General features: G+C 35.7%; 4 protein-coding genes across 6 annotated transcripts; 2 read left to right on the top strand and 2 right to left on the bottom strand.

The window, feature by feature from the left end:
• Positions 1 to 19333: 19333 nt before the first annotated feature.
• LOC11440733 (pentatricopeptide repeat-containing protein At2g39620) lies at positions 19334 to 26834 on the top strand. The gene is made up of 3 exons (XM_039831874.1): positions 19334 to 19460; positions 20269 to 20310; positions 24712 to 26834. Exons 1-3 carry the CDS (start codon positions 19334 to 19336, stop codon positions 26832 to 26834), a joined length of 2292 nt encoding a protein of 763 aa, XP_039687808.1.
• A 6-nt stretch (positions 26835 to 26840) lies between these two features.
• Positions 26841 to 34687, top strand: LOC11425422 (putative disease resistance protein RGA3). Of its 2 annotated transcripts, XM_013603680.3 has the most exons (5): positions 26841 to 27193; positions 27725 to 27799; positions 28243 to 31816; positions 31988 to 34109; positions 34398 to 34687. In XM_013603680.3, the coding sequence occupies exons 3-4, from the start codon at positions 30625 to 30627 to the stop codon at positions 34096 to 34098; spliced, it is 3303 nt and encodes a 1100-aa protein (XP_013459134.2). In that variant the 5' UTR covers positions 26841 to 27193; positions 27725 to 27799; positions 28243 to 30624; the 3' UTR covers positions 34099 to 34109; positions 34398 to 34687. The 2 variants fall into 2 exon arrangements, with proteins under 2 accessions (XP_013459134.2, XP_003599016.3); XM_003598968.4 differs by having other exon boundaries at positions 28243 to 34109.
• Positions 34688 to 38252: 3565 nt separating this feature from the next.
• Positions 38253 to 42249, bottom strand: LOC11421911 (O-fucosyltransferase 20). The gene is made up of 6 exons (XM_003598967.4): positions 41496 to 42249; positions 41068 to 41233; positions 40518 to 40607; positions 39913 to 40196; positions 39295 to 39553; positions 38253 to 39149 (listed from the first exon to the last, which is right to left on the bottom strand). Exons 1-6 carry the CDS (start codon positions 42155 to 42157, stop codon positions 38919 to 38921), a joined length of 1692 nt encoding a protein of 563 aa, XP_003599015.2. The 5' UTR covers positions 42158 to 42249; the 3' UTR covers positions 38253 to 38918.
• An 8884-nt stretch (positions 42250 to 51133) lies between these two features.
• On the bottom strand, positions 51134 to 57413 carry LOC11431025 (vicianin hydrolase). Of its 2 annotated transcripts, none has more exons than XM_039832232.1 (13): positions 57226 to 57413; positions 56625 to 56703; positions 56464 to 56522; positions 56326 to 56401; positions 55899 to 55970; positions 55680 to 55767; positions 55295 to 55547; positions 54849 to 54964; positions 54202 to 54416; positions 54033 to 54064; positions 53150 to 53252; positions 52026 to 52134; positions 51134 to 51495 (listed from the first exon to the last, which is right to left on the bottom strand). In XM_039832232.1, exons 1-13 carry the CDS (start codon positions 57394 to 57396, stop codon positions 51318 to 51320), a joined length of 1551 nt encoding a protein of 516 aa, XP_039688166.1. In that variant the 5' UTR covers positions 57397 to 57413; the 3' UTR covers positions 51134 to 51317. The 2 variants fall into 2 exon arrangements, with proteins under 2 accessions (XP_039688166.1, XP_003599013.1); XM_003598965.3 differs by having other exon boundaries at positions 56625 to 56694.
• Positions 57414 to 72089: the final 14676 nt, after the last annotated feature.

Here is a 72089-nt window from a genome sequence, read left to right as displayed (position 1 = left end):
CTGCGAGTTGTTCTTATGGATTCGAACTGGTCACTTCGCAGGGGATAGAGGTTACTGGACAAACATGAGTTGTTCTTATGGATTCGAACTGGTAACTCACTTGGGGATATTGGAAAGTGCGAGTTGTTCTTATGGATTCGAACTGGTGACCTGACTGGGAAAAAGAGAAAATTGGCAAGTACGAGTTGTTCTTACGGATTCGAACTGGTGACTCGACTGAAAACATGTAAAATTGGCAGGTACGAGTTGTTCTTAAGGATTCGAACTGGTTACTCGACTGAAAGCAAGGCAAACAGACAGGTGCGAGCTTGTTCTTGGATGCGAACTGGTTACTCCACCAGACAGAAACAGATAGACAGGTACAAGCTGCTCTTGGATTGAGCTAGCCACTTGACCAAACGGAAACATATTGACAGGTACAAGCTGCTCTTGGATTGAGCTGGGCACTCGACCGATAACATAAGCAAATTGATAGGTACAAGCTGTTCTTGGACTTGAACTAGCCACTTGACCAAACAGAAACATATTCACTGGGGATTGGTTTGTTTGTTTTTTTTTTTTTTTTTGACAAAATATAGATTGAGATTGACTTGACGTCGATTTGAATTGAAAGGCAGAAATTGACCGATATTATTGGCTCACAAGGTTTTGACAGAGAACCTGACATGAGTATTGAATTGAGACTGATGTTGACATTGGAAATGCGATATGCATGGATGATATAACAGTTTCATTAAATGCATGGGCACGTAATATGCATGATTATGCATGTATGAACGCTTGTAATGCATGACTGTTGGCAGTTTGTAGGCACGACTTCACGGGGAAGACAAGGCGTTAGAGTATTGGGCACGTGGTGGCTCGTGCTATATTACACATTCTTGGAAATCCTCTATGGAGATGACGTCGTTGGGAGACGTATCGGAACCATGGCCGAGGGCCGGTAGGTATGTAACTTGCTGGAGATAGAGTCTTGAGAGACTCCACTGGGGAAAACGCCGTTGTGCTGGGCATGTTGTAGACATTGCATCTGTGGTCAATGCTTTTTGCATGTTACATTCTCATTTTCATTTTTTCATTTTTCATTGCATCCCATTTTTGCCTGGATCGCCCTTTCGGGTTTTCGATCCACCGGGGCAATAAATTCTTTTCAATGCCCCATTTTTGCCTGAATTGCCCTTTCGGGTTGTCAATCCAGCGGGGTGCTCATTTTTGCCTAAGCCGCCCTTTCGGGTTTTCAACTTAGCGAGCTCATTTATTTTCATGCATTGTCATTCTATTTTTTTTCATTCTTGCCATTGACCACAGACTATCCTGGAGGAGAACCTGCTTGTAACATATATTGAAATAGACATCAACATACTCTCGCTCATGCATGTTTCATTTGAATGTACCCTGTTGCTCAGGTTTGCTTTTCAAAATAGACAAAAAGTTTTCAATTTTCAAAAAATGTTTGTTTCGAGCATTGTCATTATCAAAATAGAAAGAAAATATTTTTGTATATAACTTTGAAAGTAGAAGAAAATAGAGTTTTCAAACAAAAGCAAAGGCTCAAATTGATGTATAAGAGTGGTGGTCAGCCAAAGGCATGACTCCACGGATCCACAAAGCTTGGAAAATGGTAATTTTATTGGTTGGTGGTACATTGAACACAGTAATCACTACATTTCCTGAAAACTTTGAATTCGCAAGCATAGGAGCTTTTGATGAAGATAGTCATTAACAGCTGCAGATGCCCCAAGGGAGACGGTGGTTGGCCAGATATAGTTACTTGCCTTTTGTTTCAATCTCATTTTTGCATGAACCGCCCTTCCGGGTTTTCGGTTCATTGAGACGCTCATTCTTGCCTGAGTTGCGTACAATCTCAGCGAGCTTTTCATATTTGTTTTTTTTGTCCCTTATTTTTGCCTGGACCGCCCTTTCGGGTTTTCGATCCACCGGGAAGCGCATTTTTGCCTAGGTCGCCCTTTCGGGTTTTCGACCTACCACGCTGTTCTTTTCATATTTTTAGGCAAAGTATTTCTTGACTATATCGGCATTCACTGGATTTGGAAGTTCCACACCATCCATGTGTGTAAGAATTAAAGCACCACCGGAGAAGGCCTTCTTGACAACATAAGGACCTTCATAGTTAGGCGTCCACTTGCCCCTTGGGTCGGGTTGCTGGCTTATCCTCCTTTTCAATACAAGTTCCCCTACCTTGAATTCTCGAGGATGGACTTTCTTGTCAAAAGCAGTCTTCATTCTTGCTTGATATGACTGTCCACGAGCCATGGCATCCATACGTTTTTCCTCAATCAAATTCAACTGATCATACCGGCTTTGGCACCATTCAGCCTCAGATAACTTTGCTTCCATGATCACACGGAGAGATGGGATCTCCACTTCCAAAGGAAGAACTGCTTCCATACCATATACAAGAGAGAAAGGGGTTGCCCCGGTTGAACTGCGCACAATAGTACGGTAGCCATGCAGAGCATAGGGTAACATCTCATGCCAGTCCTTGTAAGTGGTTACCATCTTCTGGATAATTCTCTTGATATTCTTGTTGGCGGCCTCAACTGCACCATTCATCTGAGGTCTATAAGGAGAAGAGCTATGATGCTCAATTTTGAATTCTTCACAAAGAGCTTGCACCACATTGTTGTTCAGGTTGGTACCATTGTCAATAATAATCTTGCTGGGAACACCATATCGACATATGATGTTGTTTTTGATGAACTTAGCTACCACTTGCTTGGTCACATTGGTATAAGATGCTGCTTCAACCCACTTGGTGAAGTAGTCAATTGCCACTAAGATGAAGCGATGACCATTTGAAGCCTTCGGTTCAATTCTTCCAATCATGTCGATGCCCCACATTGAGAACGGCCATGGGGATGACATAACATTGAGAGCATGCGGAGGCACATGAATCTTATCAGCATAGATTTGACATTTGTGGCATTTTCTGGCGTGCTGGTAGCAATCATGCTCCATGGCCATCCAGTAGTAACCTGCTCGTAACAACTTCCTTGACATAGTATGCCCTGTAGCATGGGTCCCGAAGGTACCGTCATGTACTGGCCAATCTTCTCAAGGTCTTCTTGTCTTGTTTGGAAGCACCCGACGGATACTCACGGCTCAGCAAGAACTGTTTGATGTCGTAGTACCAGGGTCTATAGTCAACCACATTTTCACCAGCCTGATCAATCACATCCCCAATAGCAAACACATGTGAAGGTCTTTCAAGGCGTTGCACTTTGATTAATGGCACATCATTCCAATGGTTTACTCGAAACATGGAGGATAGAGTAGCAAGAGCATCAGCCATTTGGTTCTCATCACGAGGAATATGGTGCAGCTCAACTTTTGTAAAATATGTCAGAAGACGTCTCGCATAATCACGATAAGGAATCAACTTAGCATGGTGGGTCTCCCATTCACCCTTTATCTGATTGATGACGAGCGCAGAATCTCCATAGATGTCGAGGTGTTTGATTCTCATGTCAATTGCTTCCTCGATCCCGAAGATACATGCTTCATACTCAGCCATATTGTTGGTGCATTCGAACAAAATTCGGGCGGTAAAAGGAATGTGATGCCCCTGCGGGGATACAATGACTGCCCCAATTCCTTTACCATAAGCATTGACAGCGCCATCAAAGACTAAACTCCACTTGCTATTGGGATCTGGACCTTCATCAATCAACGGTTCTTCGCAGTCTTTGGATTTCAGATACATGATCTCTTCATCGGGGAAGTCGAATTCAATTGGTTGATAATCGTCAAGAGGTTGGTAAGCAAGGTGATCGGCAAGAATGCTACCTTTGATTGCCTTTTGAGTTTTGAACACAATATCATATTCAGACAAAAGCATCTGCCAGCGTGCAATCTTCCCAGTAACAGCAGCTTTCTCAAAGATATACTTTATCGGATCCATTCTGGATATCAACCAAGTTGTATGATTCACCAAATAATGACGCAGGCGTTTGGCAGCCCAAGCTAGAGCACAACAAGTCTTCTCAAGCATTGTATACCGAGTTTCACAGTCGGTGAACTTCTTGCTTAGATAGTAGGTAGCATGCTCTTTCTTCCCAGTTTCATCTTGTTGACCAAGCACGCATCCCATGGACTCATCAAATACTGCCAAATACATAATCAAAGGCCTTCCTTCCACGGGTGGGACAAGGATAGGTGGTTCCAGCAGATAATTCTTGATGCTATCAAAAGCTTCTTGGCATTCATCATTCCACACAACAGGCTGATTTTTTCTGAGCAGCTTGAAGATCGGCCCGCAGGTTGCGGTCATGTGAGATATGAATCGGGAGATGTAATTCAAGCGTCCCAGGAAACCTCTGACTTGCTTCTCTGTCTGTGGAGCTGGCATTTCTCGGATGGCCCGGACTTTATCAGGATCGACTTCAATGCCCTTTTGGCTGACAATGAAGCCTAATAACTTCCCGGACCTGACACCGAATGTACATTTGTTGGGATTCAATCGAAGCTTGTATTTTCTCAACCTTTCAAACATCTTCGTCAAATACTCAACATGTTGCTCCTCATCTATTGACTTCACAATCATATCATCCACATATACCTCGACTTCTTTGTGGATCATGTCATGAAATAGGGTAGTCATCCCTCTTTGGTAGGTAGCACCAGCATTGATTAGGCCGAATGGCATCACTTTGTAGCAGAAAGTACCCCATGGAGTGATAAAAGATGTCTTTTCTCTATCTTCAGGAGACATTTTGATCTGATTATAACCGGAGAAACCGTCCATGAAGGAGAACACCTTAGACTGAGCAGTATTATCAACAAGCACATCAATATGAGGTAACGGAAAGTTGTCTTTTGGACTGGCTTTATTCAGGTCTCTGAAGTCAACACACATCCGGACTTTACCATCCTTTTTGGGCACAGGTACAATATTGGCAACCCATTCAGGGTACTCAACTGTCATGAGGAAACCCGCATCAATCTGCTTTTGAACTTCACTCTTGATCTTGAGGGCCATATCTGGATGAGTCCTTCTCAATTTCTGCCTGACGGGAGGACATTCAGGCTTGGTAGGGATCCGATGCTCCACAATCATAGGGTCTAGACCTGGCATATCTTCATAGGACCATGCAAAAATATCCGGATATTCCTGGAGGAGTTGGATGATCTTCCGTTTAACCCCTTCCTCTAGAGTAGCACCAATCTTGATTTCTCGCTTGTTTTCCTCGGTACCTATGTTGATAAGCTCAATCTCTTCCTGGTGAGGCTGAATGGCTTTCTTTTCCTGCTCAAGTAGCCGAGTGATCTCATATGGTATGTCATCACCTTCCTCATCTTCGGCTTCATACACAGGGAAATCAAAACTTGGAGGAACCGTAGGATTACTGTGTTCAACGGGTTTATTATGGTTCAACCTGCATATAATGATTGGATGATTTTAGAAAGAGTTTTTCTTTCATGCAGATTTTTGAAATTAATAAGAAAATACAGACGTTTTGGTTTTTTCTGGCATTACCATTGTTTCCAAGGGAAAAAGCACTAAAAAAAGTAGTCGTGGAAGAAACGACAAAATTTTATTAATCAACGGCAATGCCGAAACAAACATGCCCTTACAGAAAATATCACTCTCGCTTTGGGCAGAGCGAGAGGATTGTTATTTTGAAAACAAAGCACTAAAGCAACAAGACACATTACTCAGAAACATGCATGATTGAAGGAATGTCAATGGCATCCCAATCTGTCGCAATGCCTCCTGGTGTAACAAATACAGGCCTGAGACCAGATCCAGTGGCTTCTTCAGAGATAGCATTAACAAACCCAGCACTGTGGAAGACTCCCGAGGAAACCCTTGATGACGGAGAGAACCCGAGACCTTCTTTACGCTTGTTCTCACAGAGCTGTATCACCTTGCCCCAACCGGCAGCTTGACCCTCTTGGACGGCTTTCTGTGCATCCTTCAAAGAAGCCATAGCAGCTCCAGCTTTCTTAGGCTCTGCACTTTCAATGGTCAAACCTTGGAAAGCAGTCCCTTCAGCAGACCCTGCTTCAATACAAGAAAAGGAAGACAGCTGGCTGACTAAGTATGCTTCTTCACCATGGATTGTAACGAGTTTTCCATTCGTCACAAATTTCAACTTCTGATGTAAGGTGGAGGTAACCGCACCCGCATCGTGTATCCACGGTCTTCCCAGCAGACAACTGTAGGATGCATTAATGTCCATCACTTGGAAAGTAACCAAGAAATTCTCAGGGCCAATGGTTATCGGCAAGTCTATCTCCCCCAGCACATTCTTTCGAGATCCGTCAAAAGCTTTGACCAAGAAAGTACTTCTCCTCAAAGGGGTCCCACGGTAGCTCAACTGATCTAGAGTTGTCTTGGGCATTACATTGAGAGAGGAACCGGTATCCACCAACACATTTGATATCATGTCTGATTTACAATTCACCGAGATGTGCAAAGCCAGATTGTGACTCTTTCCCGCTTCCGGCAACTCTTCTTCACTGAACCAGAGGTTATCACAAGCAGTAATATTTCCCACTATGCCACTGAAACGATCTACCGTGACTTCGTGGTCAACATAAGCCTGCTCCAGCACTTTCAACAAGGTATTCCTGTGAGCCTCAGAGCTTAAGAGTAACGACAAGACAGATATCTTTGAAGGAGTTTGCAGCAATTGATCAACGATCTTGTAGTCGCTCCTCTTTATTATTCTCAGAATCTCATCTAAGTTCGAATCCTCTATAGATTTGCCTGGCTGGTTTACCTCGGTAGCAATGGGTGAAACAACGGTTGGAGTTGCTTCTTCAACTGGTGGAATGGTCGGCGTAGCTACCTTCTTCTGAAATAACGGCGGACGGACTTTCCCGCTTCTTAGCACTGCAGAAGTCCCTTCGGCAATATTGCTTACTGTGGCAAAGGAGGCTAGAGGCACCTCTACTCCATTTTCTACCATAGTAGCATTGTATTTGTATGGAACTGCCTTGTCCGAAACATAAGGAATTGGCCCTGGCAACCTTATCACCAAAGGCTCAGCATTCTTCTTCAAAGGTACACTCTTGACAGGCGGATCGTGAAAAACTGGCACAATCACGCAAACATCACTGACAGTCAGAAAATTATCATTCATCAAGCTTTGGATGTCGTCTTGAACATCATGGCAACCCAAAGGATCACGGAGGCATCCTAGACACTTGGCATGATCATGGCTGAACAGAGAAGCTTTGCACAGTTTGATGTGTAGAGGCACCAGAGGAGTTGCGACGTTGCGGACATCAAGTCTAGGAGCTTCCTCACACACTTCGATCATATTCACAGCGGCATGATTTGGAAGAGGATTGTCGAGGACGTGTGGGACATTATTCTCAAAAGTCAGCTTCCCTTGATCAATGAGCTTCTTCACGATATACTTCAAAGCATAACACCCCTCGACATCATGACCTAAGGCACCTTGATGAAAATCACATTTGAGATCAGACCTGAACCTTGGAGGCAACGGATCAGGTGGGGGCTTACCCTGCCTAGTCGTACAATGCCCTCTCTGGAGTAGAGTTGGAAGAAGTTCTGCATACAACATTGGTATAGGAGGAAAAGTTAGTCTAGTATATTGCTGCTGCTGCTGTTGAACTGGCGGTTGATGTTGTACCTGTTGAGCGATGGCATTGACAGGAACCTGAGGTTGGCCCGGTGGCAAAGGGTACTGATGATAAAACGGTGGGAAGAACGGATGCTGAGAGTACGGCGCATATGGGTATGACGGAGGCATTTGAGCTGCATTGATAGGAGCAACAGTAGCCATGGATTGACCGGCTCCAGCTGACACCATCCCCACTTCCGTTTCTTTCTTCTTGTGGTGTCCATTACCATACCTCTTCGATGCACTCGCAGAGGACTCAGCTTTCTCAAACACAATGATTCCATCCCTGACGGCTTCCTCAAGACGGGTTCCCATGGTGACCATCTCCGAAAAGTTGTTCGGGGCAGCGATGATCATTCTCTCAACATAATCTTTCTTCAAGGTCTTTAAGAATGTTTGGGTCATTTCTTCTTCATCTAAAGCAGGAGTGATACGGGCAGCTGCCCCTCTCCACCTTTGCGCATATTCACGGAAACTTTCCTCCTTTTTCTGAGATAGGGACCTGAGAAACTCCCTATTCGGCTTCAATCGAGTGTTAAACCCGTAATGACTCTTGAAAGCAGCGGCTAGTTCATCAAAAGTATGGACATCGTCTTTGCTCAGACTAGTATACCACTCTGCAGCATCCTCCATCAGACTGTCTTGGAAGTAATGGATCATAAGGGAATCATTGTCTTTGTAGTTGCCCATCTTCCGGACATATTTGACAATATGATTTTGAGGACAAGTCAGCCCGTTATACTTGTCGAACTCCGGGACTTTGAACTTTTTAGGAACATCCACTTTCGATACTAAGCAGAGATCCTGGGTTTTAATGGAGTCTCCATTTCCCCTGTTGGCCTTAATTTCCCGTCGGAGCTCTTCGGCAAGTTCTGCCATTCTCTCTTCCATAGTTCCGGTTGTGGCAATACTCCCGTGGTGCGCATTAGCATGGACAAATAGAGGCACCGTATTCACAATGGGCTCGGTAACAGTTGTTGCGGCTTGAGTCAAGGCGGTACTAACAGGAGTTAAATTTGCCCCTGAGATTGAGCCATTGTTGGTAGTACCAGAGGTCCCTGCCCCTGTATTAGCAGTATAGTACAGCGGAAGTCCGTAAGGATACCCGGATGGCATGATAAAGCGGGGATCAGTTGTTACTGTAGGAGTCACATTTGCAGCTGTAGAAACTACAGGAACTGGTTGTTCCTGAGCAGCCAACAGAGCAGTCATAACATCATGAGCTTTGGCCAATTCCTCCTTTAAAGATGCCAATTCGGTACGAAGCTGCGTGTTCTCTTCTTCCATAGCCCTTTTCTTTCTTCTGTATTCTCTGGTTCGATCGGTTCTATCAGGTTCGTAGATCCTCTGAGCACGAGCCACTTTTCACACTGAGGCAGAGAAACCAGGAGAGAGTGAGCACTTGGAAGCCTTTGTGACCAATGCATGATGCATATGATGCATGATATGCAAATGCAAATGCGAAAGACTTATTTTTTCATCGAAGGATTTTTAAACAAATTAGAAATCTTGCAAATAATCAAAACTACATAGCATTTTCAAAAGGAAGACTTTGAAATTTCAACAAAATAAACAAATGAAGCCCTCAAGCATAGGAAGTAGTCGGAGCATCATCGGACTCGGAATCTGAACCACAGTATCTGGTAAAGAAGTCTCGTCGTCCTTTGGCTCTCTTGGAATCCCTCATAAGCAATTCGTCTTTCTCTTCCAATTCCCTCCGGGCCTTAGCTAGTTCTTTCTTCAACATCAGGTTCTCATGAGTCTTCTGTTCATCTCTACCATCCAAAGTCATGATTAGATTCTCAGCTTGATTGTACCGAGCTTTCCACACTTGCTTCTCACGACTTTCCATAGCTAGATGTTCCTGATACATATCTTGAGTCGCGGGGAGTAAAGGTAGAGGCATAGATGGAGTGGATGAAGACACGTATCTCATAGCTGGATAAGGCATACCAATCTCCTCAGCTCGATCTATCACCCACTGAGTATAGGCCTCATGAGCAACACCGGATCTCACACCTAGATGCTTCACACTCTTCCTTCGGACCTTGGACCAAGCATCCATGAAAGCTTTCCTTTGTCCGGTAGGAGCATTCGCATAGAAGAAGAACTCTGGAGATGTAGCAAGATTGATGGGCTTCGACTTCATAGGGAAACCAAACTGTCTCATAGCAAGCTCGGGATTGTAGTTAATTCCTCCACGGGTACCAAGAAGAGGTACATTGAGAAAGTCTCCACAACCCATAATGATTTCCTTCACCTGAGCGGCCGGAGTAAGCCAGACGACCTCATTAGGAGTGAGGGCCATAATCCGCTGCGAGTAGGACCAGTTTTCCGAGTTGTCATGGAAGGAACTCGGAAGGTGCGAAATAAACCACCTATACAAAAGAGATATGCAGCAAAGAATATACCCACGGCCCTTGAGAGTCCTGTCATGAATGGCGTGGTAGGTATCCGCTAGCAAAGTAGGAACTGGGTTCTTGGAATGGAAGACCTCGATAGCATTCATGTCCACGAAGTTGTCGAGGTTCGGAAAGAGAATGAGCCCGTAGATAAGCAAAGCAAGGATAGCCTCGAGTGTATCCTGACGAGTAGTACTGAGATTAGCCTGCTCAAGAAGATACTTCGAAGTGAACCCCCGGATGTGGGACTTGGTAATAAGGTGGTTGGAGACGTCGGAAGTCTTGAGGTAGAGATCCTTAGCAATAACCAGAGGAGTAAGAGAAGTCCCGGGACCGGTGAAAGGCGTCTTCTCGGCTATAGGCAAACCCACTAGATTGGAGTAAGCCTCGAGAGTAGGAACCAACTGGAAGTCCGGGAAAGTGAAGCAACGGAAGCTCGGATCATAAAATTGCACTAGAGTGTGCACTAGCTTCTCGTCCACATCGGTTCGGAGCAAAGTAAGCAATCCCCCATACCGGAGTCGGAACCCTGTTTGACTCTTGACCTTGAGTGCCAACTCTCTTAAACTGACCAAATCCACTTCCTTGAACTTGTAGCACTTAGTCTTCTTCATACCTGTGATTATTTTACAAAAATTTCCATTTGTTTAAGCCCTTCGATGAATGCATGAAAAATGTTTATGCATGAATGCATGTATGCATGATTGTGTTGTTTAGTTTACAAAGAACAAGGTGGGTTGAGATTCAAAGTAACAGGGCTACGGATGGGCACGGCGTCCGGTGAACTAAGGCTTTGGATAGTAGTAACCAAGGTTCTAACACAGTTCCCAAACTGCAACCTCTCTCACATATATCATGGTAGTACAAGACGACACCCGTTCCATGATTATTTGTGAGAAGGTCTAGTTTGAGTGTAGTATCGCGTGACGACTAAAGTTTGAGACAACACTCAATTTAGCCACCGCACTACGTCCTAAAAAGGCTAGGATGGGTTTGGTAACTACGGTTCATAGCTTCGTCGAACAATTGAAAGTGAAATGCCTAAGCATGACAACACACGCCGACAATATCACCTTCAAAATGCCTCAGCTATGTGAGATTGATCGCATAATCCAATACACGAGGCAACCCCCGGATCGAATTGTCGATTATATCTCTACCTAAACATAAGTTCACTCAGCCCGGGTTAGGACTTTTGATATTCTCACCCCACACGTTAAATGAAAGTAAACAAGTATTTACAAATGCAATAAAACAAAGCGTAAATATAAACTAAGGAAAACTAGGCGCGACCCGCTAAAAATCTCCCCAGTGAAGTCGCCATTTCTGTTATCATGGTTTTTGGGTGCCAAGCCATTAATTGGACTTGAACCTTTCGACCGTTGATATCTCTCTTTTTTCTTGGGAAGGGCAAAATTGAGAAAAAACCCTTAGATTCTAAGTTCGGGGGCGTTTTCACTACGGGAAGGTGTTAGGCACCCGGAGCGATTATGGTATTCCATAAGAACCGTTCTCCTAAGTTTATTTCTACGCTTTAGTTTTATTGCTTATTTGTAAAAAAGGAAGGTATGATTAGTGAAGAATGGGGGTGAGAAGAAGTAGAATTTGATTTTATTTCGGCTTGGAGGAGTTTTGACTCATTGCCTACGTACCCTTTTAAGGGATCAAAACCGATCGTAGTTCATTCTCAAAAAATAGTTTTTGTTTTTGTTGGTTGATTTTAAGTTTGAAAAGAGATTTTGAAGAATAGAGATGAGAGGCCTCAAGGGCATGAGATTTTGGAAAAGGTGAGGTGGAATTAGTCTTTTTCAAAATAAAGTCTATGTATATTTAAGATTCATTGGAAATTTTACTTAAGAAAAATAAAGGGAAATGAGGAGTTTTGACTCCCATCTTATTTTTTGCAAAAATGTTTTCAAATGAGGTTATTTGCATATTTTGGAAAAAAGTTGGATTCTCTTCTAAGTGTTTAAACCTAAACATTCGTCTAACCATGCAACCCTAGCCGTATATCTACACATACAATCCTAGGCATACATCTAGGGTGAGTGTGTGCGTGCCGGTGCGCCATAGTGTCCATAGTCCATATTACAAAAATTGCCTAAATACATTCTATGGCCCCTTTGCCAAGCTACAAACCAATGATAACAAATTACATCACCAAATGAATTAAGATTTGCAAAAATAAATGCTAAGCTAGAGAAAGTGGAGGGGATAGTGAAATGCTATGAGTGAAGTCACATGAGGAACAAAATGTTAGTGAAACAAGGAAAAATATAATGGGAATGATAAAAAATGCACCAAATGAATATGCAAAAAGGAGGTAAAGACATGAGAATTTATCAAGCACAATGTGTAACAAATGGCCTATAATGCAAGAACAAACACGAACCAAATGAAAACAGTAGCACAATCATTGGATTATCATCACATCCATCATGTAAATGCATTCTAGTTAGCCATGCTATGCACCAAAATTTTTAGGACAAGAATCAACCTAAAAAAGAGCATGACAAAGCTAACTAGAGAAGTAATTTGAACAAGAGACCTATGCACATATTTTTACCAGTTATTTGCAAGTAAAATATCATTAAAAATCATCAAGAAAGTGGTAAAAACATGTAGTAATTTTTTGGAATTTTTTATAAAAAAAGTAGGCAAGTAACAGGTGCAAATAGCAAAGAATACGGTGTAAATAGCACACAAAAAAGCAAAAACGTAAAAAAAACACTAAGCCCAAACCCAAAGCCTAATACAGACTGGGCCTGGATCATCCAAAGGCCTCAGAGGCGTTGGATTGATCCAGATTCAGATCTGACGGTTCAGAACGCGCAGCGCATGGTAACGTAAAATAAACATATGGTAACAACGCATCACAGCCATCCAAAGGAGAAAACCCTAGATCCTACGGTTCAAGATGAAAAACGAAATAAACCGGACCGGTTCAAGCGTCTATATAAGGACGTGGATACCGGTCCAGTCCATTTCTTTCATCTCTTTCTCTCTCTAAGTTTCCCTCTCCTCTCACTTCTCTCTAGAACCTCACCGCCGGTGAGGATGAAGCTACGGCGGAGACCTTGAAGGTCCGCCGGAAACTTCATCTTCTCCGGCGAGTTCAAGCAGTTTCCGGTGAAAAATTTCCAGAACTTAAAGATTTTTACGTCTTTTGATTCGTCCTTTAACCCTAAACACGAATCCAGCAATTATTTTCTCAAACACGGCTTGATACGATGTAGATCTGAAAATTTCGTACGGTTTTGAAATTGATTTTCTTTGATCTTTTTTGAAAGAAAAGGTTTAGATCTTTACGGATCTACATCGTTTTGTTGTTTACTACTTTTCTGGTACTTGTTCTTGCTGTCAAAACTTTGATCCTCACGGATCTAGGTTTTGGTGTTTACGGTTATAATTTTCTTTGAATTCTGGAAACTTTGATCTTCTTGCTTACGTGATTTTTTACAGGTTTAAACTATGATTCTATTTTCTAAGAAGAAAATCTGAGTTTTACTTGAGGTTTTGGCTGAAACCTTTAATGGAGGAAATCTTTGGAAATTTCGATTCTGTTCTTGATGATTTTGATGATTTTGATCTGTTCTTTGGACCGAAAATAAATCGGTTCTACCGGTTCTGCTTCTTCATCTTCTCTGATTCTTTCTCTACTTCTCTCTCTGTGATTGCGTGCTTGAGCTTGCTTCAATGCTTCTTGAATCTGCGTGAAAAATTCCTATGATCAGTGCTTGAGCTTGCTTCAATGTGAGCTCGCACTTTGAATTGTAGGAGAATTCCTCAATCCAGTGATGAAGATTCACACGAATCTCTGAGGATTGCTGTGAAAATCAATGCATTTGTGTATGAATTTTGGTTCTGGGAATTTCTAGGGTTCTTGTGTTCTTGATGAATTTGATGATTTTGATCTGTAACTGAAAAGAGAGAGAGTGTGGTTTCTGTTTGTGATGTGGCGTGTGATTAATGGCTCTGAAATCTGATTCAATGTATATATAGCTGACATGTGTGCATTGGAACCAATGGAATTGTGACATCTGGACTTGTATCAAAGTGGCACGGCCTTGGCAAATTTGGCTTCTGGACCTTTCTGCAAAAACAAAGAAATTGAGGACTAAACTGCAAAATTAAAAAAAAGCTTGAAATGAAATTAAAAAAAAAACAGTTTGGACAAAATGCAATTTTGGGACCTCAATTGAGGGACCAAAATGCAATTAAAAATAAAATTGAATAAAAAACGTAATTTGACTAAACGTAAAGTGAAACAAAAAATAAAACTGACAAAACGGACTAAAACGAACCAATGGCCTAAATGAGGTACTTCAAAGTAACCTCTCTATGCCAAAATTTTGTGTGAAATGACTAAAATGCCCCTAGGGCTAAAAATGACCTAAACAGATTCAAATTGACTTGACACTGACTCAGATGCAAGTTTGAAATGAATTTAACAAGGTTTACTGATGAAATGTTAAAAAGCAATTTGAAAAGACTCAGAGACAGTCACAAGGATGAAAATGGGTCCCACTGCAGGAAATGACCAAAATACCCTTCTGTATGACTTTTTTTGCAAATTTTGAAATAAACTGTAGAAAAAGCAATGTAATGACTCAGAGACACTTTTGAATGACTTACAAGACAAGTAAATACATTTTGAAAAGTTTTATGCAAGAAAAACATAAGTAAAATTGTGATTGAAAATACTGCGAGGCAGAGACAATTTGAACTGTGCAGTTGAAATTTGATAATTGACAAAGTTTGAAATGAAATTGGGCCCAGTATTTTTAGGTCCAAAAACAGGGTATAACACCCTTCTTAAAACCATTTTCTAAAATCTAAAATCAACCAACCCACCAAAAAGAAACTTTTTAGGTGAACTACATTGGTTTTGATCCCTTTTCTTTAAGGGTATGTAGGCATAGGATTTTCAATCCTTCCAAATCAAATAAAAATAACCAAAAACATACTTCTTCTCTCTCCATTCTTTCACTTAGACTTTTAGGTAATAATTTTCAAATAAGCAAATCAATTTAGCACAAGATAATTTAGGTAAGAGGTTCCTACGGAATACCGTAGATGCTTAGGGTGCTAGCACCTTCCCTTCGCATAACCAACCCCCGAATCCAAAGTCTCGATAAGGGTTTTTACTCATTTTTTCCCTTCCCACGAATAAAAATCGAGAGTTCAAAGATTGACGATTCAAATCAATTAATGGTTTGATAGCCGAAAATCACGAGCACAGAAATGGCGACTTCACTGGGGACATAAATCCTACGCGGGTTAAACCCACCTTACTTTCTTTATTTTGTGCTTTATTTTTTGTTTATGCTTTGTAAATATTTGCTTACATGTTTACCTTATTACGTGAGGGGTGAGAAAATAAGTCCTATACCCGGGCTTGAGTGAAATATAGGATTAGGACGGGGTAAAATCATAGTGACATACCAAGAGCATTCTTGGACCATGTTTATATGTGATAACCCTACTCGGTGGAGGCCTCACGGAAGGTAGTAGTCTTGTTAACATGAGCATTCGTGTTGACGTTATTACTTTCAATGTGAGCGTCCGGTGAAGCCGTTGGACCTTAGTAACCCTTAACCCATCTTGGCTTTTTAGGACGTAGTGCCGTGGCCGAACCAAGAGCATTCTTGACTTCGGTCGACACGCGATACTACACTCAAACTAGACTTACTTATGGATGTTATTGGACTAGGAGCGTTCCTATACACCGATATATTCACAAGGGAAGTTGTAATTTGGGAACTTGTTAGAACCCGTGATACAGGTACAATTTGAAACCATAGTCCTTACCAAATGACGTTGTTACCCTTGACTCCAACATTGTGGAACTTAACCTCACCATGTACTCTATGTACTTTAGCATAATCATGCATACATGCATTCATTCACAAACAACTTTCTCCATCAAAAATTGAAGGACTTACACAAGTTTTTTTGCAAACATTATGGATATGGACCGTGTAAGAATGAACATCAAGAGATACAACTTCAAAAAATCTTAACTAAGCTTTAGCTTTTGATTAAGAACTTTTTCCTTGGTTTCATTCTTACCTTTTGAAAAAAGAACCTATTGCAATATCTTTACAATTTTAAAATGAATCCATGTTCCTTTAAAATGTTTATAAATTAAGTTTGGTAAATCCTTCGATAAAAAAAAAATTGTACATTTTTGCATAAGCATATCATGCATCATTTTGCATTCATAGTTTCTAGTCTGTGTCTCATATTTTGTTTCCATCAGCAAAAGGTCAATACGTCAGTAAAGTGGTTCGATGTCTTCATCCAAGTTCGGCTCGCATATGCAGTCACTCGTGCAAACACAAAAAATGGATCGATTTGAGCAAGAGGTCCACGAGCTTCGTGGAGAGGTAACAACACTTTGGGCTGAGGTAGAGAAGTTAACTAGCCTAGTATCTTCATTGATGGCCACAAAGGATCCACCGCTTGTTCAGCAAAGGCCTTAGCCACTATGTCAGCCAATATGCATGAAACGGCCTCGACAACAGGGTTCTCAGCCGCTTATCCCTCAAAATCAGGCCCGAAAAGCATCTCAGTGTGACCCAATTCCGGTGAAATATGCAGATTTGCTTCCCATTTTGCTTAAGAAGAACCTTGTTCAAACCCCTGCCACCTCCTCGGGTGCCGAATCCGCTGTCACCTTGGTATCGCCCTGACCTCAACTGTGTATTCCATCAAGGGGGCACCAGGTCATGACACTGAGCAGTACTGTCCTTTGAAGGAACAAGTTCAGAAGTTGATTGAAAATAATGTCTGGTCCTTCAATGACCCTGATATAAAAGTGCTACTTCAACAACAACATATGTCTTCTCACTCTGTTGCCGCTGTTAGGCCCATCACCAATGTTGTTCAAGATGCGAGTTATCAACCCCAGTTTCAGCAATATCAACAACAGCCTCGACAACAAGCTTCGGGACAACCACAGTTTTATCTCCCATGAAATATGCAGTGTTGTTTCCCGATTTGCTTAGGAGGAAGCTTGTCCAGACCAGACCACCTCCTCGTATGCCTAAGAAATTGCCAACTGGGTATAGGCCCGACCTCTCTTGTGTCTTCCATCAAGGGGCACCTGGTCATGATATTGAGCGCTGTTTTGCTTTTAGGAATGAAGTTCAGAAGTCGATCCAAGATAAGGCTCTGCCCTTCCAAGTTTGAACTCTGACATGCAAGTTAATCCGCTATTGGATTTTGGTATCTATTATGGTCACATGGAATGTTTAGTTATAATTGGGTCTTTGCTGATGTTTATTTCTACTACTCATTTGTTCAATTAATATGTTTGTTTGTTGCTTCATGTTTTTTTAAAAATAAAAATAACCCTTTCGTCCCACCTGAGGCGAGAGTGAATTTGCTTAGGGATTTTTTTTGCTTTTTGTATTTTCATCATTAATGAAAGGTCGTCTCGATCCCGACCTTGTTTTTATTTTGTGCTTTTTCTGGAAAAAATGGTAATACAAAAAAAAAACCAAAAAATTCTCACATATTTGCATAATCATAATGTTTATATCAATAATCAAATAATGCATTAATAAACCTGTTGAACGCTTAAACCTTGTACTCTCTCGACTTTGAGTTCCTTGTATCCGAGGCTGAAGAAGAGGATGTTGAAGAAGTTTCCAATGAGATTTCTCGCCCACTGAGGCATCTTGGTCATCGAAGCTGCAAATATCAAGAAAGATTATCCACAAAAGGACTTTCATGTACAAAGACTTGGCATGAGATGCTACCGTCTATCTTGCAGGGATATTGTACTTCATGCACACTTTAACAGGGGCAAACCCACCCACCATCCCTCAGTATACAATATAAAGGCAGTGCCCCACATGGAGGTTAAAGTCCTGTCAACGGAAGTTTCAATGAAAGCTAAGCTTGATTGAATTTAAAAGTGGTATTGCCGTATGTCGTGGACAGTTATATCAAAAGGATGAAGCAAGTTTTCAACTAGAGAAAGCTCGTCCCCATGAGTGTCAAGAGAGTGGCCTTGTGCTCAAAGTTATACTATCTGACTTAACCAAGTTCCAGGGGCAATGAATGCCTAATTATAAAGAATGGTGACAACTTTGAATGTCCGGTGAATACTGATGCAGTCAAGAAATACTTTGTTAAAATAAAAAAGCTCGATAAGTCGCAAACCTAAAAAGGCGGCTTAGGCAAAAAAGAGCGTCTCGATGGACTGAAAACCCGAAAGGGCAGTCCATGCAAAAGTTAGAGGCATACAAAAAAAAAATGAGTGAAAAATTGTTTATCCTGATAGGTTGAAACCCGCAAGGGCGACCTATGCAAAAGTTAAGGATTATGACAAAGTAACTGCATCTGGTCGGACATGACTCACTTGGGGCATTTCAGTCGTCAAAAGTTTCTGACTCATGGCAAGGTAATTTCATCAAGTCAAATATGATTCATCTGGGGCATCTTAGCTATTAAAGGGTTTCCGATCTGAAGCTTCTGCAAATCAAAGACTCAGAACAGTGGAATTCAAAGTTGATAGGGAAAACGGTGGTTATTGTGTTCAATGTACCTTTTCCATATAATTACCATTTTCCAAACTTTTTAAAATCCGTGGAGCCACGCCTTTGGCAGGCCACCACTCCATTTACATTAATTTGATCCTATGCCCATTTATTCTGTTTGCAAATTTTTCTTCTATTTTTGATGTTAATACCTAAAGCAAAAAAAAAAAAAACTTTTAAAAACTTTTTTTCATGTATTATGAAAAACATAAACAACAAGTACATATTCTTTGAACTTATGAGTAGGTGAAACATACATCAACATCCGTCTCAAGTACAGTTAAACTCTCTAAGGTAAGTATGACCAAAAGCTGTGAGATGACCTCTGTCAAAAAAAATATATACAAAAAAAAAAAAAAAAACCTCCCTAAGTCGAAAACCCGGAAGGGTGGCTTAAGCCAAAAAATGAGCGTCCTGGTGGACTGAAAACCCGAAAGGGCGGTCCAGGCAAAAATTAGGGGCATACAAAAGATTTATTCCCGGTGGATTGAAAACCCGAAAGTACGGTCCAGACAAAAGTTAGGGATTCAAAAAAAATAATAAAAAAAATATACAAAAAATGAATGAAAAAGATAGAGGCGCATCACAACCCAAGTAGGTCGATTGGAAGAATCAGTTTGTGCTGGTTGACAAATGGCGATTTCTGCCTGTGGTTTGATTGATAGCAACTTCTGCCAGAATGGTTGATCGATGGGTTTCACCCCGAGAAATGGCGACTTTCGCCTATGCTTTGATTGAGGGCAACTCATGCCAATTGTTTGTTTAAATGGCGACTTCTTCCTGTGCTTTGATTGATGGCAACTTCTGCCAGGTTTCTGATCGGTGGGCTTTATTCCCAAGGCATGATTACTTCACCATCAATGGTCTCTTTATTGGGTCGTATCTCATCAAAGGTCTGTCTAATGGGATGTTACCTCTTTAGTGGCCTGATTATGGTGTTTGTTACCTCTTCAGCAGTATGATTGAGGGGCCGTTACCCCTTTAGCGGTATGATTAGTGGGTTGTTACCCCTTCAGTGGTTGAATCAAGTTTTGCTACCTCTTCAGTGGTATGGTTATAAGGCGTGACCCTGCCGTTGTTTTTTATTAGTGGGCAGTTGCCCCTTCAGTGGTTGAGTAAATGGTTTGTTACCTTTGTTACCTCTTCGACGGTATGATTGATGGGCCGTTACCCCTTTAGCGGTATGATTAGTGGGCAGTTACCCCTTCAGCGGTTGAATTAACGTTTTGCTACCTCTTCAGTGGTATGGTTATAAGGTGTGACCCCACCGGTTGGTTTGAATATGAATTTTACCCCATCAGTTGGGCGATTGTTAAGTCGTATCCCCAGTTTGATTATAGGGTTGTATCCCTATCATTGGTTTGATTATTAGGTTGTGCCCCCATCATTAGTTTGATTATTGGTTTGTTCTCCTATCAGGGGTTTGATTTTGAGTATTACACCATTAATGTTTTGTTTGGAGGGTTTTACCCCGTCAGTGTTTGACTCACCTCCTGTATTGGTATCCCCGTTGAAGATTCTCGAGTGTTTGTGCTGCGATGCCGGACTACTTCCTTTTAGGACCTGTCCAAATCTTGTCTCAACAGTCTTTCGTTGTACTGTCATATGTGTCTCGTACATGTTCATTCATTCATGCATACATAGCATGCACACAAATGTCATTCATGCATGGTTGCATTATTACTGGGTGTCTTGTTTCAGTGTATCCCGTAAAAAGTGTCATCCCCAATGTGTCTGATTCAGGTATGTTACCAATCAAATTTATTTCAAGGGGCAGGTCCCACCAAATCTACCTTTGTACCAATTCAGTTCAGTTCCCCAGTAACTTGTGAAAGCTATCCTCGTACCGGTAGCAAATGACTTTTATCTTGTTGGTCGTTACCTCTAAGAAGGTAATTGACGGTATTTCCTTTTCGTATGTTGTCGTTATCTCTGAGAAGGTAATTGACGGTATTTCATTTTCGTCTGTTGGTCGTTACCCGTGTTGAGGTAACTAACGGTATTTTCTCTTCATATGTTGGTCGTTATCCGAGTTGAGGTAACTGACGGTATCTCCTCTTCTTATGTTGGTCGTTACCCGTGTTGAGGTAACTAACGGTATTTTCTCTTCATATGTTGGTCGTTATCCGAGTTGAGGTAACTGACGGTATCTCCTCTTCTTATGTTGGTCGTTACCCGTGTTGAGGTAACTGACGGTATTTCCTTCCGTATGTTGGTCTTTACCCCAATAAAGGTAATTGACAGTATTTTCTTTTCGTATGTTGGTCATTACCCAGTAAAGGTAATTGACGGTATTTCCTTTTGTGTGTTGGTTTTTACCCCAGTAAAGGTAATTGACAGTATTTTCTTTTCGTATGTTGGTCGTTATCCGTGTTGAGGTAACTGACGGTATTTCCCTTTCGTATGTTGGTCGTTACCCGTGTTGAGGTAACGGACGGTATTTTCTTCCGTATGTTGGTCTTTACCCCAGTAAAGGTAATTGACAGTATTTTCTTTTCGTATGTTGGTCGTTACCCAGTAAAGGTAATTGACGGTATTTCCTTTTGTATGTTGGTTTGTACCCCAGTAAAGGTAATTGACGGTATTTCGTTTCGTATGTGGGTCGTTACCCCTGTAAAGGTAATTGACGGTATTTCCTTTCCTATGTTGCTCTTTACCCCAGTAAACGTAATAGACAGTATTTCATTTCGTATGTTCGTCTTTACCGCAGTAACGGTAATAAATAATATTTCCTCCCTAGTAGTACCTATCAGTTTGTTCCCCAGTCAGTGTATCCTTGCCGTCTTTGCATTCATAATTGCATCATAGGCATTCATACCATTATGTTCATAAGCATTGCATTCTCAGCATTTCAACTGGTCAAAATTGGTGTACTTAATATTTAAGTCTCTTCGACCCGTTGATTTAATGAATTTTCTTTTAAATCTCCGTGACGGAGAAACTTAAATAGGGGCATCTGTCATACCCCAAATTTTGACCACTTTTCTCTATTTTTACACATTTTGTTCGTACTTTTAAAACCGGAAATGTCCGTCGTTTTAGACAAAATTTCGGCAGAGATACCCAATTTTGACCTAAGATTATATAATGGGGGTACATAAGTGTGTGAACGAAGTAAGCACTAGAAAAATTATTTGGAAATGATAAATTAAATAATTAATTTGGTCATTATTAAAAAGTGCTTTCTTGGTCCCCAAGTTTTGCTAAATTATTTTAGAACGCAATCTAGAATATTTTGGAACACAATCTAAAATATTTTGGTAAACAATCTAATATATTTTAGTGCTTGATCTGAAATATATTTTGATATTCAATAATATAAATTTATGTACTGAATAACATATTTATGTACTGAATAATATATTTTTGTACTCAATATGATATATTTTGATAGGCAATCTAATAAATTTTAGTGCTTGATCTGAAATATATTTTGATACTCAATAATATAAATTTATGTACTGAATAACATATTTATGCACTGAATAATATATTTTTGTACTCAATATGATATATTTTGGTAGATAATTGGCATATTTTTGTATTAGATGAATTACTTGTTCCCAAAGTTTCTCACCTATTAGTTGTGAAGTTTCTCTATAAATAGAGGGCTCACACAATGCATTATGGACCCCGAAATTCACAGTTGATGCTTCCTGTGCTTTTCCTCTTTTCTCCCTTCTTTGACTTGTGTTGACGAGTCTTTCTTCTTTTTCTACTCCTTTCTGTCCCTTTCGATTTCAAAGTATTTATTTTTTTATTTTGCTCTGATGTTATAAAAAAATACAAAAAAAAATTAGATTTTGTGGTGATCCAACCTCACTACAAAATCCTCACGCTTTAGCTTTAAGTTTTATTTATCATTCAAAATAACAAAAACATTCAAATAAAAAAAAAACTTCAAAAGTATTTTCTTAATAAAACTTGGTTTGTAACCCAAGTTTGCTTTTTCCTTTTATTTTCTTAATCAAATGCTTAATTGAATTAATATTCATACTAGACTTGATTTTCTTGAAATTAAAATTTGACCAACCTCACTTTATTTTCTCTCATGCCTTGAGGCCTCTTATCTCTTCTTAAAACCATTTTCTAAAATCTAAAATCAACCAAACCACCAAAAAGAAACTTTTTAGGTGAACTACATTGGTTTTGATCCCTTTTCTTTAAGGGTATGTAGGCATAGGATTTTCAATCCTTCCAAATCAAATAAAAATAACCAAAAACATACTTCTTCTCTCTCCATTCTTTCACTTAGACTTTTAGGTAATAATTTTCAAATAAGAAAATCAATTTAGCACAAGATAATTTAGGTAAGAGGTTCCTACGGAATACCGTAGATGCTTAGGGTGCTAGCACCTTACCTTCGCATAACCAACCCCCGAATCCAAAGTCTCGAGAAGGGTTTTTACTCATTTTTTCCCTTCCCACGAATAAAAATCGAGAGTTCAAAGATTAACGATTCAAATCAAATAATGGTTTGATATCCAAAAATCACGAGCACAATAGGTATAGAGCACTATTTCAACAATTGTATTTACTCACAATGTTCTTTAACGATCCCTTTCCACAACTGCTTTCACTTTTCTTAAGTCTGGTGTAAGTATGAAATGAATTGATGAAAATACACAATAATGATTAATAATGAAAGGTAGGACACTAACAATAAAAAGAAGGGTTCCCTAAAAAGGAGGGAACAAATAGTCTTATAAATTACGGTGTTCATTGAGGAAGCATGAGAAAATTATAAATAGAAAACAAAAAGATAATTGAAATAAATGATAAAAGCAAATTCAGTACGCATGAAACTGCCAAATCCATAATAAATAAAGTATTAACTGCAAACAACCTCATATAGAACCTATAAAAACAAACATAAAAAAATAATCAATGTTCAAAACCTTGTAAATTCTCTTCTCCCACGTGCTATCCCCCCTGTATCTATCAAAAATAATGGTCATCATCAATCAAAAGAGAAAATAAAAAAAGAAGATTGAAATATAAAAGAAAAAGAAGTTGGAAAGAAGAATGTGTAGCCTGATCGTAAGCATTAAAAAACATGGAGAAAGAAACTTACTTTGGGGACAATGGAACGGAAAAAAGACTAACAAAGGGTAAGATTGATCCGTAACCGCCGTTTTTGGTAAGATGTGGTGCTTCTCTCACATATTACTGTCTTGCTATTCTCCCTTCTTTTTCACATATCCATTTTGAAAGTGAAAATCTATGTATGTTATAACTACTGCCAAGGAGTTATATTTTTGTTTTTGATAAAACTGCAAACTAACATCAAGTAAGGGCATTTTGGGATTTACAAAAAAAGGCTACACAAAAAAATAGTACTATTGCTTTTATTAATATTAATAGGTATAGATATAGATTGACTTAGTTTGAGTTTTTTTTTCTTTTCTTTTCGAATAACCTAATAATTAGAAATCCAATTTAAATGAGTGTTAAGTGGGGTGTCTAACAAGTACTCCTTCGAAAAATTGATTTTTTAAGTTCATTCATTTAACGAGCATAATATAAATTAAATACTTCATTGGATAAATGAACGTGAAAAGTTAATTTTGTTTATATTTAAAAACGGATAGAATTTCTGATTCGGATTCTTCCCCATTGTTGTTGTTAAATCCACAAACCATACACTCATTAATTCCGACGCATGCTTATTGTTCTTGTGATATTGTTACAAAATGAGATTAAAAAGCATGAAGATTAAACTATTTACTTCAAAACATTCAAATTCACTTCACACTCATCATATTTTTCCAATTCAACAACAGAACAACAACAATCACTACCTTAAACTCATAAATTCATGCAAATACATAAACCCTCTTCTCCAAATCCACACCCATTTCCTCCAAATCAAAAACCCATCTCTCATTCTTTACAATTCATTCATCAAAGCTTATTCCAAATTTCATCATTTCCATAAAGCTATAAACTTGTATCACACAATTTTAAAAATTGGTCTTAAACCTGATAAATTCACATTTAACTTTGTTTTAAAGGCTTGTACTAGTGCTTTAGATTTTCATGAAGGTGTGAATATTTATAAAGATATAGTTTTTAATGGGTTAGAATGTGATGTGTATATTGGGACTAGTCTTATTGATATGTTTTGTAAAATGGGTTGTTTAGATAATGCACGGAATGTGTTTGATAAAATGCCGGTGAAAGATGGTGTTTGTTGGAATGCGATGATTTCGGGTTTGTCGCAAAGTTTGAATCCTTGTGAGGCGTTGGAGATGTTTTGGAGAATGCAGATGGAGGGTTTTGAGGTTGATAAGGTTAGTATCTTGAATTTGGCTCCGGCTGTTTCTAGATTAGGAGATGTTGGTTGTTGTAAGTCTATTCATGGTTATGTGGTTAGGAGGAGTATTTGTGGTGTGGTTTCGAATTCGTTGATTGATATGTATTGTAAATGTGGTGATGTACATTCGGCTCAGCGGGTTTTTGACCGGATGGGGGTTAGGGATGATGTTTCTTGGGCAACGATGATGGCTGGATATGTAAAAAATGGATGTTACTTTGAGGGTCTTCAATTACTTCATAAAATGAGGCGTGGTAATGTTAAGATGAACAAGGTAGCAGTTGTAAATGCTCTTTTGGTAGTTGCGGAGATGAGAGACCTAGAGAAAGGAAAGGAAATTTATAACTATGCTTTACAGATGGGGTTAATGTCAGATATTGTTGTTGCTACTCCTATAGTGTGCATGTATGCAAAATGCGGCGAGTTGAAGAAGGCTAGAGAATTGTTTTTGAGTCTCGAAGGAAGAGATTTGGTTGCTTGGTCTGCTTTTTTATCGGCTCTTGTGGAAACTGGATATCCCAGAGAAGTATTGTCTATATTCCAAGTGATGCAGTATGAAGGTTTGAAACCAGATAAAGCGATTCTGTCAATTCTTGTTTCAGGTTGTACAGAAATTTCAAATATCGGATTAGGTAAGATTATGCACTGCTATGCCATTAAAGCAGATATGGAGTCTGATATCTCAATGGTAACAACCCTTGTCTCAATGTACATTAGATTTGAATTATTTACTTATGCTATGACACTATTCAACAGAATGCAAATTAAAGATATTGTGGTCTGGAATACTTTGATAAACGGGTTTACCAAATATGGTGACCCACATCTTGCATTGGAAATGTTCAATAGATTACAATTAAGTGGGATTCTACCAGATAGTGGAACCATGGTGGGTTTGTTTTCAGCTTGCGCCATTATGGATGACCTAGATCTAGGAACATGCTTACATGGAGGTATTGAAAAGAGTGGTTTTGAATCTGACATTCATGTAAAAGTTGCTCTAATGGACATGTATGCCAAATGTGGGAGCCTTTGCTCAGTTGAACGCTTGTTTCTCTTAACCAAGCATGTAAAAGACGAGGTATCTTGGAATGTGATGATTGCAGGGTATCTGCATAATGGATATTCTAATGAAGCAATTTCTACTTTTCGCCGGATGAAATTAGAAAATGTTAGGCCCAATTTAGTCACTTTTGTGACCATCCTTCCTGCTGTATCGTATTTGTCAATACTAAGAGAGGCCATGGCTTTTCATACTTGCATAATCCGAATGGGATTTCTATCCTGTACCCTTATCGGAAACAGTCTCATAGATATGTATGCCAAATGCGGACAACTCCGTTATTCTGAGAAATGTTTTCATGAAATGGAAAACAAAGACACTATTTCATGGAACGCAATGCTTTCGGCATATGCTATGCATGGTCAAGGTGAACTTGCTGTCGCTCTTTTTTCAGTAATGCAAGAGAGTAATGTCCGCGTTGATTCAGTTTCCTACATCAGTGTATTATCTGCTTGTAGACATTCTGGTTTAATTCAAGAAGGATGGGACATTTTTGCCTCCATGTGTGAAAAGCACCATGTTGAACCCAGTATGGAACACTATGCCTGCATGGTTGATCTTTTGGGCTGCGCTGGTTTATTTGATGAAGTTTTGAGTTTACTTAATAAAATGACAACAGAACCTGATGCTCGAGTTTGGGGCGCCCTCCTGGCAGCATGTAAAATTCATTCAAATGTCACATTAGGAGAGGTTGCCGTGCATCACCTCCTTAAACTTGAACCGAGAAACCCAGTTCATCATGTAGTTTTGTCGGATATTTATGCTCAATGTGGCAGGTGGAATGATGCGAGAAGGACAAGATCACATATAAACAACCATGGGTTGAAGAAAATTCCAGGATATAGCTGGGTTGGAGCTCACAAAAATGGTTCATTACTTTCTTGCTAGTGACAAAGCTGCCTAACACATATACATGCCTGATAATGATCTGAATACAGTATAAGATGTCGATAAACAAAACAAAGAAACTTTTTCTTTAAAAACCTTTTTACAAATAGAAATGGAAAAGAAGCCTACAAGAATCACCATGTCGTGTAATCATGAATCAGCGAGTGAGTTGACCAAATCTGCTTCTAAGACAGCTTTTGATAATTCTACAGCAGATAACAACTTTGGGAATGAATTGGTAAATGAAGCTATCGGCAGGTGGTCCTGGTCGCAAACTTTCTGAGCAGAAATGCAGGACGCTGGTCAGATTTTGTACGTTGGTCAGATTTTACACCGCTTAAATGAGAATGAGATGGAAGGTGCTAGTATTATAATTTTAGTTTTTTTTTATGAATATAATTTTATTTTATTGTTTCTCAAAGTTTAAATTAGTTACTAGGAATGATTCGTGTATGTGTTTATATAAATTGCTTATTGCAGCCTATTTAAAATATGCGACTATCAAGAGATAGAAAATTACAAGAAATAAAAAAGTTTAATTTTCTAACCTTTTTTTCATTGTACCATTGTTTGTTTACAGTTGTATCAAGTTGATGGTGTTTGGCACCTGAGCATTCAAGTTACTTGTTTTTTAGTTCAATTCATGGATTCAACAATCTTTGTTATTTAAGTACCTTCTTCAGGGATAATTGATATGATGTTGCTTTTAGTTGATTCATATCTATCACATTTGTTTTAAGCAGACTGGATATCTAGACACTTTTGGTTCATAGAATTCGAATCTCCCGAAGTAATAGGCTTCATATTACTGGCTATTGTGTTGTGACTTGTGGCTACTATCTTTATTATTTAGTCTTACTCCTTTGTGATAACTTTTCTTTGGCTTGTAGGTAGAAAATCTTTTAGCTGATACCATGCACAATTTCTTTGGTTAATGTGATACCTCCAGAGCTATTCATCAAAAAGTAAGTAATTTTCCATATGTAGGCTTCATCACAAGTTTTTTTTCAGCAAACCACTATATTCAGCTATCGACAACATTGATTTCGGTTTTATAAGCACCTATCTATTTAAATAGGCCTCAAATGATAGAAGGAAGAGTTCTGAATAATTGAGTTTTATGACTGATTAATCCAGTGTGAAAGGACACTGCTCCTTTGAAATTCTTCTATACTTTTTCTTCCCAATTGCTGTTGGATAAAGAATTATAGTCATTCTTTTACAATCTTCTTTCTTATGATTGCTCAATACTGTTCTGTTCTGAGATTTCTTTCTTACTCAAAGAAAGGATCCTAATAGAATGATACACAACTATGATTTTAATAATACGAATCCATCTTTTATGATTTAAACATTTGACGATGCTAGGTCGAATGTCTGATCAAACATGATATATGAAATCACGCAGGTGTTTGCAGAACTTAAGGACTTTCATGAGAAAAATGCATCTACTGGATTGGAGTCACCAACGCTGCTAATAATAAGAAAAGTTGTTGAGTTATCGAGTTATCACCATTTTGGCCAATTCCTACAAAACAAGAATCATCTTTGATGTCGCTTTTGAGCTACAATAAGAGTGATAGTTGGAAAGTAATTCGAGTGCAGAAATACGGTCTTTAAATCTTTCATCTCCTTGATAAGAACCATGTGAAATTAGCTCTCATTAAAACCACCAGGAAAGATAACAGTTTTTTGGGACCTGACTTTGTTTAACTTCTCATAATGTGTAACAAGGTCAGGGCAAACTTCTCCAAAATTCAAAATTTTCTTCGTTCGCTGCTCTTGAGCACAAACACGTGCTGCATAGCGATTTGCAGCTGGCCAGGTAGTAGTGGTAACCACCCTTTAAATTACGCATCCGGTCACAGCAATTTGCAGCTGGCCAGGTAGTAGCGGTAACCACCCCTTAAATTACACGTCCGGTCACCGCGATTTGCAGCTGGCCAGGTAGTAGTGACAACCACCCCTTACGCTTCCGGTCACATTTGTCATGGAAGTGTTGATGTTCATTCAAAAATTGTGCACCATTGTCAAAACAAAATTTAATGAGGTATCTGTCTCTAACAAATTTAAAATAAAGCTAGGGCGAATCAAAATAATATGGTGACTTGTCTAGACAAGGAGAATATATAAAGATCACAAAGTATAAAATCATACCAAGGAAGGAAAAAAATAGTCCTCACCCATATGACTTGTATAGACAAGGAAGCACCGTCACTTTTGATCGAAAGCATGTCCAGGGTCTGACACGGACACTGATACACATGATTACATTGAGTTAACTCATTTTCTTAAATTACCACGATGTTGATGTGTCAGTGCTTTTAATATCTTCAGACTATAGTGGCATTTTTCTTTATATCAACAAGGTTGTTATACCTTGAAGTGAATGAGTTTGAATTTGGGTTGATGGTTATTGTATTACATAGTGATAGGAGGAGACATTGAAGATGAACATGTGTGGTTGAAGGAGGAAGAGGGAGTTGGCCTATGTTGGATTAAATGGGAGCAATTGAACTGAAATGAATGACAGTAACTTACGCAGTGGCAACACCTTTCTCATTTTGTTTTTGCACTGTTTCACTTATGGATGCTCCAATGGATGCCCCCTACTTTGGCACCTAACATTGTACCTCCTGTTGTGTTGCCGACCTTTTCACCCAATGTTTTGGATGATCATGACAATACCAAAGTTGAGGTGTCTCCATTTGAGGTTTCACCTCCAGTTGTTGCATCAGTTGTTTCTATTGATCATCGAGCTCAATTTAATTCTAAAAGAAAGTTTTCAACACTGGCAAAGTTGTTGATGTGGGTTCGAGAAGAAGTAAGGAAGCTAGTCTTTTTAACCTTTATCGAAAAGTTAGATAACCGTGAAAATGCCAGAAATGCATTTGTTATATTGATATGAAGAGGAAGTTCATATATCGAGTACAAGAAGTTGTCCAAGTGTAAGATATCTAGTTCGGTGAAATACGAGTGTCCGTTTCGTGTGAGAGGTTATTTGTTGCTTAGAGCCTTAAAGTTGGTAACAGAACACACAAACATAAGATGACAGTTGAGTTGAAAGGTCATAAAACTGTTGGACGTTTATACCCAAATGACAATAAACTCATTCGTGACTTGACAGACTTTATGGTTCCTCTAAGACATATCATGTCCAATTTAAGGAATAGGAATGGTCGAACTGTAACCACTATCAGAGATATTTATAGATTTCTGCTCTTCCCCCTTGCACTTTTTGCTCGCGCCCAACATGATTTCCTTTTATACCCCTGCGTGAGTTAAGTCACACTTTTATTTTATTTTTTAAAAAAAATAGATTTTTTTTTTGGTACAGTAGAGAGATAGTATTTTACATTTGAAAAATGAAATTTTAATGGAAAAAAACCAACACATTCTCAATTGATATTAAGTAACAAGAAAGAAAAAGTGACCAATGAATGTCTCACAGGACAAATTTAAGCTTTTTTTTTTTTTGAAGAAGCAAAAACAAATTCAAGCTTGTTATCTCAGTGTGAATATCAATCAACCTTGTTTATTTTTTCTAACCTTTCATTTTCTTCACACTGTTTCCTTGAAATTTCAAAGGAACAGTAATAATAAGTAGATGGACACCTTAGCAACTTTGTGCAAAATATCAAAGATACATTAATAATAGTCATAGTGGGTCGCTTGTTGACTTCACAAAGTCTACACAAAACGTCCCTTTCCCTTATATGTTAATCTTCTTGCTTGATACTAGCAACAAACAAACACTTCCATTTACATTTAATTAGTTAGAATTTGAAATATGGCTGAGGCTGTCATTGAAGTTGTCCTTAATAATTTGAGCTCCCTTGCTCAAAAGAAGCTTGACTTATTTCTCAGTTTTGATCAAGACTTGAAGAGTCTTGCCAGCTTGCTCACAACAATCAAGGCTACACTTGAAGATGCTGAGGAGAAACAATTCACTGACAGAGCTGTCAAGGATTGGCTGATTAAGCTCAAAGATGCTGCTCACGTCCTCGATGACATCTTGGATGAATGTTCCACTCAAGCCCTGGAGTTGGAGCATGGAGGATTCACGTGTGGACCACCACACAAGGTACAAAGCTCTTGCTTATCCTCTTTTCATCCTAAGCATGTTGCTTTCCGTTACAATATTGCTAAGAAAATGAAGAAGATACGAAAGAGGTTGGATGAAATTGCTGAAGAAAGAACTAAGTTTCATTTGACTGAGATAGTGAGAGAGAAGAGAAGTGGAGTATTTGACTGGCGCCAAACCACGTCAATCATTTCTCAACCTCAAGTTTATGGAAGAGATGAAGATAGGGATAAAATTATAGACTTTCTTGTTGGTGATGCTTCTGGTTTTCAGAATTTATCTGTCTATCCAATAGTTGGTCTAGGTGGACTTGGAAAAACAACACTGACCCAACTCATCTTCAATCATGAGAAGATAGTCGACCACTTTGAGCTAAGAATTTGGGTATGTGTTTCTGAAGATTTCAGTTTGAAGAGAATGATAAGATCCATCATAGAATCAGCATCTGGACATGCATCTGCTGATTTAGAACTTGAGCCACTACAAAGAAGACTTGTAGAAATATTACAAAGAAAAAGATATTTGCTCGTTTTGGACGATGTGTGGGATGATGAACAAGGAAACTGGCAGAGGTTGAAATCTGTATTGGCTTGTGGGAGAGAAGGCGCTTCAGTTTTGGTCACCACTCGCCTTCCAAAGGTTGCAGCAATCATGGGAACAAGACCACCTCATGATTTATCGATTCTATGTGACACTGATTGTTGGGAAATGTTTAGAGAACGAGCCTTTGGAACAGATGAGGATGAACATGCAGAGCTTGTGGTCATAGGGAAGGAGATAGCAAAAAAGTGTGGGGGTGTACCTCTTGCAGCAATAGCACTAGGAAGTCTCTTGCGTTTTAAAAGAGAGGAAAAGGAGTGGCTCTATGTCTTGGAAAGTAATCTATGGAGTTTACAAGGTGAGAATACAGTCATGCCTGCCTTGAGATTAAGTTACTTGAATTTGCCAATAAAATTGAGACAATGTTTTGCCTTTTGTGCACTTTTTCCAAAAGATGAATTAATAAAAAAGCAATTCCTAATTGATCTATGGATGGCTAATGGTTTTATTTCATCCAATGAAATTCTAGAAGCTGAGGATATTGGCAATGAGGTATGGAATGAATTATATTGGAGATCATTTTTCCAAGATATTATGACAGATGAATTTGGAAAAATTATATATTTCAAGATGCATGATCTTGTACATGATCTTGCTCAATCTATATCAGAAGAGGTTTGTTGTGTTACAAATGACAATGGCATGCCTAGTATGTCTGAACGAACCCGCCATCTTTCAAATTATAGGTTGAAATCTTTCAATGAAGTCGATTCAGTGCAAGTTTGTTTCTGCATATCCATAACATGTTCAAGGAGCCATGATGCCACAACAAATATTCAATGTATGTTTGATTTGTGTCCAAGGATCCAAGACGCCAAAGCAAAGACACTATCAATCTGGTTACCTGCTGCCAAATCATTAAAGACTTGTATAATGGAAGTGAGTGCTGATGATGACCAACTGTCACCTTATATTTTGAAATGTTATTCTTTAAGAGCGCTTGATTTTGAGAGAAGGAAAAAGCTATCATCTTCAATTGGTCGTTTGAAATATCTAAGGTACTTGAATCTTTCTAACGGTGACTTCCAAACTCTTCCAGAATCCTTATGTAAGTTGAAAAATTTGCAGATGATTAACTTAGATTACTGTCAATCCCTCCAAAAGTTGCCAAATAGTTTGGTACAATTGAAAGCCCTTATACGTTTATCGTTAAGGGCTTGTCGCTCACTCTCAAACTTTCCCCCCCATATTGGAAAGATGGCTTCCCTGAGGACTTTAAGCATGTATGTTGTTGGAAAGAAAAGAGGGTTACTTTTGGCAGAATTAGAACAATTGAACCTCAAAGGAGACCTTTACATCAAGCACCTAGAGAGAGTAAAATGTGTCATGGATGCCAAAGAAGCCAACATGTCGAGTAAACATTTGAACCAATTGTTGTTGTCGTGGGAGAGAAATGAAGAGTCTGTATCACAAGAAAATGTTGAGGAGATTCTTGAAGCGCTTCAACCTCTTACTCAGAAACTTCAAAGTTTGGGTGTGGCAGGATATACCGGTGAACAATTCCCACAATGGATGTCTAGTCCGTCTTTCAAATATTTAAATTCTTTGGAACTTGTGGATTGTAAGAGCTGTGTACACCTTCCACGTGTGGGGAAACTACCATCTCTGAAGAAGCTAACGATATCCAACATGATGCATATAATATATGTACAAGAGAATTCAAACGGTGATGGAATTGTTGGATGTTTCATGGCACTAGAATTTTTGTTGCTGGAGAAGCTGCCCAACCTGAAAAGGTTATCATGGGAGGATAGAGAAAACATGTTTCCACGTCTTTCCACACTTCAAATAACTAAATGTCCTAAATTGTCGGGCTTGCCTTACCTTCCATCTTTGAATGATATGCGTGTACGAGAAAAATGCAACCAAGGTTTACTAAGTTCAATTCATAAACATCAAAGTCTTGAAACCATTCGATTTGCTCATAATGAAGAGCTAGTTTACTTTCCAGATAGGATGCTACAAAACCTCACTTCTCTGAAGGTATTGGACATTTTTGAGCTCTCCAAACTTGAGAAGCTCCCAACTGAATTCGTTAGTCTTAATTCTATCCAAGAAATATATATTTCCGGTAGTAATAGCCTCAAGTCATTACCAGATGAAGTTTTACAAGGATTGAACTCTCTTAAGATATTAGATATTGTGAGGTGCCCAAAGTTCAATTTGTCAGCAAGTTTTCAGTACCTAACCTGTCTTGAGAAATTGATGATTGAGAGTTCCTCAGAAATAGAAGGTTTGCACGAGGCTTTACAACATATGACTTCCCTTCAATCGTTAATATTGTGCGATCTTCCAAACCTACCATCCCTGCCTGACTGGTTGGGAAACCTAGGTTTGCTGCACGAATTAATTATTTCTAAGTGTCCGAAGTTGAGCTGTCTTCCAATGAGCATTCAACGCCTTACCCGTCTTAAAAGTTTGAAAATTTACGGGTGCCCTGAGTTAGGGAAATGCTGTCAAAAGGAAACAGGTGAGGATTGGCAAAAAATAGCTCATGTGCAGGATATTGAAATACAGAACTGGGTAATGCACATAATCGGAGGAGGAGGAGGAGGATATTCTTCTGCAAAGTTATTTTAGATCTTTAACAGGTACATTAATTGTATCTTTATAAATAAGGTTCATACTTACATCCAATTCTATTTTACCATTTTAACATATCTTACTAGTACTACTTAAATTAGCCCTTTTCAATATTTTGTTAATGACCAAACCGAGTTGGAAAATTAATTCACAATCTTTTGTTCGATGTAATATACCACATATTGACGATGCTTTCCATGTTCAAAGTGTTTATACGAACTCAGTGATCTTGGAATTGGATGTTGTTTGTTGATTATTCTATGTCATTCTGACTGTTGTGACATATTATTTTGCAGCTGCATTGTGTGTACTGTCACACTTTCCATTTCCATTACCTTACTATGCTCTGAGTTGGCTCCGATCAGCGATGCTTTATATGGTTATGTAGCAAAATATTTCTATGATTAATAGCTTAAAGTTGTATTTCATTTAGTGAAGTGTGTAACTACTCTTTCAAAATAGATGTCATTTCCCAAAATTCTTGGCGGTCGAATAAGACCAGACTCAGAATCCATCTTGATGTAAACTGAACTTTCTATACTCAGACCACTTGAATAGATATTTTCATGTTATAGACTAAGCTGAATATGACTAATCTTGTGATAATGATTGATCATCATATCAGGTTTGGTTTAACTTAACCATTTCTCATGTTTGAATAATGGTATAAAAAGAAATTTCTACATTTTTTTGTTTTTTTGTCTACTTGCAGAATTTCAATTCCCTTATGGATTAAATTGCGTGCAACTTCCTAATCGGGTTGATTTGTAAATGACGAAAGATAAAAAAAACATCGGAAAAAACTGATCTACCACCTTAAATAGTTAAAATGATTTTTGACCGATTTTGTGTAGGGAGATGAAAATTTAAGCTAAACTAGTATTCATGAAGACAAATGCAAAAGCAGGAGATGAAAGTCAATATTAGGAGTTCATAAGATAAGGAAGGACCAATGATGAAAGACAATATTTGGAGTTCTGAAGCTGAGGCATCTTGCATTGCATCATGTTCTCTTCCGCTGTGTGATTCCAATCAACAAAGAATCATGTGCGAACTATTTCTCACCTATTTTACGCCTAGCGTGGGTCTATGTTTAATTTTGACATCGCAATTCTTAATCGGACTCTGGTACCATATTAAATGTGTTTGGTGTGATCCCAAAGGCTACCTCAAACGGTGGGAGTGTCCAATCGCATATATACATCCAATAGTCCGAGAACTTGAGCAATGTGAAACTTCAAACAAACTACGAACAACTTCAATAAGTTTAACATATATTATATATTTGATCTTTAAAATAATAGCTAAATAATTTTGCTTTTGAAAAAAAAAATACTGTTTCATATCATTTATATAATTACAATAAACAAATATTATTTACCAAATGTGTTACCAAAATATAATGTATTTAATTTTTTATAATTATTTTTTAGAGAAATAATTTTTTTATGACCTATAGTACTGGATATTTAATACTTTATGATAAAACACATACAAATATAATGTTTTTGCTTATCATTTTTTCCTTAAAATATAAAAGACGTAAATATCTCTTTGATTCATAAAAATACCGTTAATTTTATTGATTCGGAGATCAAGTTTACCAAAACACTCTAATTTGTGAATATATCGTATAACCCTCTGCTTATGGCCGGTTATCGTACTCTACTCTATTTATTTTATTTTCTAATAACGTGTATACATTAGATTGTACCAAAAAAAAAAACGTGTATACATTAGAAATAGCATTTTTTTTGGTGTAATTTTGGGTTTGATTTTGATTATTTACATATTTATCAACTTTTTATTCTCATTTTTTGCTTGAAATTCGTAAGCAAATATGAACAAATATGCATTCATGCATATATTATGCAACAAAAAGCTTTGCATCATATCCTCTGGCAATGCATCGTAAACCTCGATCAAAATAACTATGTTGTGAAAGTGCCTCAAAATTGAAGAAATTGAAATTCTGATAGCAGAAAATCAGTGATCGATTTTCAGAGCACGGTGGCCGATTTGGACTCTGTTTGGGCCGAATTGGGTCAACAAATTCTTTTGTGTTCTCTCTTTTTTTCTCTTGCAGTTTTCTACTTTTGACTTGTGTTTATAATTGTTCCATACACCTTATTTTGGTTGCTTGACTATCACTTTGTTATTGTTCCATAAATTATTGCTTTTACATGTTGGAGGTACTTTATCACACCCCCAATACACATTTGAAAACAAAACGTGGATTATTTGCTTACAAATACACTTTCAAAAAATATGGGATTCTTTTAGAAATGTAGGGTGGTGAATGTTGAGCCCTTCAATGCAAAAAAGAATTGTCTCTTTCATTCCACCCAAAAATTTGAGTCCTTTATTTTCCTTAACTTTTATGTTTCTTCTACTTTCCCTTCCTTGAGATTACTATTTACTAGTGATCTTTCGTGAACGCTGGTTTCGATCCCAAGACTAGAAGGTTGGAAGGACATAGGTCCAAACCAACCATGCCCCAGGGCGAAACCGCCTTTAGATTATTATTAATCTAAAATCAACTGGAAAATTTAACGACTCTACAACCGATTGCACTATACAATGATTCTAGAGGATCATAATGTATGCCAAATATGGATAATAATCCCTATTCATGTATAATTTAAAAATAAAATAACTCAACATTTGATCCAATGAACGACTAATTCAGGGGACTAATCTCACTGTCCACTAGCGGAGATCCCCTTCAAAGTCTGAGCAAAGCTCTATATGAACTAACCTACTGAAATTGGCACGATGATTCGAACCTGAGATCGATAGAGGAGCACACTTCAAAGTCTTAAGCCTACACTAACATATCAACCCACGTGCGTCACCACTTCATGTATGTTTACCCAACACTTAAAGATTATTGAGTAATTCAGGACCCTCATGACACCAAATCAAACACTACTCTGATGCTCAATTCCAGTGAAGTACATGCACAAGATTACAAGCTAGTACAAATGGTTTGTGTCATGGGGGCCAGCTAGTTATATGATCAAGGACATTATGCATAGTTGCCAGCATGGAGGACACAACCTTTCACTAAGAAATGATCCTGAAACTGCTGACACACATAGATTGTAAAGTTGAATTCAAAATTATTTGAATCAAACAAAAAAAAAAATGAAACTACCACTGTGTTATATGAGAGTAGCAAAGCAGTGAATTGAAGTAAGTTGATGCTGTAAAAAGAATTAAGTCAAAACCATTTAGGAAGGTACCATTATTATTATAGTTGGCAATGATGGTAGATAACATTGACAAGAAGAAAAAACCAAATCCTAGTAGGCCATGATGTTTTTTTATTGCTTATTTAATTGCAGTGACCAGAACATGTTTTTTGCCTAGGATCAAATCCATTGTTAGATGATCTTAAAATTAAGTCAATTTGATCATAAAATTGAATCATATTCATGCAAGAACATGAAGGATTTATTTCATGCCTCCAGCTTTGATTTTGGTTTGTTTCCAAATTCTTTTGTCACTAGGCTATATATAAATTTTATCATAAACTTTCACTAAGGTCGATGGTTCCTCCTGTTCTCAAGGTTTTAAATAAAGGTCTACGAGTGCGACTGAGGTTGCATCATCTTCATTTGACCTCGATAATCAGCAATATTAAAGATCCTCGAACGACGTCAAGCGTTACTATGACCACTATTTCAAACCCTACTTCCGATCATACTAGTCATAATTTGAGATGGTTTCTAAAGTCTTTTGTTGGCATGCTATATATAAACTTACTTTAGGTTGATAGTTCTCAATGAGCTTGCATGGACCCTTGATCCAAATTTAATTTATATCAAGAAACAAAAGTAGTAATCCATAGCTATATGAATATATATGATGAAATAATACATTACTAGATAGTTGCTAGCTTCCTTTTGGATGTTTTTTCATATAAGAGGTTAGACAATGTTTCATTTGTTGACCATAGCCAAATAGTACTATGTCCTAAAGTGAACATTAAACTTTAACAAGAATAATGCCACAACAAACACATGATGCCAAACTTACAATCATGTTAATATTTGGAAATTGAAGGGTATACAAGGTAACTTTTTTTTTTGTTTGTTTTTTTGCTAATAAAGTAACCTTCTATTTCTGATTTACTGACTTACACCAACTTTATCATAAAATGCAGCACATTTTCAACCTTTCTGAAACCACCATCAGAACTTTTACAATATTTTTCATCTAACTTGTCTTACAATACCAAATGACTATAATAAAAATATTTTAATTTATACAAATATTCACAAGTATTCATAATAATGAAATAACAAGAATTACACAAAAAAAAGAGAAGAGAACATGTATCCTATACAATCACTTTGTATAAAGAATAAAAAAAACAATGATCTGTTGTATAAACTACATTTCCATATAGCTATCAAACCTAACTAAGTATTGATGGGAGTACACCTGCAGGGATGTATGTGTAAAAGAATGGTGCTACTATGAAGCATTGACACAAATACGGACACCAGATACACGTAGACCCCAATAGATATTAGAAGGGTCGATGCCGGTCTCGGACACTAGACACGACACTGACACGTAGGCACCAAAATAAAGGTGATTAGATGTAATAAATTGTACCGGTGTCATGTCGGTCTCGTACACCAAACATGTCTTCAATTAGAAGTGTCGATGCTACATATGTGCTATGAACTCTCATAGTTTCCCCCTGAAATGAGCTTGAAGTACTTTCAAAGGGATCAAAAAATGAAACAACCATCCAAAGTGGTAGGGTAACTTTCATATACCAGATTCTTGTGTGAATGTGTAAATCAGGATTGAGCATGTGAGTCATTGCACATGCACTCAGGGACAGGATACTTGGTAACATCTCTCCCATTTTTGTTAGTCCTTAGCTCTGGCTGCCCTAATGAGTCTTGATGCAGTTCCTTGATAATCCTGTTGAACTCTTCTTCAGAGAGTGAAGAATTTAGAAAATAAGGAAGCATGTGTCTCTTGTTTGGAGTTATATACTTCTTGTGTCCAGTAAATGCCCTGTGACCCTGAAACACCGACAAGACACAAACATCAGACACGACATTGACACAGACACGTGGACACCAATAATAATTTATGAAAATGTAGTGACTTAATGTAATCACATGTGTCAGATACTAACACGAGTTGGACACCGACATTCAATCATACCTGAATTGCACGGCCCATATTTCCTCCATGAGATGGCATGAAAACATCACTCTTCTCAGAGACTATGTAATCTATGGCAGCCATTAAAGAAGCTTTCCTTACAAATGGTTGTAACTCTCCTGGCAAGGCAAGATCTTCCTTATTGTAAAAATTAGGAAACTCTTGGATTAATGGAAGTAAGGCTTCTTTTCCACCCAATGGTTTCCCTCCTGCCCAATAAATTCTTGCATCTTTTGGAGCTCCTAGAGCTTTCAATAGCCTAAATATGAAACCAAAAACATCTATCATGAAATCTTGTTTTTTACACTCAAAATTTTGATAATCCACATAAAACATAATAACTATATTCTAATAGCAGACTTGGACAAGAAGCACAAACACGGACACAAGACATGACATACACGGATTATGACAGACATACACCGATAATAATTTGAGAAAAATATAAGTGTTGTATGTAATCGCAAGTATCAATATTGTGTTCGTGTTTGACATCAACTCGTGATGACCACCCACTCAGACATGCCTTTCATTTGAAGTGTCGGCGCTACATAAGTGACATATTGTAAAAGGGCTATTAAATCATTCTTATAACGAATAGATAGATATAAGAATTACCTCATAACTTCCATAACATTCAAAGGACAAAGTCCAGCCATTTTTCTTTGATGGTAAGTCATGTTTGATCTCGCAGTCAAGAGTTCCGGTCTTTGTATTCTCTCATTGTTAATAACCTCATCATACTCAGGAGTTAGACCAGGGAGACAACCAGTCCTCACCCATACATCTTTTTCCATTCTTAAATGAAGAGCAAGGTAAGGTCCTTTGCTTTTCATTCTATCTGCGATCTTGTTACCAAGTTCCTCAATTGGCTCAGCAAATCTTAATGCATTAAAAGCAACCTGAAAATTTAGATGACAACGTTCACAATCTGCAATTACTTGTCGTATAAATAAACTTCTTAGTCTTTTTAAGTATTTTCGTGGCTTTTCCTCGCGGTAATGTTTGTTCACCTGACAATAAGGTCTGATATGGTCTAAATAGTGCTTATAAAGTTTAATTAGTCTTCAACTTACAGGCCGATTTTGAGAAATTGAGTTAGGGCCTAACTTATTTTCTCGAGCGCAATCATCAATCAAAATACACTTCCTCGTGTTCTGACAAATAGCATTTTTCTTTTTATTTTCTAAAACCATACAAGAAAAGAAGAAACTTTGCAATACCTTGCAACGAAGCTTCTGAAGATCAGAAGGAAGATCCTTTGAAAGCCTCGAGTCCAAGCCACGTAAAAGCAAAACACCTTCTCTATTGAGCTGCATAGTACAACAAGGATCATATCATATATAGAAGGAGAAAAATGGTCTTATTCAACAGCATAAACACGCCTTACATTTTCCAAATAAGATGAACAATATGCAAAAGCTTATAATATTTTTCTACTAAAAAATTGCAGGCAACAAATTGATAGTTACTCGGGTTGCCTCTGGTTATATTAATTTCGGTGTCATATTTAAATAACCTATGCGGTATAAATTCAGATTGTAGACGCGTTTGGTGTATGACACTAACAAAACACCGACACATATTGTTACAATCAATTATTCTATTTTCTCAAATTATTGTTAACCTCGACGTGTCAATGTCGGTATTGTGTCCGATGACCTTGTCTGAAAATGACATCTAAGAAATTATTCCACAAATGTACACTCTAGGACTCAAAATTATTCACACATGAACAAGTAAACAAACCAAAAAGCAGTGAACTATTCTTACTCTTCTGAGATATCTTGCACGGATCCAACTCGGAGTGGCATGAAGTGGAGGTCTTCCTTCTACTGGCCTTGTCATTATGTGTGTTGATGGCAATGCTGAAACCACTCTCACATCATTTGCAAGGACTCTTTTGAAGTGTTCTAGATCAAATATGTCACCAAATTCACTGCAACCAAAGCAAAGCAATGAAAAACATAAATATCAATAAGCTAAACTATGCTGAACTTTGTATGATTCATTCAGACAACGACAGTGACATCGGTAATAAATTGAATGTTATCACATGTGTCAGTGTCCAATACCAAAACATGTCAGACACCAAATACGCCTTCAATGTGAAATATCAGTGCTAAACAAGACTCAACATAGAAAACGAAAATCATCGTAAACTAAGAAAAAAGGACGATATTTAATTTATTAATCTATACCTTTCATCACCCCAAATAACATTGACTTGCAAAACAGGAACAACCAAAGCAGCACCAAGAATCCTAGCAATAACAACAGCATCAACAATCTGATTCCTCTGTTGATTCATCCCACCAGAAACAACAACCATAAGATACTTTCTTCTATCCTTCAAAACCCTTTCACTTTGTCTCCTATAATCATTACTAAAACTCAAACAAGGTTTATATCCCAAACCATTTGGTTTCTTCCAAAACTCACTAGACCCTTTTGCTTGAAGTTGCACATGAGAAACCAAAAACTCACTACCATGTTGCAAAAACTCATCATTATGATCATTCTTCAAAGATGTTTTTCTCTCTTTCTGCAAGAGAACACTACCAAAACCAAGTTTGGAAAATGAATGATGATTTGATATTGAGAACTTCTGCAGAGTTGTGGAACATGGTTTTTGAGGAAATGGGGTATCAGGGTTGAAACCAAACTTGAACATACCAAAGAAACCAACAAGAAACAGAGCAAGAAACCAGAGTGTTGATTTTCTGGTGAAGATGGTAGTTTTTGAAGACTTCTTTGGAGAATCAATGAGAGATTGAAGAGAAGAAGATGATATAGAGTTTATGATTTGTGATGGAACTGATATGTATGATAACTTCTTTGCATTGTTCTTGGATTTTGCCATTGAATATCAGAGAATGTGAGAGAGACTCTGTTTTTTCTTCTTTCTGTTGAAGTTCTTGAGAAGAAGAACCATAGAGAGATTCTTATGTGTTTGGTGTGTATTTGTGTTTTTATATATATAAAAAAAAGTTTTTAAACTCAATTTGGAAAAACAAAAAGAGAATCTTAAATATAAGTTTTATTTTAAATTATTAGATAATATTATAATTTTTAAAAATATTTTATTAATTCCCTCAAAAAAAAATTATTAATTAATATGACATTGATCAATTGGACAAGAGATACACACCTAACCAAATTATATATGTACCATTGTGTTCACTTTTAAAAAAGTGATGAGTTTTGACTTTGGTTTACTTAGTTTCATTTTTTAAGTGGGATTTGGCATTTCTAAAGTGGGATTTAGCATTGTTCATGACATTATTGACCATAAAAAGAAAGTTTTGATGGATGGGGTGGATGTTAATGTAGTGTGTTTGTTAGGAAATTTAGTCATTAAGATCTATTTATGAGTTTAATAATATTTCATCTAATAATAATAATGTGAATGTTCATGACATTGCGTGTTTGTCACATCATAATATTTTTATAAGTGTATTTTAAATTTAATTTTATGAAAGTATAATTCAGTTAAATATTGGTAGACAGTAATAATTTGTTAGAGATATAATAGAAAAAATAAAATTAATGTTTCATTGATATTGTAAAATGTTTATAATTTAAGATAATCTTTTTCCTCAAAGCACCTTGTAATTTAGGAGGAATGGAGTAAAATATATATTTAGAATTATGCTGAACAAAAAGAGTATATGTTGTAAAAATAAAAATAAAATGAAGAAAGGAAAACATATATATATTTTTTGCTTATCCAAAAATAATTTATCATCACACATTGGGTAAAAATAATAATCATGAATCATGACACCTCAAGCTTCCACCATGTCACATTTTCTAGTCAACTTAGTGGGTAGTTGCATTCTTATTAAGAAATTCGAATCAATTACGTACCATATATAATTTATAATACAGTGATATATATTACTGATATAAATATTCTACTATACTAAGAAAACTTGATCAAAAACAAGCAAAAATAAATACTTTAACATTTAAAATACAGTAACAATGGGGTTGGTATGTATATTCTACATGAATATTGAGCCCATTGCACTTGTTCACTCGCTTCACAATATATCACGTTAAATGAAAATGAAAATTTCATGACTTCCATACATGTTATTTTTTATTTTTATCAGGTAGTCTGGTGGCTAGAATTCACCTTATAAGGTGAATAAGTGGGGTGTTCGGAGTTCGAACCTCGATCCCTGCATACATGGACGTTTTCACCTCCCGGCCACCCCGGGCACCCGCCTGGGCTCAATCGGTACTTGCTTTATAGTTGACCCAACCCAATATCCCATTAAACCACCTAAAAAAACAAAAAATTGGACAAACTCATATTATTCACACACGCGCAAAGCAGAAAACAGAAACAACGCTCTCTGCCTCTCTCGTTTCAGTTTCAGCGCTCTCAAGTCTCATCTGTCTCTACGTTTCAGCTCTCTCGTCTCAGTTCTCTCACTCACTTTAAAGGTAAATTGATTCTCCAATTTCTCCTTCCTTGTTTGTTTTAGCCTTTTAGGATTTTAGAATTAAATTTAAATTGGGTTTTAGTCTTTTAGAATTAAGGTTGTTGATTGTCCACCAACTGAGCTATGCTCACGGGACAGATGTTATTAATGTTTCTAAAATATATCATATCGGTGGATGAAGACAACTAATATCAATATTCGTCATAATTTTTATATGTGGTGGTCGAGCCTATTTGTTTGTTTGGACATCGACTAATTTGTTGTAATTTTGCCTCTATTGTGATCTACTAGACTGTATACTTTTGAGTTTCTTTTGACACACCTTGTGCTATTAAGGACACTTCTTTATTAGTAATATATTTTATTTATACTTGTTAAAAAAAAAGTGTTTCTAAAATATAAAAATTAATTCACCCAGCATGTACATACTTGTATAGACTAGTGCATATGCATGATCAAATGTGACTTAAATTATAAAATGTATGCACAAGCTAAGCATATAGTTGACATGTAAGTATCGCAACCAAAATTTTAAAACATTATGACACCATCATTCTAACCTCATGTTTAGCGCATGATCCCATTTTGCATATAGCTTTGTTAAAAAAAGTCACATATATTTGTTTATTTTACCACAAGAATTAAACCTAATTGTTTATTGAAAGCACGAATCTTCTTAAAACCTATTTGCTTTAATCATTTCGTTATCAATAGGGATTAGTTGAGATGAATTGATTTGTACATAAGTACATATTCAACATATCTGGTTGAAGTTTGATTTTTGTAATGAAGTGGTTCTCAATTTAATTTTCTATTATATTTGTTAACTAATACCAACATTAATTTAAGAATTATCCCACCAATATAAACTAGACAGGTTTCTTTCATGTGATTAATTAGTAATTTTTCTAATTTATCACTAGAGTCGACAAAATGATCTTAATTAGAAATCAAAAATTGATTGTTACTTCCTAACTATATATCAATTGATTAATAGTGTATTACACATCAAGAATGATATAATATTGGATTTAGGTCACCTCATTATGTGACTATTGGGTGGTCTAGTCATAATAACTTCTAACTACTTATATTTTAAAATTTCAATAAATAAAATTTCACTACTTAGGCAAGAGTGGGTGTACTAGTCCTATTACTTTTCTATATGCTCACAACTCTTTTTTTGGGTTTTTTTTGTGGTGGTCGGGGTTTGAATTCAGACCTTGCATATATTATATATTGTCTCTACCAACTGAGCTAAACTTACGAGGACTCTCTATTTAGGTTGTGATTCTAAGTACCAAGACTATGAATATTTATTTTCCTTTTCTCACAAAAAAGTTCTATGCAGATTTATATATTCTTAGGGTTATTTTTTATTTTTTGTTGATGATGCAGTATGCACTCCAACAAAAATACTGAAGCCCAAGTGGAACAAACGGTTTGATCTGTCATCATATGATAATTAATTGCTATTAAATTTTTGAGTAAAAGGGGCATAATAGATGGTACCAAAAAAAAAGGGCCATGATGGAAAAAAAATGTTTCTTTCTAGCTTACATAAGAAGAAATTTTATAGTGGACCTAGATTTAAGAACATGCTAAAAACTTGCATATTCGAATGCCAGATCGAAAGAGAGCTACATTCTTTAATTATCACTATTAAAAGTTATCTTCATCTTGAAGTTGGAAGATTTGTCTCAATTATTATAGAGTTTAATTATATTGTACTTGTAAAGAGTAAGATACCCCACTTGCGATGATGGTAAGTATAGGCATTAGTTTCTAGTAATCTCAAAAGTGATGGTTTAAGAATGATTTTAAGGTGGATATTTATAGTGTTTTTGGTCCCCTTTTAGTTGTAGCAATCTAAGGGGTTGTTTAATGCGTTCAGTGAGTTAATTCCACATATAAGGGGAGTGTGTTAATGATATCTGACATTATTTAAACATAATGTTCGTTATCAGCTCTCATTCGTCCTTACATGCCTTGTTCTGTATATTGTCTTCGGATAAAGACGAATGAGAGCAGATAACAAACATCATGCTCTTTATTGTAAGGTTGAGGTTGGGGGTGCTCACGTGCCAGTCACGTTTTAATGCTTAGTTTGGGTCAATCCAAATATACCGGTCCACAACCTCCCAAATATGAACCCTGTTAAGGGCGAAGTGGTTTGAAATGTATATGGCGATCCATAACCCCACAATCATGAGTCCTAAGGAGCGAAGTTGTTTGAAATTCATACGGCGGTCCAAGTATATTATGTCACTGTATAATTATCTTATACATGCATTATACATGCATCCAGTGATGTGTTGCCATATCAATTAATGAATATAACAACTCGTGTTTTTATATTCATTAATTAACGTGACAACATATCATTAGATACATATGTAAAATAATTGTACACTAACGGAGTGTATTAATTAAATTCTTATAATAGCTTAATTTCTCATGTACTATTAGTGTAATTTTTTTACATGATTAGCACATCACAATCAATTATATGTATGACTATAAAAATAGTTATGGTAAAAGTTAAACATTTGTAATTATCTAACAATTATTAATATTGACTATGTATATGAATTAAATTATATTATTATATTTTTTTATTTGACAATAAGTGTTTCATAAGGACCAAAAAAAGAGTTCAAAGGTAAACCCATTAACTTTTTTTTATTTTTATAAAATACCATATTCGTCTCTCTCTCTCTCTCAAGTTTGGCCTCGATAGCAAAAGAAAAACGTTTTTTGTTTACATAATTCACTATTTTATTAAAAATGATAAGAGTATTTTTGGACGATTTTTTAAAGTCTATTTAGAATTATAAGCACCCTATAATTTTTATTTTTATTAACATAAAATTACTGTGTGCAAGAATGAATTGAATATTCAAATAGGTTGTTAACTGACCAAAATCACAAGAATAACTCATTCATGATTTAAAATCTTCAACATGAAGTAAAGAGTGGAATGAGTCTTTTTCAACCCATATTTTTTTTTTTTGAGGCATTCAACCCAAATAATTGTAAATTGTAATAATATGATATTGGAGTTGTGGTTGAAATTATTATCATGATTACTTTTTCAATTAGGTAGGAAAGGTTAAAGGGGGTCGATGAAACTTACCAAATTTGCATAATTAAGAAATGAGTATTATACAAGCTAGTTTAATTGGGTTGAACTATAATGGCTATGGTACTTGGCTTTCGATAGTGTAAAATGTAGTCAATTAACTCTTATTTATGATAGCACAATATAGCTTTTGAATATGCAGCATAATATTTCACTTTGAGTATATTTTAAGAAAATAATGTGTGTTTGAATTAATGTTATCCACAAACCAAAATACCACAAAATTCATAGGCCACCACCGAATAATGTGAATGGAAATCTAAAAAATAATGCATTCCTCACATGGCTTACAATTTGCAAATTATAATATAGAAATTCAAAGAGGTGAAGTAAAGCATTTTTCATAGAGATCTACAAGAAGTATATGTTGGGAAATAAACCATGTGAATGGATTAGTCCGTTCTGTGTTTCTTTATAAGAATAATCTTCTTGCATGGATTTGGATCTTTGAAATTCCCAAGGAAGTTAACTAGGTTAAATTAAATAAGTTTCATTCGGCTAGAATTTGAATCATATTAGGAATCCAATAACCGATCACCATTAATATGAGAATAGTCTTGGTTTCATTGATATATATATTACTACTATTAGAAAGAAAACTAATTTATCACATTGAGCTTTAGCTTAATTGGTCCCTATTGCATATTATATATAGGGGTTGGAGTTCGAACCCTAAACACCCCACTTTTCTACAATTAAAATGTGTAAGCTCTAGCCACTAGGCTACTTGACAAAAAAAAAACTAATTTTATGTTGATTATGAAAATTCTTCAACTACTAATATTTTAGATTTCATGTGATACACAAATTAAATTTCCCAAAGTTTTCTAATTGATATTTAATATAAAAAATCAAACATCTACCCGCCGTTAAATGAAAGGTGTATATTAGGAATAATAACATTAGGTAGTTTAAAAATAGTTAATTTTGCTTATAAATGTGACAAAAAATCGAGTTATTTTTAACTTATACTCTGCTCCGTCTTTAAATACAAGCATTCATTTGAAAAGAAAATTTGTTTCTAAATTTAAGCTTTAGGGAGTGATAAACATCGAAGGAGTAAAAGAGAACTTATCTTTAGAAACGGGAGTAATAGTGACCAGAGGAAGAACTAAAAATATGGGTAAAACCCGCACTTTTAGCATAAACTCAGGTAGAAACTTTCACTATAAATATCAGCTTTTCTCATTCAGAATTTCTCGTTCAGAACTGGAAAAGTTTAAGAGGAAGGCAACTTTGGAGCTTCGGGAGAGTTTCTATCTTCCCCTTGATTTTCTAGGGTATGTTTTTATCTTTAGTAATTTGCTTTTAGTTACTATGTGTAACTAAATCTTTTTAGGTTAGATTTCTAAGATGAACCTCTGTATATTTTTTTTTGGGATATTTATTTAATATAATATGTCGTTTATTTTATTTATTTATTCTTTTGCTCGCTATTAAGTTTTATTAGGACATCGTTTATTTCTGTGAGAGAAGCAACCCTAGATTAGGTACTTAGGTTGTAACAGGACCTAATATTGATATCACTAACTGAATACTTATATCTTGATATCAATATTCCTTTACTGATAACTATCTGTTTAGGAAGTAAGCGATATTTTTTTTTTGAAGAATTTAAATTAGCCCACCCAAATTGACACCAGAGGAAATCGAACCTGAGACCTTGAGTAGGAGCACACTCCCAAGTTTCAAGCCAATACCACTAGGCCAACCCAAATGGGTTAGGAAGTATGTGATTATTAATTAGCCAAAGATACCATAGGATTTTTTGACCCTAGACGTAGGTACCCAGTGGACGATACCCATTGGGTCGTGTGGTACGCATGACCGAATCTAGGAATTAACTGGTTAGTAATTAGGGAAACAAGCACCTAGCTGTCCGACTTAAAGCTATAACCTAGTAAGATCATTCTCTTGAAACCCGTAGTAAGGTATACGTAGATTATGGTTGCCCATTTGTAGAACTACTAAGTAAGCGTAGAGAGAGTGTGTCATGAGTGTCCTAAGATTCATAGATGGGCAGACCTAAGGGAACCTTGGCCTTCATTGCCTTGGTAAACACTGGAAAGCAAATTTAAGTTTATGTTTCAATTACCTTTGAATTAGCAAGACCCCGCACAACAGGTGCAGTTAGCCATCAGAGGGAAATGCCTAATTAGGTACCCAGTGGATGATGCACATTGGGTCAAGTGGAGCCCTACCTATTTAGGAAACTCCCAGCGGCCTCACTTGTATGGTCTACTAAAATAAATAAACACGACATTTATATTATTTACTATCCAACAACGAATATACAGAGGGGATTCGAAGAATCCTAACCGCTGCATACTTTTCTGCAACCAAAAACAGGTAAATTCGCTATGTTGCAAACAGATAAAAATTACAACTACTTTTATACCAACAACTTACAAAAATAAGTAACTAGAATTGTTCGGACGAAAGAAAAATCTCTGTGGATACGATATTTTACTTACTACTTTATTACTTGATGTGAACGACTGGTACACTTGCCATGATCAAAGCGAGAGTTACATTTCGCACGACATCACTTGGGAATTAGTTAACTTACCAGCGAAGAAGAAAAACATTAATGTGAAATGGATTTTCAAAGTCAAATTGAATCCAAATGACACATTTTCAAAGCACAAAGCAAGACTAGTAGCTAGAGGCTTCCTACATTAATATGAAATTGACTATAATGAAGTCTTTGCACCAGTATCAAGGATAGAAATATTGAGATTGGTTATTGCATTAACCAGCAGTAAGAAATGGTCATTGTTTCATTTAGATGTAAAGTCTGCATTCCTAAATGGACTATTGGAAGAAACTATATATGTTACTGAACCTCTAAGATTTGAAATCAGAGGAAGGGAGCATATGGTGTACAAATTACATAAATCACTTTATGGCTTTAAGTAGGCTTCTAGAGCATGGAACAAGAGAATTGACTAGTTCATGATTCAACTTGGATTCAAAAGATGCAAAGCTGAGTATGGTATGCATGTTCAGAACTCGGGTGAGACTGATATCATAATGTATTTATGTGGATGATCTATTAGTAACTGGAAGCAATTAAAGTGAGATTGAGAAATTCAAACACACAATGCAGTGTGAATTTAAAATGACCGACTTAGGAAGATTTTCTTATTTTTTTAGGAATGGAATTCAAAACTATCAAGCTAGGAATAGTTATGCATCAACAAAAGTATATTGGTGAGCTACATGAAAGATTTGATATGTCAAATTGCAATACTATCACAAATCCATCTGAGATAAATGCTAAGTTTGATGAATTCAGTGAGGAAGAAAATGTAGAAGCTACAAAGGTTAATCAAATGGTTGGATCTCTAAGATACTTAAGGAATAGCAGACCTGATATATACATTGCAGACCTGATACAAAGGTCAAACTCTCTCTCTCTCCATAACTAGCTTTCTCACATTCTCTCTTCTTCTTACTCTCAAATTCATCCATTGTTATGATTGCTTGAATTGCAAGAAACAAACATAGCTGCGCTAAAATGTTAAGTTCTTCAAGAGGCCAGTTTTCTGCTTATCTTAAAGGTGCATTAGCAATGTTTCTTTAACTTCTGTATACATAAAAACTTCTTCTTTGCGGTTTTCTGACTTCAAAGAGGAGATATATACTTCAAAGGAACTCCACTATATAACACACATACATAATCAGAAGAGTGATGATAAAACAAAATAGATCATGAGACATAATTCAACATGGTTTGTTGGACAAACTTGTTGAATCACACAACAGAACCAAGTAAACATGCAAGGCCACATATAAACCAATTCCTCAAAATTACTATTAAGGATTTGAGATTTAGGGGTTTAGGGATTTGAGAGTTGAGATTCAAAAATGTTTTTGTTCTTCAGTTAGGTTCTCAACTTTCACTTTAGTCATTGTGCCACGTCATTTACCTCGTCGGCCCAAAACATTTGTCACCTCATGAAGTTTTAAATGTCAGGGACAAAACTGATAATGGAAGTACATATCCAGAGACTATTTTGTATTTAATCATGAGCCAAAGACGTTATGACAGCGAGGTGCAGAATCAGGAACCAAAATGATCATTCACCCAATAAAAGTAGGAAAGATCTAAAATTCAATGAATAGCAATTAAAATAATAAGTTCATAAACAGCGGAAACTCATGTAACGAAAAAAAGAGTGAAGCAATTGACACAAAAAATGTGAAACTAAAAACAATCCTTCACAAAAAAGAGAGTTGCTAGAGAATGGAAGAGAGTTGTTCCAACAATTTATTTATTGATATTAACTTACTCATTTCAGCATTACATAATTGGTATCACCAATTATCTCAATACATATGAAAGCAAGTAATATACTAAGGTGACATTGGAAATTCGACAAACAACAATGGAAAATCTTAGACATGCCAAATGAACATCAAATTTAGTGTTTTCCCTTGAGAAGGAACTTTTGCAGCCAAAAAGCAGAGTACTTGGGATATCTCTTCAAATTGTTAACGAAATCGACATAAATTATTCCAAATCGTACTGTGTACCCTGCATCCCATTCATAGCTGTCGGAAAATGACCATGCATAGTACCCCTTCACATTTGCACCATCTCTGCAAGAAAAAGGACCAAAAAGTTACCATAATCAATTCTTTATGAGGTATTTAGAATCTGTTTTTGTTTATATAAAGAGTTTAAAGGGATAGCATGACTCTCCCCTATGAAAATATGCGAGTTCGATTTTTAGAGTCGTTACTTTCAAAGGTAGTCCAACAATCATTAAAAAAAACCCTAATATTTTGCTGCCTACTCGAGAATTAATCTCATAATTAAGAGGTTCAAAGAGTCTAATCTACAAGTATATCTTGCGAACATGCTCGGCTGCGGGGACTCGAACCGTGTATCTCGAGGTTGAAGAGAGAATCTCTCAACCAAGTGACCTCTCAGTCGAACATGCTAATTACACTAATCTAACCAACAAAAAATTGAGTTTATAATAATAGTGTTTATTAAGATATTTTTTTGAGGAAATAAATGGAGAAATAATAATATAGTGAAATAGAATTAGGGAAACTTGTAAATCTAGAGCATACTCTTAAATCTATTACTCTTTGCAAGAAAAATGAAATTGATTAGTTCATACTTTATTGCTTGAAGGAGGAACTTGAGATGGCTATCATGGTATCTGATCCTAATACCATCTTTACGGGCTACGTTGACTGGTATTGAGTCATTCCTTGATTGACCAATGCCTGAAACATATTCACAAAACAAATAATCCAATTAAAACACTCATTCAATACAAAAAGTTCTAATTCAATTGAATATTTAGTTAGCTAGATGGATTTTTATGGTCCAAACATTTAGCTAGCTAGTCTTAAAAACTATGGAAAATGAAAAAGAAATTAGAACTGTGGATGATGAAACCTATTTTTCTAACAGTTAATTGATTAATATGCGTTCGATAATGTTGTAATTTGAGTCAAAAATTTGTGAAGTTGAAAATCGTGGCGCGTTGGTAAAAATCATAGCACGATTTTGGGATAAGGACATAGTATTGTGAGCCGTATCGTGACATAATTTAGGCAAATCGTGACACGATTGAACACTATTTGAGACTTCATGATTCCTATTTGTGGTAGAGTTTCAAGAGAGAGAAATTTGGGAAATAAAATGAGGTAACTTTAGGGTTGAGGGTTTTCTTGAAAGGTTCTCTTGAGTTGAAAAACATTTGTAAACACATTGGGTGGGTGAAAATCATTGAGTGTGTCTTGTTCATGGAAGAGATTGATAAATGAGTAGAAATTAGGTTTGTTCTTGGAGAGTTTGTTGAAGTTAATATCTTATAACCTTTTTGTATCTCTTTGTAAAGAACTTGTTGATAGTGAAGCGGAGATTTCTCTCTCCCCAAAGTAGGTCATTGTTAGACCTAATTGGGTAAACATTTCTTAGTGCGTTAGTTTTTCTTCTCTAGTTATCTTTTGCATGATTTTGTGTTTTACACTTATTCCTAGATTAGATCTAAGTTTGTCATTGTTGTTGTTGTTTGAGATTACTACTTCTTTTTGCTCCACAGGTCTAAGTTTATTGGTGTAATTTTGAGTCCTAATTCACAACAAATAATATAAATTCAAGAATTGTTGTTATGTAAGTATGTCCATTAGGGTATGTCCAAATTATCCTCCTTATGGAGACTTATTGCTTCTTCCTAATATGGGTCTCTCTATACTAAATAATGAAAAAAATTATAGAAGCATAGCCAGTTACCATTTTCAGTAATGTAGACTGGTGGATTCTTGTATGTATCTTTGATGTGTGTCACAAGATGATGAATTCCCTTCGGATAGACGTATAGCCAGTTCAAATCCGTCTGCACAGACCATAAAGTTTTGCTTCACTAAAAGGCCTAAAGTATGGTATTTTTTTCTCTCAACATGATACAAGGATCGTTGATATATTAAAAGGTAAGTATTTGACATAACAACAGAGCATAAGACAGAATAACATAAGATAACCTATTTTTTTGTTTTATACTATGTTTGATGGACAAAATGTTAGTTTGATATTTTAAAAAATGGATTTTTCTATCATGTGCAAATTTGCACATGTTAAGAAGTTTAAAATATAAATTTTGTATTGGAACTTGTACATTTAATATTAACTCTTAAACTTTTGTATAAATAATCGTTGTTTTCCAAAAAAAAGTTACTATTATTAGTTGTTTTAAAATGTGCAATGTTGCACATGTTAGACAAACCCTTAAAAAATGTATACTTACAGCAAAAAGTTGTGTTGTAGTTTAGTGATAGATACAAATTTCACTTTTTGTCTCATCTGTTGTGCTAATTTATCTTATCCTTAAAACAGTTTTTAAATCAAATATAGTACAACTGAAATTGTCTCGTCATGTCTTTTTTAGCAAGCTAACACACCAATAGAGGTTTAAATCCAACCATGTCCACAACCACATCATAATATAGCTATTGTAGCTTCATAGGTTGCATTGGTTTGTGATTTTGTTAGAAACAAATGGAAGAAAAACATTGGTATATGACATGAAAAATTTGGTGTACATATGTAAACGAAACAAAACAAAGAAGCCAAGAAAAACAACACATAAAGAAATTGCCACAAAAATAAAAGACCATACCGAGGAGCCAATAGTTACTCCATTCTTCATTGCTGTGATCAAGAGAAAAAGTTGATGCATGTGTTGTTAGTTCAATGTTAAAAATTAAAAAAAAAACACTATTTTTTTATTTTTTTTTTATTTTTATATAATGGCTTATTTTACTGGACATTTTTCCATAAATACTTACGAATGAGGTTTGCTTGCATATCAGTGAAGTAGGTCATGTTGATATAGGTTGGTGGAATGCTTTGTGCATAATATGTGGTGTAATAATTCACACCAAGAAAATCATAGGAACCTTTGATAATTTTATATTCTTCTTTTGTGAATTTTGGGAGTCTGTTACCTAAGGATGATATCATTGATTGGGGATAGTGACCATATGTAATTGGATGAGCAAACCTGAAAAATAAATATCAAGTTCAATTATATCGTGTACCAAAAAAATAAAAAAGTATCATACAAAACAAGCAATCAATGTTAATTTCATAAAATGGTCATAGTTCATTACAGCAGGGGTGGGAACAAGTCAGATCATCCGACAGAGGCCTATAATCTAACATATTTAAAGTCTAACTCAGTCCAACTTGTTTTTTTTTTTTTTTTTTGGCTTTCACGCCGATTTCCGATCCACCAAAGGTGGGCGACTAATCCGACTCGTGCGTAAAGGCATGCGCACTGGCCAAGCGTTGTTCCCCTTAGAAATTGAACCCGGTATTCCCCAGGCACTGGCCAAGGCTTCCACAAAGTCTTGAGAAAAAATTAATAATAATCTTCTATGCCTTATTTTTTAAATTAACGACAAGAAAATTAGGTTCCATAGATTGTACATACCATCCAAATAAAAAGTCAAGTGCTCTACTTGCAGCTTTGTGATCGGCAACACTATTGGAATATGGTTCATAGTAGTGAGTAATTAAGGTAATTCCAATTTTTCCTTTTTGATGAGCCTATGGCACCAAACATAAATTTCATCAATTGTATAATAAACAGAAGAATTACACTATACATTTTTAAGAGCATATTTTTAAAATGTGAAGAACGGATAGGGACAACCACTGACATACTGATATCACTAATAATTTGAAAAAATCATGTATTTTAGTGTAATCACATGTATCAGTGATGTGTCAGTTTCAGACACTGTCGCATGTCCGACACCAGAGCACGCCTAATTTGATGATTGTTCCTGCTTCATAGTTTTTAAATAAAGAATGAGACTAGCTCACACATTTGATTAACTATATGCATCTTGACTGATAAAGTTTAGATCAAATTACCTGATATTTGGCCTTATACAATTTGGCTGCAGCAGCATGAGAAAGTATAAAGTGATGAGCAACAATGTAGGGTTCTGTAGTTGAGTCACCAGTAGAGCAATTTCCAACATATTTAGAGCATCTTGCAGGTGGAGAAGTGCCTCCATGGTATCCATTAATGGTGTAGGAAACAGGCTCATTAAGTGTCACCCAATGCTTAACCCTATCTCCAAATGTCTTGAAGCAAAAATCAGCATAGGCTTCAAAATCCTTCCTATTTTATTCATTAAATTAAATTAAGAATAAGTTTATACACTAACTTTTTTGTTGTTACCTTTAGAAAATAATATATTTATAATAGGTTACATTTATTTTACTTTTGCAATAGGGTGTTACTTAAGCTTACACTATTTTAGGACTTAGAAATCCCTTGTATTCATCTTCAAGACTTTGTGGAAGATCCCAATGAAACAATGTTACAAAGGGTATCAAGCCTGCCACCATATATATAAAAAATTTAGTTCACATGGCAGAGTTGTAGATTTTTTTTTTTTTAACAGTTTTAGAATAAAATAATAAAAAAAAAAGATCATTCAAATAGTAATTATATGAGGTGTTTACCTACCATTTGCTAGGACCTCATTAATGACATTATTGTAGAATTTAACTCCCATAGGATTGACTGCTCCCTTGCCCTCTGCATATGATATCATTGCACACTTGGTTTCACTTAAAAGTTAAAACATATTAGAAGAAAATTAAACTAAAAAAAAAAAATTTGACAAGAAATTTTTTATATAATAAAATAAAATAAATGAAATCCGTCTCTTAATCCATCATATAGTGGTAAAACTTTAAAAGAATTAAAGACGTTTTCATCTATTTCCGTAAAAATCATGCAATATTTTTCTATAAAACTATCATGTAATATTTCTTTTTGTGTTAACCTCCGATTATCAGTGGAGAATGACCTTATTAATAATGCACTAATATTTAAGTTGTAAGGAAAATTAAAGTTAAATTAGTATTACTAGAGAATATTTTTATCTTACTTGGGAATATTCTTGACCATGAGATGGAGAATCTGTATGAGTCCAACCCAATTTCTTTCATAATCTTTATGTCACTCTACAAAATATTTTCCTCATAAGAGTAAGACAAAAACTGTTGAAAATTTTCAGTAATCTTACCTTGTATCGATGATAAAAATCAGCTCCAATATTACCACTGCTATGGTCCCCAATCTTTTCTGCTCAATCAAGAGAGAGAGAGAGAGAGATTCTTGTTAATTTGATCCATCTATCTATAAATCAAAAAGAATTAAAATTAATTAATAAATAATTAGAGTAACCTGGATGTTGTTTAGTGAAGGTGTCCCATATACTTGGTCCTCTACCATCTATATTTGAAGCTCCTTCTATCTGAAAAATTTGCACAACAAAAGTAGATGATTCTTGCTTACATTATCAATTTTTTCCTATCATCTCTTCCAAAATCTTTAATCTCAACCCTTAACCAACTTTCCTCCAAATTTTTTTTTCAAATTCCATATTTCAGGGGTTTAGATTAACACATTATTTCCAAGACAAGATACACATGGTTACAAATAACAATCTAAAAGATAGATTGCAATATATGCAGCAACCAATGACGGCCTTGAGCATGTTTACGGTGTTTGATCGCACGTGGCCTCATATTTTCTGAGGCATCAAGTTGTTGGACTCTACTTACTGATTGAAGGTTAAATATATTTATATATGTAAATGCACATGCGGTCGTGCAAATATGACAGAAAATTCATACTTCGCATAGGACACTTAAAATCTCAGGGACAATCTTGATAACAACATCAATGTATTATGGTTGAGTTATGTACAAACAGGCAAAATATATTTAAAGGGAAGTCGATAATGGAATGCATTGTTGCTAATAATGTGGTGGCCGGTATGAACCTGGTAAGCAGAAGAACCGATTCCAAAGAGAAAATCAGAAGGAAAAAGGGTCCTGTTGAATGAAGCAGCATAGTGACTTGGATGCACATGTTGTGATGCAGTTCCAGTGACAACAGCCAAAAGTGTAGCCAGAGAAAAAAGATAGAGGAGGAAATGACTTATAGCTTTCATGGCTGCAGATTTTTATGTCCAAAGCTGTATTAGAAGTGGCATCTATTTAAATGCTAGGAGTGTGGACCATGATTTTTTAATCAGCTTATGGGAAACGGTTAGAGTAAAAAAAGACAGTAATTTAATTTGTAAAGTACATTGATAAAAACAAGAGTTGTTAAAACTAAAGAATGAATTTGCGAACAAATTCACAACATTTGAGGGATCAAAAAGAGAAAATCTCTACATAAGCGGAAGTAGTTCCACAATAGAAGCGAAAAAAATAAAACTAGTAAATACATCCACAATTTTTGAACAAAATTTTTAATACTCAACTTGCAATTCTTACAAGGATAAAATTACAAATCCTATCATACAATTTTGCAGAAACAAAATCGGAAACCCCATCAACTACTAATGTAATTTTTACAGACTTGCAAACTCTCTCAACTAAAAATTTTGTGGGGAAAAATTGAAAATTCACTCATGACAAACAACTAAGCAAGCGTCTAGTACACCCAATAGACTAAAGTAGTTGTGGTAAAGAAAATTCAAATTAACTCTTCATATTTATAATAACTCTTCAATGTGGTACTTTGGATGAATATCTACTTTGACATAACATATTCTCCCTTGATCCAAAGTTTCGCATTACTTCACTTTATCATCAACATCGTCTTCAAAGAGTAAAAGATTATTTTGACGAATAACTACATATGTAGAAGGAGCACTCAACATTTTACCCTTATCTATTTTGCTCTACAATCCTCCATGAATTTTGAACTTGTGCATTGTCTTAGAGTTTTGCTGTTCCCACATATAGTATGGCTGTGCCACACCAGTAATTTACGCAAATACCCTTTCGGCAGTTAACTGCCGAGGTTTTTAGGCAACCGGCGGCAGTTAACTGCCGAGAGAAATGTTTCATACGATGAAACAGCTACCTGCTCCCCCTACACACTATTTTTCATCACCTTCATTTCCAACCTCATTTCAATCCCAAAATCCATTTTTTCTATAATCAATTTTTGATCCAAAATCATTCAAGCATCAAGCATAGGAGGTATCAACACACTATTGACGTAAAAAAACAGGTATGGTGCGTTTTATTTGAGTCATTTTTTGGGTGTTATAGGGGTATCTACGTCAGTTACGTAGAACCCTGTCATGGGAATCCTCGGCAGTTAACTGCCGAGGAAAACTTCGGTTGTTTAGTGCCGAGGAAAACCTCGGTAGCTAGGTACCGAGGAACTCTTGGTGAAAATTTTCACCACGAAAAAATGGCAGCCACTGCCAAATTTTCAAAATTTTTTTTGTTTTGTTTTTTTTTTGTTTTTTTTGTTTTGATTCATTATGGCATTGATGTTTATGCATTACTTAGTTGTTAATTCATATTTATGTGTTGTTTAATTATAGTAATGGTAAAGAATGCGAAAGATGTTCCGGGAGAGACAAAAGAAAATTTTGTCGAAAATTCCGGAGATGTCAAACCGCCTAATTTTGAAGCGAAAACAAACATAGATGAAGCTTCCGTCCATGTTGAAGCTTCAAAGTATGTTGGCGGCTCCGGTGTACTCCCACTTCAACCCCACGAGGTCGACACGGCTAAGTTTTTATCAGACGACGTTAAGTCGAAAAATAGAGATGAATTGCTTGAGTGGGTGCGCCGACAAGCAAATAAGGCGGGATTTACCATTGTCACACAAAGATCAAGCTTGATCAATCCAATGTTCCGGCTAGTGTGTGAAAGGAGTGGAAGTCACATAGTTCCGAAAAAAAAAACCGAAGCATGCGAACACGGGCTCAAGAAAATGCGGTTGCTTATTCATGATTAGTGGATATCAAAGTAAGCAAACAAAGGAATGGGGATTGAACATTCTTAATGGAGTTCACAACCATCCCATGGAGCCGGCTTTAGAAGGACACATTCTTGCCGGTAGATTAAAGGAGGACGACAAGAAGATCGTACGTGACTTGACCAAGAGCAAGATGCTTCCAAGAAATATTTTGATACACTTGAAGAACCAGAGACCACATTGCATGACAAATGTGAAGCAAGTGTACAATGAACGTCAACAAATATGGAAGGCAAATAGGGGTGACAAGAAGCCGTTGCAATTTCTAATCTCGAAGTTGGAGGAGCACAACTATACTTATTACTCAAGAACACAACTTGAAAGTAATACTATTGAAGATATTTTTTGGGCTCATCCAACATCCATTAAATTGTTTAACAATTTTCCAACGGTTTTGGTTATGGACTCCACGTACAAGACCAACATGTATAGGATGCCAATGTTTGAGGTAGTTGGGGTGACTTCAACCGATTTGACATATTCGGTTGGGTTTGGATTTATGACACACGAGAAAGAAGAAAACTTTGTTTGGATTTTAACAATGTTGCGTAAACTTCTTTCGTCAAAGATGAATATGCCTAAGGTGATTGTTACCGATAGGGATATGTCTTTGATGAAAGCGGTTGCACATGTTTTTCCGGAAAGTTATGCATTGAATTGTTTTTTTCATGTGCAAGCTAATGTTAAACAAAGGTGTGTCTTGAATTGTAAATATCCTTTGGGCTTTAAAAAGGATGGGAAAGAGGTGAGCAATCGGGATGTGGTGAAGAAGATAATGAACGCATGGAAAGCTATGGTTGAATCTCCCAATCAACAATTATATGCAAATGCATTAGTGGAGTTCAAAGATTCATGTAGTGATTTCTCAATTTTTGTAGATTATGCCATGACCACCTTGGATGAAGTGAAGGACAAAATTGTGAGGGCATGGACAGACCATGTGTTGCATCTTGGTTGCAGGACCACAAACAGGGTCGAATCGGCCCATGCTTTGTTGAAGAAATACTTGGACAATAGTGTGGGTGATTTGGGTACTTGTTGGGAGAAAATACATAACATGTTGTTGCTCCAGTTGACCGCTATACAAACATCCTTTGGTCAAAATGTTTGCGTGTTGGAACATAGATTCAAAGATGTCACTTTGTACTCGGGGTTAGGTGGTCATGTGTCTAGAAATGTTTTGGACAACATTGCTTTGGAAGAAAAACGTTGTAGGGAAACATTGTGCATGGACAATGACATTTGTGGTTGTGTTCAAAGGACATCTTATGGACTACCATGTGCATGTGAAATTGCTACAAAACTCCTTCAAGAGAAGCCAATTTTATTGGATGAGATATACCACCATTGGCTTCGGTTATCTATGGGTGAACAAAGTAATGAAGATGCTTTTTGTGTCGAGGTTGAGTTGAAGGCTATTGTAGAGCGTCTAAAGAAACTCCCTTTCCAAATGAAGCTTGAGGTCAAAGAGGGTTTGCGGCAATTGGCATTTCCTGAAACCACCTTGATGTCTCCACCACCACGAAAAGTACCAACCAAGGGAGCAAAGAAAAAAGTCGACATTGCGAGGTCTAAAGGAAAAATTACATCGACTAGTCGGATCCCTTCTTCTTGGGAGGTTGTTGATTCCCAAAATCCGGATAGCCAACCGTCACCATCACCAACTACATCATCATATAAAGGGAAAAAAGGTGCTCGTCTTGGTAAAACATCACTTTCCCCACTTCCACCACCTACTCGGTATCCAAAGCCTAAAGCTATCCCGGTTATGCGTCCTATTGATTATATGCCACGCTTCATGGTTCCATTTATTGAAAAAGTGGTGGATGTTATCGGCGATGGACATTGCGGATTCCGGGCTATAGCGGAGTTCATGGGCTTGACCGAAAAAAATCATCTCATGATCCGTACACATCTTATCCAAGAGTTGATGGATCATAGAGATGATTATGTTGAAGTATTTGCGGGTGAGGATCGTTATAACTACATTTTAAACGGATTACATCCTCCCGCAAATACAAAAACTTGTGCACATCTTGTTGATAAGTGGTTGACATTTCCGGACATGGGACACATTGTTGCTAATTATTACAAAATGTGTGTGGTTGTGTTGACAAATCTTGAAGTTGGAAAATCGGAATCGTTTTTCCCACTAAGAGGGCCACCACCGCCGGGTAATCAAAAAACTCTCATCTTGTGCCTTGGGGCAATTCCAAATCATTTTGTGCTTATTTCCTTGAAGAATGGTTGTCCACTACCTCCATCATCTACGGAGTGGCACAATCACAAGAAAGAAGATGCGGTGACTTGGGAAGATGAGTATTTGGATCGACATGACTTGTTCCGAAAGCTCATGGCTATTGAAAGTGGAAACAAACCGTGCAAACCACAAAAGGAGTCAAACAAAGCGGCGCCTATTTTGTTGGACACTCCCGAAAAACCAAAGCAACAATTTGAAGTTATTGCGGAATATGAGGAAGATTCTATGTCACTTGATCTTCTCCAATCACTTGGTCTTTAATGAGTGATTTTTTTGTCGGTGTTAGTTCTTTTTTTTTGGTAGAAATTACACCGATGTATTTTTTTGGGTCGAAATTGTAACGCCAATTTTTTGGTGGCCAATATATAACTAACATTATGTAATTTATATATATATATATATATATATATATATATATATATATATATGATAATATGATTTTTATGTGGAGAAAATAATGCAATACTAATTTATAGCTTTTTAATGTTTTCCGCATTTCATTTATTCGTTATTACATTCCATTTAATTTTGTTCTAATATATGATTCTTTTGTTACAAAATTTTTCAAGTGAGACATGTCTGAGGTTGCACAAATTGAAGGGCGGGTTAGGTACTCCGCGTTTAAAAAGACGGTTAAGGTTATGATAACGCCGACGAACTCTCTTGACAATTTGAAAGCACAACTTAACACTTATTTTGAGCATCTTGGTGAAAATCAATATACACGTCACTTGTTTGGTCAAATGCTATGCATAGACCTAGGAGAAGATAGAGATGAATACGCATGGAAAACGGCAAGCTATATGCCTTTGCTTATTCGCGACGACGGCGACGTCGGATTTATGTTTCGGAATATGGTGGAAGACAATATATTATATATGTATGTTCGTTCCATATGTAATTGCATTGAATGTAAGTAGGGATTTAATTTAATGATGTGTAATGAGTAGTTTAATTATGGACACTTTGTAATGTTTTGATGAATTTCAAACGTCTGTTTAATTTTAACCAAATGTCGGTTTAATTTAATTATTAACAATTGTAAAAGATATTGTATTTATCTTCATTATGTCCGAGTTTCAATCATACATATGAATTATATTACCTTTGGAATGCTCTGGTTTAATTACAGGTAAAAACTGGCCGAAAAAATGGCTTGGAAATACTTAGAATTATGCAGAACCTGCTGTCTGCATAATCAAATTTCCTCGGCAGTTAACTGCCGAGGTTTTCCTCGGCAGTTAACTGCCGCCGGTTTCCTAAAAACCTCGGTAGCAAACTGCCAAAGGGTATTTTGGTATTTTACTCGTGTGGCACAGCCAAACAACATGTGGGAACAGCAATACTCATTGTCTTAAGGTCGGAGAAATGCATTCTCTCATCATACAAAGAAGCATCAATCTCAAATGTTGCTAAACATGCATTTAAAAAAGAATAAGATGGAAACTAGCAAATATAATCCCGATTTTACAAAGTGCAATTGTATTTTTTTAACATTATACTACGAAAGGAAATATTGAATGTCGTCCATTGTTGTCAAAATCCCAACTTAAATTCTAAAATTCAGAATTTTACGATTTTTTTCACCTTCAATGACTCAAATCCATAGTATAATCCCAAAATTAGACAAAATCCATCGATTTTGATTGCGATTTTACGATTTCTTATAAACTAAGTTATTTATAACTATATACCATTTATAACATATATTTAGTATTATTATTATTTTTGGTAAAATCCACGATATTGATTGCGATTTTACAGTTTCTTATATCAATGCTACAAAAGTAGTTGAGTAAAATCCTTCGATCTTAGTTGCGATTTTATGATTGTCCATTTTGCTCTTCTCTTACCACCTGAAGCAAAATTCTAATTTTGACAACCTTTATGTTATCCTTTGTCAGATGAAAACATAATCAAACTATATTCAAAATACAAGGCTGCAATAGGAATATGCTAAACCTAGGTGTACTAAGCAATAAGTCCCATGTCTAATAATCAAGGGAAACTCGGACAATAAATAACACGGGTCAGCACCACACTCACTAGATAACTCCTACATAGCTAACAGACACTATAAGTCAACCACATAAGGCATGGTCAACACTGGCGCATCTACCCCAAAGCAGCTAGTCAAGAGACCCCATAGTCTCTCTCATATACTCAACTATAAGCTAGGGTGTCACAATCAATAAAATGGAGTCTAAAAATATTTCATAACTATAACACTTTATAGAAAGAAAAAAAAAAATGATAAATGATCACAAATTTTAGAAAGATTATATAAGACTCAAATCTTAAGAATATACTACCTCTGGTCCTATATATAAGAAAAAAATTTATCGACAAGAGTTAATGTATTTGAATCAAATTTTAGACCAAATACATTAATTTATGTTGATAGAACAAAATAAGGAAAACTACTGTCTTTGATCTATGTGTCTCGAGCATATGGAAGACTGAAGAGCATGAATCTTCCATGGCTCATGCACCCTGCATTTGAGCTCACGTACCCCACGCGTGTTGATAAGTGAAAACAACTTTTTGCCGTTTTAAAGCCATGCACCCCTGCGCATGGTGCCACACGTCTCGCGCATGCTATGTGAGGATTTTTGTAGATTTAAAAAATGCTTTGACCCATAAATATTCATTCAGAAACATAACACTTCATATGCAAAGGAGTGCGACAATAACATCAAAAACGAATGTTTTTCGACCCCTTCCAATTGTTCTTGTGAATGTTTAATTTTCTTTTCTCTTTGATGTGTATTTAGTTACCATGAGTAACTAAACACAATATATTAGATTTCAAAGACGAACCTCAAATATTTGTTGGATTTTTTTACAAGTGCATGGCAATTTGCTTTTTCTATACTATTTAAATTATGTTTATTTTATGAATATTGTTCTTAATTCCTTTTATTTCCTTTGTTCTTGAATTGATCCTTGGTTAGAACTTCTTGGTTCATTTCTTCTTTCTAAATGGATAATTTATATACAATTTACTTGAGTCCTTCAATGAGAGATTGGAAATGGAAAATGATTGGTAGACGGTAGATCACTCATATTTTCATACCACCTGTCATACCCCAAATTTTGACCACTTTCCTCTATTCTTACCCATTTTATTCGTATTTTTAAAGTCGGGAATTTTCGTCGTTTCAGACGAAATTTTGACAAAGAGGTTACTTTGAAGTACCTCATTTTTTATTCCGAGTCGGACCCTCTTTTCTCTTTTTATTTTCTTTTATTAATTTTAATTTTAAGATTAGTTACTTTTTTTATATTTAATAATTTTTATTTTCGATCTTTTAATTTTATTTTTCTTTACATGATTTAGTTTAATTTGTTTTATTTTATTTCTTATTAGATTTATTTTATTTCTTTTTAATTAATTAGTGTAAAAAAAAAAAAAAAAACAAAGTGTCAATAGGTCCAAAATAAAATGTACAAGGTCTAAAAAAAATTTCAAGTCAAGTGTCAACTTTAACATTCCTTTTTCAAAATTCACCATAATTGTCCATCATTTCCATTAAACCTTTTTTCCTTTTTTCATCAACCTCCTCACCTATAAATAGAGCCCTCATTCCACACAATTTGACACACCAAAAAGTTCTCTTGAGTTGTCAAAGAACTTTTCTCTCTTCTCCCTATTTAGCTTGTGTTGACGAACTATTCTTTTCTTCTCCCTTTTTTTTTCTGTCCCTTCGGAATTTTGTCCCTTCGGTAGTCCATTTCTTTTATTTTCTTGCATTTTTATTTCTTTTTAGCATTTTTACATTTTTATTTTATTTCTATTTAGCATTTTAATTATTGTTATTTATTTTCCAGCAATTAGAATGTATTTAGGTCCAATGTAAATATAAATGAGAAAAGTGTGTGGGTGTGTGTGTCCTTTTATTTCCTTACCACCTTAGATATATCCAAAAAATGCAAAAAATTAGATTAGGGATTTTGTGGTGATCCAACGTCACTACAAAAATCCACGCGCTTTTATTTTTATTGATTCGTTAGTTTAATTTTCATTTATTATTCAAAAACAACAAAAACATGCAAAACTCCAAAAATATTTTCTTAATAAACCTTGGCTTGTAACCCAAGTTGCTTTTCCTTTTATTTTTCTTAATCAAATGCTTAATTGAATTAATATTCATAATAGACTTGATTTCTTTGTAATTAAAATTCGACAACCTCACCTTATTTTATCTCATGCCTTGAGGCCTCTTATCCCTTCTTAAAACCATTTTCTAAAAATCTAAAATCAACCAACCCACCAAAAAGAAACTTTTCAGGTGAACTACATTGGTTTTGATCCCTTTTGTTTAAGGGTATGTAGGCATAGGATTTTCAATCCTTCCAAATCAAATAAAAATAACCAAAAACATACTTCTTCTCCCTCCATTCTTTCACTTAGACTTTTAGGTAATAATTTTCAAATAAGCAAATCAATTTAGCACAAGGTAAATTAGGTAAGAGGTTCCTACGGAATACCGTAGATGCTTAGGGTGCTAGCACCTTCCCTTTGCATAACCAACCCCCGAATCCAAAGTCTCGATAAGGGTTTTTACTCATTTTTTCCCTTCCCACGAATAAAAATCGAGAGTTCAAAGATTGACGATTTAAATCAATTAATGGTTTGATATCCGAAAATCACGAGCACACCACCCATACACCTCCACATATTTGAGAGGAGAGAGATGGATAAAAGAGAAGAGAGACAAAGTGTTTGTGGAGTCTAGGCCACATGTCACATGTTTATGTGGAGGTTTAGGTGTGTATGCCACCTATAGGTGTGCATATGTATCACCACTCGTTAGAAATTCCTATCGTATGATTAGGTTTAACATTCTCAAAGGCACGTGAGAATATTAGTCCCTACTAACACTAGTGGAAAAATATTTCATGAAGGGTCCTATAACCGTAGTCGGAGTATGTATTACTTTGTTAGACGTCGTAAATATAAACCTTACTATTTTTATTTATAGGATTACTCAATTGCTTGGTTGAAAACAACAATCTTTATGGAGACGATAACTTACTACTTTATTATTACTTGGAACGGTTTGGTGCACTTGTCAAATTTTTCAACATTATCTTATGTACCATTTAGAACCTCTGTAGTTAGGTCATGTGAAATACTTTAGGAGAAGAGCGAAAATGAGAGAGAATATTAAGTTCTATTTTTGGAACCCAATGAAATATTCAAATTTAGTTTTGGATGTTCGAATACTATCTTATGGATGATAAGAAAGTGTCATAACATATGATTCTCTATATAGCTATAATCTCTTGTCAGTTTCAATGATCTATATATGTTGAAGTCGTGACCTTTTAATTTGTTTTTTAGTTTATAACTTTTGTTTTTTATTCTAATATCTTCCAATAAAAAATGTAAGTAATTTGTTACTCAAAAGAGAAGAGGTGTTAAGAACATATTAAATGTTCATATCAGGATGATATCTAGTTTTGACATACAATCAAAAAGGTTGAAATATTGATCATGGGAATCATTAGAAAGTATTTCAACTTATTTTCAAAAATGAAAAGGTAGAAATTTTTGTCCTAAACTTCATTGACCTTCTTTGTGTGTAATTTTTTTTATTTTAATTTTTTTTTATGATTTACTTCTCAATGACAAGTTATTTATAGCTAAGTGTTCTACTTTATGTAATATGTAGCTTAGTAGGAGACTTTGGTTGATGGATTTTAAAACACCAGTTGTTTTAACCCTTCAATCCTATAGTATATTCCAACGGATCTTTACCCAAGTTTCTCTCTAGGATAAAAGACAAACTATTCCAACATTGAATATCATTGATGAAGATCGATCAATCGATCAATATCGATAAATCATTTGAATAGTTGATCAAATGATCCATCTATTTGTCTGTTCTGATTGAAGACTTGTCTGAAGAAAGATCGGTGTAAGTGCTCAAAACACCACACTTCAAAATAAAAATAAAAGACTATGTTCTTATACGTTTGAATATTAAAAAAAAAAAAAAACAAGAATGTGATTTAAGAATAGATAGCAATAGACTCCCATACGAGGCTAATCTAGATCATGATGTAATTCATTCTAGATAGGGTGGACTAGACTAACCGATCAAGTTGATGATGAACCAATATAAGACATCTTGTGTCTCTACTATGTTTCATTATATTTTAGACCAAGTTTATTATGTTTTAATTTTAAATTCACTATTGTTATCTCATATTGATGAAGTTAAAACCTAGAAACACAAATCAACTTGAAATTTTAACGCTATAACCAACAAGATACAAGTTATAACATATCTTTTTTTGTTTTTGTTTCAGATGAACCGGTAATCCATTGAAATTAAACTGACACATAACTGTGAGATCTCGGGTTCGAACCCGGATCACGACGTTCGTCTTTGCAATTTCAGCATTTACAATTTTAGCATTTTCCGGTTGAATTAGGAATTTTTGATAAGTTATAGCATATCTATATCATATTATAATGACAACTCAAAAGTTAACTACCAACTAAATTTAAATCTACATCACACTTATAGGAAATTTGAAAACTAACTCCCTACTTTAATCGGACATTTTTTTTAACAATTTTTCTCTTAATATCGTAATATTTTTGGTTAAATATGTTTTTGATTTCTATAAATATATCAACTTTTCGTTTTAGTCCCTCTAAAAAATTTATTCATCTTTTAGTCTCTATAAAATTTTAAATCACTACTTTTGTCCCTATTTTGAAGTTAATTTTTGTATTTTTTTTAATGAAATTGTGTAGAATATTGTAAAAAACTCTCCCAAAAAAATTAGAATTTTTGTACAAAACATAAATTAAATATGAATTTTTAACCGCCAAAAATATAAAAATTCATATTTAATTCATGTTTTGTTAAAAAAATTAAATTTTTTTGGGAGATATTCTTATAATATTATAAATTTTTTTGCAAAATTTTATTCAAAAATATGAATTCTATATATGAGTTTACTTTAAAAGAGAGACCAAAAGTGAAGATGAAATTTTTTTGGAGATTAATTTAAGAAATTTTTCAAAATGACTAAAATGAATAGTTAACATATTTATAGAGACCAAAAATATATTTAATCCTAAATTCAAATTTAAATTTCAAATTTAAATAAATTTAGACAAACATTTGTCTATTTTTCTGTGGTCTACATAAAGAATATGAATAAAATTTGTGTAACTTTTGGTTTCTGAGATAATAGATGAGAGTAACTATGAGAGACTAGATCATCTTTGTCCCCATTTAGGTTCACAGGTTAATTTTTTTAATTGTGCATAAAATGCCTATTTAAATAGCTAAACAACTAAGATCATGAATCTTTCGTTGGGCTTAACTAAATCGTTCATTCCATCACGGGTCATTAAAAAACAAAAGTTCAATCAAAAAGATTTTGCTCTCTACCCAAATGTTTTTGCTCATTTCCAAGTGAAAAGGCCAAAATGCCCCTGCGTGAGTTAACTCACGCTAGTGTAAAACCCTGTGTAAATCTTTGTGTGAGTTAACTCACGCATATTTAACATTAGCATGAGTTAACATACGTAGGGGTATTTTGGTCAGTTTCTTTGGGAATGAGCAAAAACGTTTGGGTAAAGATCATAATTCCAATCAAAATATGCATAAAAATATAATCAATTATGTAATTTGCATTATGTATTAGATCAAGTTTTTTTGTTTGGTTATATTTTATAGTAACTATGCCCTCCAATCACTATTATAAACAAAAATCAACATTTTAGATTTATTCAATAAACGATATATGTGGTTTATATAAAGATCATATACATTATTAATGAATAAATCTAAAATTAATATTTTTATTTATAATAATGACCGGAGGGTGTATATTCACATATGTTACGTAACATTGAAGTAATTATAAAAAATAAAATCACATTGATCATTTTGCAAGAAATTAAATATATTAAATGAAAACTACGTTCTTTTATCAAATGTATATCACATAACCACATGTCTTTACGATATTGAAATATGTTATAAATAAAAATATTACACATGCATAGATCGTTAAAATATTTGTACCACGTTCTTTGCAGATTTTATATATGTCTAGTTTTTTCCTTTATAAAAAAGTGTAATAAACTAGATGAATATATTTATACTTATTTTTTCATTATTTCAATTATACACTTAAACAACTTTCTTCAAAAAAAAAAATTTCTATAATAAAGATTGTTGTTGGTATCATTAAAAAAAAAGTTAGATTATATTTTTTTTGTTATATTATTGGTGTCATTGAAATAGATAATCATTGTTAGTTTGGATTGTTATAACTTGAAAACAACAAACATTTATATTTTTAGTTTTAATCAAAATCAAAATTTCATAAAAAAATACCGTTTATAATTTTTAAACGTTAGTGCAATAAAAAGAACGTGAAAAATTGTTTCATTTTATATGGAAAAATTCTTTAAACTATTGTCGCTCTCTTGTTGTGTATTTTATGTGCTTATAAGTAGTGATTGAAACAAGTGGATATTACCCAAGAGCGTTTAGATAAGATAACATGAGTCTCTTCTAGTTTAACCAAGGTTATCTGAGAGAGATATTGACGCTCATTTGGGTCCCCCAATAGTCGAGGAATTAGTGTCCGCAGTTGCGCGCAAATGATATCCAATTTAAAAAAAAAAAAAAAAAAAAAAAAAAAAACAAGTGGATGAACAACTTATGTGAATGATGTGACAAAATGACGGTATAGTTTAAGGATGTCACATGATTTATTATGAATGAGTCATATTCTATATTAGTAACAAATGTTATGTTTATGCTATGAGAGTTATGGGGATGATTATTGGCGAAATGACATTATATCCGTCCAAAATTGGGAGATTATTAAGAGATTAACCGAGCAATATTAGTAAAAATGGTGGAAATCATTTTTATTTTTATTTTTTAAACTCGGTATCAAATCTCACCGTTCTTTTACAGGGTCTCATTTAAGGTTAGAGCATAATTATGTATGGAATTAATCTACAAAAATTGGTGTTATGGGAATCGAAACTTAAATTTTGAGATGAACACACTTCAATTCCTAAATCAATCATTAGACCAACCTCAAATGAGTTTCAATTTTATTATTTTAGAAATAGATGATTCATAATTGATTATGTGAATCCATAATTAATCATTTAAATAATTAATCAAAACACAAACAAACACGATGTACATTGTACCCAAGTTTTAATTGTCTCTTATCACTTATTGTATAGTACCCAGTACCAAGTACCAACAACGACGTAGTGGCTAGAACCAAATAGTATATCACAGCAAAAATACATTAAATCAACTGGCCTAGCCATTGATTGAGTTCATGTCAATGTCATCATAATATGGTTCGCAATTGTAACACAATAAAAGCATAACAGCGTAAGATTCCATTTTTCATACTATACTATAAGAAGTAAAAGAAAAACGACATTCCATTTTTTTTTCTCCTCGTGATCCTTGCTTGTTCCCTCTTGTGAGCCAACATCGGTTGTCTTAATAGTCAAATGATCATTGTACAACCAGAAAATACTACCAATTTTTTTTTGTACAACCAGAATTAAATAATATAACACCATATAACATCGTCAGGAGCACACAAATTAAAATCAATAAAAAAAATATTAGAAAATAGCTCATCTTCCTCCTTTTATTATTCTTCTTCAGGTCTCTGTTCAGTAATGTCATTTCTATCTTTGTCCTTGACATGAGGGTGATCCCATCCCTTCAGAACGGTTTTTCAAGTCTTGTTATCAATAGACTTGAGGAATGCCATGATCATGCGTACTTTTCTGTAGTCATAGTTAGATCCATCCAGAATGGGTGGTCTATTGACTTATCCTCCTTCTTTTTCCATGCTACGATAAATATTTTCCCTTGATCTCACCCAGATATAGAACAGGGTGCCCGCTCCAATGCCAATTGAAATTCCGGCACACAGTTAAAACAGATGTTTGAACACGATGTTAACAAGTCATATGTCGCTTAAGATGTCAGAACATCAGGACATCAGAAATAACAAATAACAACTTTAACATAAAGTAAAAGAAACAAGTAATTTGTTAACCCAATTCGGTGCAACTTCACCTTTATCTAGGGGCTACCAAGCCAGGAAGGAAATTCACTATAATAATATCAATTCGAAGCATACAAAAAAAACTATCACCAGCCTACTAACTTCTCACTTAATCACTACCCGTGTAATTTCTACCTAAGACTCTCCTAGTCCTAGATATGAGAGATCCCCCTCCCACTTCCTCTTAATCACAACTCAGTGATCGTCCTTGAAATACTAACAAATATGGAGACACTCTCCTGAACAAAGAATCAACTCGTTCTTACAAGCTTAGAGAGATTCAGAGTTTTACAACTCGATTACAAAGTCCAACTCTAATATCAAAGTGATATAAGAGTAGCTCACAAATAATAAAGACAAACTAAAACCTTAAAAGACTCTTTTGTAAATTACGGCTTCAGTACTCAATTAGGTCATCTGTCTTCCTTTATATAGCTTGCTTGCTGAATGGGCTTAATGCACAAATCGGGCTAAACAATCAGCTTAATCATGAGATTTCAGCA

This window comes from Medicago truncatula, chromosome 3 (assembly GCF_003473485.1).
Source record: "Medicago truncatula cultivar Jemalong A17 chromosome 3, MtrunA17r5.0-ANR, whole genome shotgun sequence".
NCBI classification, from domain to species: domain Eukaryota; kingdom Viridiplantae; phylum Streptophyta; class Magnoliopsida; order Fabales; family Fabaceae; genus Medicago; species Medicago truncatula.
Note: the sequence above shows the minus strand (reverse complement) of the source record. Positions and strands in the feature narration are given on the sequence as shown.

Excerpts from the sequence above, each read along its gene's own strand:
- LOC11425422 (XM_003598968.4), top strand. The coding sequence starts at position 30,625 with ATGGCTGAGGCTGTCATTGAAGTTGTCCTTAATAATTTGAGCTCCCTT.
- LOC11431025 (XM_039832232.1), bottom strand. The coding sequence starts at position 57,396 with ATGAAAGCTATAAGTCATTTCCTCCTCTATCTTTTTTCTCTGGCTACA. Across the intron at positions 56,402-56,463 it reads ATTTTTATCATCGATACAAG|AGTGACATAAAGATTATGAA; the intron begins GTAAGATTACTG and ends AATATTTTGTAG. Across the intron at positions 54,417-54,848 it reads CTTGACTTTTTATTTGGATG|GTTTGCTCATCCAATTACAT; the intron begins GTATGTACAATC and ends TTTATTTTTCAG.
- LOC11440733 (XM_039831874.1), top strand. The coding sequence starts at position 19,334 with ATGGCGACTTCTTCCTGTGCTTTGATTGATGGCAACTTCTGCCAGGTT. Across the intron at positions 19,461-20,268 it reads TGGGTCGTATCTCATCAAAG|TGTATCCCGTAAAAAGTGTC; the intron begins GTCTGTCTAATG and ends GTCTTGTTTCAG. Across the intron at positions 20,311-24,711 it reads CCCCAATGTGTCTGATTCAG|ATAATGCACGGAATGTGTTT; the intron begins GTATGTTACCAA and ends TGGGTTGTTTAG.
- LOC11421911 (XM_003598967.4), bottom strand. The coding sequence starts at position 42,157 with ATGGCAAAATCCAAGAACAATGCAAAGAAGTTATCATACATATCAGTT. Across the intron at positions 40,197-40,517 it reads TTCAGAAGCTTCGTTGCAAG|GTTGCTTTTAATGCATTAAG; the intron begins GTATTGCAAAGT and ends CTAAATTTTCAG. Across the intron at positions 39,150-39,294 it reads ATATGGGCCGTGCAATTCAG|GGTCACAGGGCATTTACTGG; the intron begins GTATGATTGAAT and ends TCGGTGTTTCAG.